The 71,860-nt window shown below is 49.4% G+C and overlaps 1 protein-coding gene across 1 annotated transcript; it reads right to left on the reverse strand.

The window, feature by feature from the left end:
• Positions 1–18,954: 18,954 nt before the first annotated feature.
• CALY (calcyon neuron specific vesicular protein) lies at positions 18,955–38,512 on the reverse strand. The gene is made up of 4 exons (XM_065408611.1): positions 38,375–38,512; positions 31,116–31,235; positions 25,478–25,591; positions 18,955–19,158 (listed from the first exon to the last, which is right to left on the reverse strand). Exons 1-4 carry the CDS (start codon positions 38,510–38,512, stop codon positions 18,955–18,957), a joined length of 576 nt encoding a protein of 191 aa, XP_065264683.1.
• Positions 38,513–71,860: the final 33,348 nt, after the last annotated feature.

Consider the following 71,860-nt stretch of genomic DNA (forward strand, 5'->3'; position numbering starts at 1 on the left):
ACTTCAGTCCAGTCTATAGAGAGGGGCCCAGCCATGGAGTTTGGCTCAAGAAGACCAATTCTCCAATTTGTTAAGGGTGTTCTGAATTCCACTCCTGTGCTTGGTGTCATCTGCAAATTTTAGAAGCATACATTCCACTCCATTTTCCAAACCAATAATAAAAATATTGAATAGTACCGGACCTAGGACTGATCCCTGCTGGACCCACTAGGTACACCCTCTCAGTTGGACAGCCAAACATGGAGAAGGACTCTTGAAGTATGGGCTTTCAACCAGCTGTGCACCCACATTATACTAATTGCATCTAGACCATGTTTCCCTAGTTTGCTTGTGAGAATGTCCTATGGGACTGGGTCAAAAGCCTTATTAACACCAAGATAGATCACATCTACTGTTTACCCACCTCCATTAGGCCCATAACCCTGTCAAAGAAGGAAATAGGATTGGTTTGGAATTATTTGTTCTTGACAAATCCATGCTCACTAGTCCTAAGAACCAAATTATCCTGTAGGTGCTGACAAACTGTTTAATAATGTGTTCCAGTATCTTTCCAGGTATGGAAGTGAGGCTAGCTAGTCTGTAAGTCCCAGGGTTCTCTTTGTTCCCCTTTTAAAGATAGGTACTGTCCTGTTAATGGATGGGAAGATGTTCTTTTTCGGGGATGAGAACTGGGGCACAGCACCTGGTTTGTTAAGGCCACAAAAATGGAGGCAGGAACCTCTTCTCTACTCCTGGCAAAGAACCCCAGAACTCTAAAAGAGTGAGACTCACATCCCTGAATGGGCTTTAAAAAAGACAATGATTAAAATTTGGCCCTGACCATTTCTTGTTTCTGCAGACTAGACATTTTAGCAAAGTTTAGAATTCCTTGATGCTCAACACCGTGAAACTCCCCCTTTTCCTTCACAAAGGGCTTTAACGCCCCTTATCTCACCCAGGCTCATGACTGCCCAAAGTTTGAGAACTGTCCCTGTTGTTCCCATTGGACAAATGGGGAGCCTGAGGTACAGAGAAGGGAAGTGACCTACCCACGGGCCTACACAGCAAGGCGGGGGCAGAGCCAGAAAGAGAAGCCACCAGTCCTGACTCCTGTTCTAACAGACAACAAACCCCCCCAGAGGCAGGGATAGAGCCCAGGAATCAAGATGGTGAGGAAATTTCATTGAAACTGGTTCTGTCAGAAAATCCCATTCAGACTAAACCAGTTGGTTTCTTGAAATCATAACAAGTGGGAAGAAAATTCTTTGCAAAAATATTTTGTTGCCAAACAAAAGCATCTCCTGTTTGTCACAGTGTGTTAAATTGTCTCATCGCACACAAAGAGGAGACACTTAGATCTCGAAAATTAGATAAGATGCTTCAGTCTGAGCTAAGTAGTTGCTGCTCCTAACAATTTAAAAAAATAAAATAGAATATTTCAGCTATTCTATTATGTCATAATCTGATCTGAGTAACCATGATAGGACACCTCAGATTATGCACTGCTCATAGTGACACTCTCCAATGGATTCCCATCCTCCCCCCCTGAGGTAGATAGGAGCGGATTGTTATCCCTACTTGAAAGAGGGAGAAGCTAAGGCTGAGAAAGGAGAATTGACTTGTCTTAGGTCACACAGTCAGTGGCAGAGTTGGGAATAGGACCCAAGAGCCCTGACTTTCAAACTAACCATCGGATCTTGAATTTCATACATTGAATGATCTGAATAAAGTGCTCTCAAATGAGCTCTAGACCAACAACAGTTCATAGTAATTATTCAGCAAGTATTTTAGGAGAACTGGAATGTTAGAGAGAATCATGAACTGCTCAGAGACAATTAATGCAGAGCAGCAGCAAAATTCGTCAAATATATGACTGGTTAGGACTTATTTACTTGGTCTTAAAAGAGAACAACAAGGAACTGAGTCTCCTCCCTGTCAATAACCCCCTGCTCAGCCAATCAGGGTAGAGACTGAGGGGCGGGAGGCTGAGGGTTCTCACCAGAGAGCCCAAAGGATGGCCCAGGTCACCGGTGGGGATCACGGTCCGAGCACTATTTCAGCCCCACATTTTTGGGTAGACCTTCCACAATGGGAGCTGCAGAGCACACACCCCCGCCCCATGACACACACACCCCCCTCCTGGTGGTGGGAGGGGAACAGGAGGAAGGACAAAAGAAGTAAGAGATGAAGAGAAAGGAGGGAGGGATGGAGGAAATGGTAAAACAAAAAGGACAAACCCTAATGTCCCCAATGAGTCTAAGGGACAAAATCCTAGGTTGGGAATAAAATTCTGCCACCTTAAGCTACTGTTTTCCATGCCTAGAATTCAGCTGGCACCAGATGGAACAGACTGAACAGTTCCAAACCTCTCAGAGGCTCTTACCTTCTAAACACGGATGTCTGTTTTCTAATAAAATCAGTAAAGAGAAAGGAGAAAACTCAAAAGAGGTTACTCCTGGCGCTCACGTACGTGAACCCTAATCCTCTCTCAGGCCTCAAAGAGAGACCTCGAGAAGGAGAGTTGCTGAAGCAAAGCCACAGGGGTCTCTGAGGTTTCCTTGGCCCTGTGCCCCTGTCCTGCCTGGCTGATGTCAGCAGCTCTCTGTGAGGTCACCATCTCCCCACCACCTCTGACCAATAGGCTGAGGTCCTGCAAATGGCCTTTGTGATGTCACTGCCACACCCACCCCTCCCCTGCAGTGCTAATGTCTTGCCGCTGGCCAGACACTTTGGAGGTTTGAGCTACTCCCTGTGGATCACCCCACTCAATGAGTGTTCATTCTAGGAAGCTAGATCTCCCTGCAGATTAAACCCATTATTTCTTGGCCTACCTTCAGTGGACATTATGAACCATTGAACTATCCTCTTTTTAATAGTCCTTAATATATTTAAAGACTTATCAGCTCCTCCTCCCCTCCCCCTCGTCTTCTTTTCTTGAGACTAAACTGCCCCTTTTTAAAAAAAACTTTCCTCACAGGTCTGGTTTTTAAAACCTTTTATCATTTTTGTTCAAAGATTCACGGATTCCTAGGTCAGAAAGGACCACTGCCGTCATCTAGTCAGACCCCTTGTAAAGCACAGGCCACAGAACTCCCGCAAATAATTCCTAGAGCAGATTTATTTAGAAAAAAAACCACTCAATCGTGATTGAAAATTGTCAGTGACAGAGAATGCACCCCGACCCTGCGTAAATTGTTCCGAAGGTTAGTTACTCTCCCTGTAGAAATTTACACCTTAGTTCCAGTCTAGATTTGTGTAACTGCAACTTCCAGCCATTGGATCATGTAATATCTTTCTCTGCTAGATTGAAGAGCCCATCATCAACTATTTGTTCCCTATTGAACATTGAAGTTACTTCTAGACTGATCAAGTCACCCTTGGACTTTCTTTGTTAAACTAAGTAGATAGAGTGATTAAGCTCTTGGAGTCTAAGGCAGGTTTTCTAATCCTTCAATCAGTCTCATAGCTCTTCTCTGAACCCTCTCCAATTGTTACTTTCCTCTGCACTCTCTCCAATTTATCCACATCTTTCCTAAAGTGTGGTGCTCAGGATTGGACTCAGTCCTCCTGTTTGGGCCTCCCCAGTGCCAGCTAGAGCAGGACAACTACCTCCTGTGTCCTACATATAACACTCCTATTAATACACGCCAAGATATTAGCCTTTTGTGCACCTTCACCACACTATTGACTCATATTCAATTCGTGATGCACTATAACATCCTAATCCTTTTCAGCAGTACTACCATCTAGCTAGTTAATCCCCATTGTGTAGTTGTGCATTTGATTTTTCCTTCTTAAGTATAGTATTTTGCACATCTATTGAATTTCATCTCATTAATTTCAGGCCAATTCACTAAATTTGTCAAGATCATTTTGAATTAATCCTGTCCTCCAAAATGCTTGCAAACCACACTCCCCACAGCTTGGTGTTTTCTGGGAATTTTATAAGCAAACTCTCCATTCCATTATCCAGGCTGTTCATGAAAATATTGACCAGACCCAGGACAGACCCCTGCAAAATCCCACCAGATACGCCTTCCCAGTTTGACAGCAAACCACTGATAACTACTCTGAGTATGGTTTTTCAGTTAGTTGTGCACCCACTGACATTTTAGGGTTCAACCCAGACCAGTGCGAGGTTGTGTCACTGTCTGCCCTGTAAACCTTGGTGCCTGAAAAGCTCTGCTACTGTGGCTCACGGCCTGGACACCAACAGCCAGCAGACGAGCATGCAGTTTCTTGAGTGTCTGTGGGCTGTGCAGCCCTAGTTCAGCGCTCTGACCCCAGCAGCCTGCCTACAACACAAGAGCCCCGCCCTGCTCTCCACCAACCTGGGTTTCTACTTGTGGGTGACCCCAACATATCCCCAGTCCTGAATTTCCTCAAAACCATATTTCCTGCCGTGTCCAACCTCCTTCTGGAACACTCAGAGAAGTAACAAGGGTTAAAGAGACCAAAGCTTGGCTTATTCCTTTAACTGGAGTTAACAATCACTTAAATTTAAACAGCACTGGGGTGGTTTAGATTAAAAGTAAAACACGTCCATTAACAAAAGCGAGAGGTTTTAAGTGTATTTAAGTACAAAGGATAAAGAAAAAGTGGTCACAAGCAAATAAAAGTGAAAATATGCTTCCAAATGGCTAAGACTTAACTCAGGCTACAGTCTAATTCAAGGTAGATTCCTTACCAACCTTTTTCTTTCCAGCCATTGCTAACTCTCTCTCACACAGGACCATCCACAGAAGTACAAGGTGCTGGTTTCTCTGGTCTTCCTAGATGAAAGATGCCAGAATAACTCTGTTCCCCCTTATCTCTCTGAGATTTCATTGAACCTGTATCAAGAGGTGTGAAGACCTCATGGTGTTCTTCCCTTCCTTTGGGCTTCCCATCCTCCTGCTGATTCACATGTAAATGGGGTTTCCACTTCTTTGATTCCACTATGCTCCCTTCCACTCCTGTCTGGGAGAAACCTGTATTTGGTCACAGATTTCAAAGCATAATGTCAATGCTTTTCAAAAATTCCTCCGAAAGTATTAAAAATTGATATTTCACATATATTAATCACCAGTGTGTCACCAGCTTTCAGAAAAAGATGTTACTTGAGACATTTTACTACAGTTTATTGTATATAATCAGTTGATTCAATTGCTTATTCTCTGCGGTTCAGACCCCCTGGCTTTATAGGCCAGTAAACCTTTGAAATGTATCCTCAAATAAAGTTCCTTTTCTCCTGCTAGGAAGAGATGCCATGTGGTCTGGTGAAGACTTCACACTAGTTCCTCCCCCGCTAGTAACAGCTGAGTGATTACCTCCTCCCCAGTTAGCCTGATGGCTTTGTTAACCTTTTATGTAAATGCCACCTTCATGGTCTCTGCCTGATGACCAGGATGGTCAGACAAGCAAATACACATTCTCTTGTCCAGGGGCATTGTAATGAGGTGGCACTCACCTCTTGCAAGTGCCCCCTTATTCTGGTGTGTGTCTGCACCTCTTTCAGTCTGTGGTGAACCCTTCTGGCAGTTTCTCGTGTCTCAGCCCTCTGGCCGAGTCACACACAATCTGTATAGAACACAACTCAAACAGACCCCTTCTGGGGTATTAGTTCAACAAAGTCTTTAAGCACTGCTGGCCCTGGTAGGGGGCCATGCTCCCAGGGCTTCTTCTCTGGAGACTTTTCGCCCACTCTGGCCTATTCTGGCCCCAGCTCTCCACCTGGGCCCTTTGGGGGTTTATCACTGGCCAATTGTAGGCCACTTTCCCAGTGGCTTATGAGAGGAACCTGGGCCCGCCCACTACTCCACCAGTGCAGGGATCCTAAGAATAGCAGCCACATGCCACCATGTCCCTTTAACTCAACTGCTTTCAGTTCCCTGGCCACTTCCCTGTGGCTCCAGCCTTCACCAATGCTTCATCCTTACCTCAGGGCTGTTCTACATTCAGGCCCAGCAGAAAGCCAGGAGCTCTCTCACTCCCCCAGTCCCTGCCAGCACTGAGCTGTCCATGGTGTTGAAATCCTTCAGCCCACTAGGAGCACCTCCTTTACTCCTCAGGCTCCAAGCAGCAACTGCCTGACTCTGGCTCAGCAGCTCCTTTTATATGGCCCTCCTGGGCCCAGATTGGCTGCTCCCTGCAGCCTCTGATTGTCCGCTTCCCACGCAGACTCTCTATGAAGCTTGGAGGACTCTTCTACTACTCTTTTCGTGGGACAGGTGTGGCAGGACCCTGAGGCCTCCAGCACATATCCACAACTTTGTACACATCCCACACAAGAATATTAATGATCAGTGAGTTATTAGTTTTCCAGTGATATATTACAGGCCATCTTTTGGTGTATATATATCATGCCAACAACGTGTTAAGTATAGATCGCGTGCCAGGCCTGACAAGAGTTGCTGACAGAGTAATGAATCACCAATTGCACTCACCTTATAGTAATTAGATCACAATTCCTTACTTTGCTTATGAGAATATCATGTGGGACTGTGGTCAAATGCCTCACTAAAAATCAGATAGATCACATCTACTGCTTCTCACCTATCCACTAGGCCAGTAAACCTGTCAAAGAAGGAAAATAGGTTGGTTTGACATGATTGGTTCTTGACAAATCCATATTGGCTATTATTTAACACCTTATCATCATCATCTAGGTGCTTGCAAACTAATTGTTTAATAATTTGTTTCAGTATCTTTCCAGATATCAAAGTTAGGCTGACTGGCCTATAATTCACTGGGTCCTCTTTGTTCCCCCTTTTAAAGGTAAGTACTATGTTTGTCCTTCTCCTGTCCTCTGGGCCCTCACTCATCTTCCTTGAGTTCTCAACGATAATTGCTTATGGTTCTGAGATTACACCAGCTACTTCTTTAAGTACCTCAGGATGAATTTCATCAGGCTCTGCTGACGTGAATACATCTAACTTACCTAAAAGTTCTTTAGCCTCTTCTTTCCCTGTTTTGGCTTGCATTCCTTCCCCCTTGTTGTTAATATTAATTGTGTTGAGTATTTGGTCACAATTTTTAAATGACGATTGAAGCAAAATAGGCATTAAACACCCGAGCCTTCTTGATGTCATCCATTATTAGCTCTCCTTTCCTGATAAGTAGAGGTCCTACATGTTTCTTCATCTTTCTCTTGCTTCAAATGTATTTAAAGAATATCTTATTGCCTTTTGTGTCCCTCGCTAGATATAACTCATTTTGTGCCTTAGCCATTTTGGTTACCATGAGACCGATAAACCTGGCCTGGCTGCTAGTCCTGTCCAACATTGCCCCTTCTCACATCAGGTGACAAGTAACCTTGCAGAATCTGTTCCTTAAGGTACAGGACATGCCACATCTACCCTAGTTTATAGATGTGTCTAATCCACTGCTCTACCATCTTAGCGCAAGACACTCCATTTGGATAATTCCTGTAAAGAGTTTTCAAGTCACCTCCAGATGGCATACTAGGTGGCAAGAACAAGCTTCAACCTTAGCCAGTGCCTATCTCATGACAGACCCGATAGTCCAGCCCCCAGGTTTTGACCTTGCACGCCATCTGTGGACAAAGATCAATCACTTCAGACGTAGAGTGATCACAGGTATGACAAATGACTCTAAGTGGGATTTTCGTGATTCTTCCCTTTGTTGCTGTGCCTGGTTAGAAGATATAGGCCACATTCTTGCAGGCTGCACATATTGGCAAGATTCCTTCATGATTTGCACAATACCCTTCCCTCAGCTACTGACTGGTTAAGACACTTAGACTAACATGTTTGACTCAAATGTGTATGTAAATGCAATCACAATAACAAAGTTACATGAACGAATCCAAACTGTCGGGTTAGCCCAGTTTTCCAACTTTTTAGTAATTTTAAGGCTATATTAAGATATTTAAAGCAACTGTTATCATGGCATAGAAATTCTGCTGATTGTGTGTGGGGGTGGCAATAGACAGACAATGAGAATATCTTAGGGGGGGCTAAATTATTCATTGTGATTCACCACTGTGTGTTACTTCAGTTTTACACCTATGCAACTGCACTGAAATTTAGTGAGTAACACAGAAATGAGTCAGGCCCAATATTGGTTATAAATTCAAGCCAATTTTCTGTTCACAAGTTGTCTGCCAATCTGCCCTGATTTCTGCAAATCTCTAGTTCTAGTGCTCACTCCTCCATTCCAAGCTCTTGTCGGGGGAAGGATCTATGACAAGGCAGCATTTGATTTCCATGGGAGCTGGTGTCCCAACTGCCAGTCACGGCATACTGGATCCCCCTCCAGAACAGGCCCCCTCGGCAGCCCCTGACTCTCCACCTGAGGTCTCTGCATGAGCATTGACTTTAAGCCAAGGAGTAGGCTCGGTCTGGATTGGATGATGTTATCCTTGAAGCAGCTGGTGGGAATCATTGGTCCCGAGACAGGGCCACGATGACTCGGGGGGGGGACCCTCACCGACTAGCCGCCATGGTGGGATTGATCAGCTCCGACTGGTTCTTTCTGTGAGCTGCATCCCACGTGGGATCTGACTCCGACCTGGAACGGTCAATCCCGGGTTGTGACTCCAGTCGATGGCCCCTGCATACAGGCTAGGGCATGTCACCCTGAGGTTCTGGGGGAACCGCTTTTTGCCTCCAGCAATAGCTGGGCCAAAAAGCACTAGTGGGGCTGCACTTTGGCCCAGCTCTGCACCCTGATCCAACCAGCTGCCCAGGACACCCCACTTTGCACACACTCCTCCCTCTTGCAGAGCCTCTCCATGCCTGGGTGCTAGATCTGAAGCAGAAGCAGAGGTGGCTGGGAGGGCTTACGGGAACAAAGTGCCCCATGCCCTGAATCAGACCTGAGAGTGGCATTCACTGCCCTGTGCCTCCTCTCTCTGCTGCAGTCTGAGTGCTCCCACTCCTGCCCTGGGGCAGCAGGTGGTAGTGCACCCTGAAGTAGATCAGCCTGCTACACAGCTGGGATGTTTCAGGGAGGTGGGGGAAGGGGATCTGTCCCATGAACCCCTTAGGCCAGCTGTTCCTGTCTGCATCTTATTCTGGATATGTTCAATTTCAAGTGGGTTAACAAGTGAATGTCAGGCTGCTTTCACCTACACGTGGGGCCAAGACCAGGCAGAGCTCGCCTGTGACTGGCTTCCTGACAGCCACCCATTTCTTCTGCTCCAGCGCCTGGCCCTGAATTTTCTGGGCGTCGTTTGTCTGAAATCCTTGGCTTGTGACATGCTCCATAAATACTGGCTGGGCAAGGGTTGTTCCGGTCTCTTTCAATGAGCAGCAAACCAAGTAATAGCAACAGCAATCCAGGGACAAATATTCTGCCATTTGGAACAGATGAGAACTGTAGCTCTCTCCGCTGCAGAGGTCCATGCTGTGAGACAGATTTATAAAGCTCAGCATTCAAAACCTTACACCTTAAAACGAGGCATTATACTTACGAAACCTAAAGGTAGCATTTGTACGGAACAGAGAGGCTGCCAGCAAAGCGTGGATCTCCTCAGGAGAGCCAGAAGATGAAGTAAATGATTGATCTTTTGAGTTCTGAAATCCATATATGTAACAGTGCAGCTCTGTAAATTGTAGGGGTGCTAAAGCATTTCACACAATCATCATCTTTCATAGTGCACAGAGGCCTGTTCGTTATCTGGCCTGCAGGAAGATAGCTCCTGGGGATTATGAAAACGCTAACAGCTTGAGCCAGGAAACGAACCAAGAAAAACACTGAACCTTTGAAAAAGCTGGAAGCGTTTTTCCTTGTTTAGAGGTTTTACTGAATTATTCCTCACAGTCCAAGCTAGTTGTATAATAGAGTCTGCTCTGGAAGAATAGCTTGCAAGGCAGCCCAAGTTCCGCACTTTCATAGGGTAGCTTAGTTAACATAGTATACTACAGCAGTTCTCAAGCACTGGTCTTGTTTGGTTGACCTTTTGCACCAGCATCTTTATACATATTTTATAACTGAATAATCCACCACTGCAGCCTCACACTCAGCAGGTCAATGATAGAGGCCCCAAATGGGCAGACAATCAATTTCTAATGTAAAATGTCTTCCTACTAAGTAGACTTTCTCATGAAGAAATTAATAAATCTGTCTTCAGAGCAGGGTTTGAATAGTGAGCAGTAAATATGGCCTAGAATCATACACTGAACAATAAGAATAAAACAAAATGTTGAATAGCTGCTCAGTAAGTGAGCGCCATCCATCCTGTGCACTGAATGAGGCAGGGGTCCTGTGGAAAAAACAGTATGTGATTGTTGTATGCAGTGTAGTTGTAGCCATGTTAGTCCCAAGGTATGAAAGAGACAAGGTGGGTGAGGTAATATCTTTTATTGGACCAGCTTCTGTTGGTGAGAGAGACAAGCTTTCTAATCACATAGCTCTTCTTCTGTAGTAAAGTGTCCTAGAATCATCAAAGTTAGCAGTGGGGAAAGGCCTAGAGAGAGCCATTTCCAAAGATATCCTCTAAGATTGCTCCTGCAGCTGCATTCTCACAGTTCCTGCTGGCTGCAACTTTTGCAGGCACAGTCATTTGAAGGTAGGTGCAAATATTCAAAGTGAGGCTTCTAACTACTAATTGCTCCTTTATACCAGCTAGCTAGACCTCTTGGGTGGGATTTCCAAAGACACCTAGGGGATTTAGGTGCCCAGTTTCTATTAATTTCTACCCTTAGGCAGCTTTGTGAATCTCTTTCCTGCATTCTGTCATTTGCATATGTGACTGCATGTGCAAAATCACAGCCATAAATAGTTGCTTGTGCAAAATTGCAGGTGCAGTCATAGAAGCGGCAGAGTTGAGGCTCTTTTGAAAATGTGGCCCTTTATGGTATGTCTACACAGCAAAGAAAAACCCGGGTCAATGGCAGCTGACTCGGGCTCGCGGGGCTCGGGCTGGGGGGCTGTTAGTGTGGACTTCCAGGCTCGGGCTGGAGACAGGACTCTAGGACCCTGCAGCGGTGGGAGGTTCCCAGAGTTTGCGCTCCAACCCGAGCCCAGAAATCTACACAGAAATGAAACAGTCCCACTGCCAAAGCCCCGTGAGTGTGAGTTCATGTGCCGGGTCAGCCGCGGGTTTTTCTTTGCTGTGTAGACATACCCTTAGAGCATTTAGTCTGATTCCATTAGCATTAGCTCACTTGGTCTCTTTAGTCATCTACTACCTAGCCCCAATTTGGAGTACTGGTCAGAATTTTCTGTGCAGAAAATGTTTCTGATGGAAAATATGGTTTCATCAAAAACACAGTTTCCCGTGGGAAAATTGGAATTCCAGCAGGACAACTCCACAGTGTGAGAAAGTGTGGCCAACCCATTTTCTTCCACTTTCTGACTGATTTCCAACTGGTTAAGGTTGCAAAGCAGTAAGAAAATGTAGGTTTGATTCCTCTTTCTTACTTTTTCAAATTCTCCTGTGTAAGACTTGGAAACTCACAATCAGAAAATCTTGAAAGGGGATTCAAAAATCCCCAAGGGAAAAATTCCTGCTTTCCAAGCAGCTCTATGAAAGTGTTTCAAGATCTGATGCAGCTAGAGTCTCAGGCCTTGTCTACAACAAATTCTTTGCCAGTACAGCTATCATCTATACTATCTGTACTAAGCTCTACTAGCAGAGCCCTCTAGTGTAGAGACAGCTTATGCCAACAGGAGCCGTTTTTTGCCCAGCATAATAACACCATTCTTATGACATTAGCTATGCTGACAGAAGCCCTCTTCTGTTGGCACAGCTGCGTCTATATGAGGTTTTTTGATGGCATAGATATAACGGCTAGGGGTGGGTGATTTTTTCACACCCCTGACCAAGGTAGCTATGATGAAAATACTTTGTAGTGTAGACCTGGCCTCAGAAATCTCAGAAGCTATGGTTGGTTTTCCATCTGATTAATTTAGGAACAATGAGGGTCTTTAATATATAGAGAGATATACCTATCTCATAGAGCTGGAAGGGACCTGAAGGGTTATTGAGTCAAGTTGAGTCCAGCCCCCTGCCTTTACTAGCAGGACCAAGTACTGATTTTTGCCCTAGATCCTTAAGTGGTCTCCTCAAGGATTGAACTCACAACCCTGGGTTTAGCAGGCCAATGCTCAAACCACTGAGCTATCCCCCCCAGCTTCCTGATATTTGGACAGTGTTAAATTAAATATTTAAACAGCTGACCTGTGCACTTGATTGTTCACCTCTCAGTCATTATGAACCCCGAGGATTAACCAATAAAGGTGCGCTGGTGTAGCTAAGCCAGATGTGCCAAAGTCAGAGCTTTCCCTTGTGGCCTCCTTCAGCAGTAGTTCAAAGAGTAGCCAATGTTTGCTTGTATTGCAAATGCACCATTTCAAATTGATTTTTCCTATGCTGTGCCTTGGCCCTTTCCTTGCATTGTAGATCTAACAGCCTGCCTTCTCAGCAGCATTGATCTCCACCTCTTGGAATATCTACACAGCATGCTGAGCAGAGCCCTGAGCATGGGTGCAGGAGGGGGCTCCAGGCTGGGGGGTGGGGCCAAGGATTTGGAGTGTGGGAGGGGGCTGCAGGTTCAGGCAGGGGGTTGGGGTACAGGAGGGGGTATAGGCTCTGGGCTGGGGGGTTCAGGGTGTGGGAGGAGGCTCTGGGCTGGGGTAGGGGTTGGGGTATTGGGGGATGAGGGCTCTGTCTGGGGGGTGCAGGCTCTGGGGTTTGGAGTGCAGGAGGGGGCTCTGGGTTTGGGGGGGCCTCATGGCTGGGGCAGGGGCTTGGTTGTGGGCTTACCTAGGGTGGCTCCTGGTTAGTGGCACAGTGGGGCTAAGGCAGGGTCCCTGCCTATCCTGGCTCTGCACTGCGCCCCAGAAGCAGCCAGCAGGTCCAGCTCCTAGGCGAGGGGTGGCTAGGAGGCTCCACTCGCTGCTCTCACCCACAGGCACCCCCCTCACCCCAGCTCCCATTGGCCACGGTTCCTGGCCAATGGGAGTGCGGAGCTGGTGTTCGGGGTGGGAGTAGCACGCACAGCACCCTCCCCCCCCCCCCCCCGCCTAGGAGCCAGACCTGCTGGCTGCTTCTGGGGTGCAGCGTGGTGCCAGGACAGGTTGGGACCCTGCCTTAGCCCTGCTGTGCCGCCGACAGGACTTTTAACGGCCCAGTCGGCAGTGCTGACCGAAGCCGCCCAGGGTCCCTTTTCGACCGGGTGTTCCGGTCGAAAACCGGATGCTTGGCAACCCTAGAGACAGCTCATGGAAGCATGGACTACATGCATATGCAGCTGGAGGGCTTTCGTATGTGATCCCCATTCTTACGCCATTCTGTGGGGTGGGTGGGACAGAGCCTGTGTATAACAGGGTGATGCTCAGAGAGAGAGGAGCCCCATACTCGAGAAGTGAATAGTGTTCCGTGTTAACTTCCCTGTTTTCTGGAAAGAGAAGGAAGTGTAGGAACTGCATGTTGGAGAGCTCAGCTAAAGTGCATGGCTCTTCAGCTATCAGGGACTGGATCTACTTTGTCTGTTTGGAGTATGTTTTCTTCTTAAAACCCAGCATTTTCCCAAAGAAAAGAATCGGTAGATATCTGAGTACAAGGTGAATAACAACGCCTGTAACTCCAGTGCTCTAAGCTCTTTGGAGCAGCGACTTTGTTATTTAACTCCATGTACTCGTCCAGTGCCATAGAGATAATGAAATACAGGGACACTGATTACAGTACAATTTCTTTGTAATTCAGGGTGGTTCTAATTTTTGATACCTGTAATTAACACTATTGCACAGAACGAGAAACTTCACTTTAATGCCTGAAGTACTTAATGTTACCCCTTTGGTCTCATATTGAACACATATTTGTAAAAATCCTGGTACATTACCTACATGGCAGCCAAAGGATAATTACTACGTAGTTATTCTTTTTGATACATGTATTTACTGCAAAATCCTACAAACCAAAGTTTGACCCCATGGCTTAACTTGGTTCATGGCAGTGCCTGTTAATCACCCTCCCACCACACTCTCCTAGACTGACATGGAATTCCTAGGCAGATACTTCCATTTCCTTTGTACTAACATGGTCCTGGGCACAGCTAGAGAAACAACTCCTGGAAAAAGGCCTGATGTTTAAGTGTTACAAGGCCCCCTTGGAAATGTACAGCAGTTTAAAGTGAACCTTTGTTCCTGTCTAATTCCTGACTGAGCCATGTACTCACATCTATAATTGTATTCTGTTAATGAATATTTCTGAGCAGAGTACTTCGAATTGGTTTCTTATTGCACTCATGTCATTATATGGAGTATCAGGTACCTATCTCCATTTCCTGTCTATTTACATGTAAATGTAACTGTACATAGAAAGAAATAAGAACATAAGAACAGCCAGACTGGGTCAGACCAATGGTCCATCTAGCCCAGTATCCTGTCTTCTGATAGTGGCTGGTGCCAGAGGCTTCAGAGGGAGTAAACAGAACAGGGCAATTTATCGAGTGATTCATCTGCCACTTTGTTGTCTAGTCACCCAGTTTTGTGAGACCCCTTTGTAACTCTTCACAGTCTGCTTTGGATATCTACAAACTTTGCCACGTCACTGTTTACCCCTTTTTCCAGATCACTTATGAATATGGTGAACAGCCCTGGTCCCAGTACAGATCTTTGGAGGACCCTGCTATTTAGCTCTCTCCACTGTGAATTATTTATTTATGAAGGCCTGAAATTTGTGCATGTCCATGGAACTTCTGCAGAAGAGAAAAAGAAGGGGAGATTTGCTGGGAATTGTAGCTATAATCTCTGCATACAGGACAAAATGCAGCTAGCAGCATACATCACTTCCTGGTTCTCCACCAGCCCTGAGGTTCAGCAAGGTTATCTGTATCCAGTGCAGAAAACTTCATTTGCCAAAGCTCTCTACTCCTCATTGTGACGTTGTGCAGTCTACATGGTTTTATAAAAACATGATAATAAGTGAATATAATGTAACTGGGATAGTTTTATAAAAAATTTGATAATAAGTGACTATAATGCAAATGGGATATGCTTTGTGCAAAAGGTCTCTTGTAAGGTATCATTACAAAGCTCATAAGCTACTGAGTGTGATCATCCTATTTGTAGAAATGTACCACTCTTGTATCTAAAACTAGAAATATAAAATGTAACTCTGAGGGCCTATTGTAATTATGTAAAGTGTGGGCCATTAATGATGGTTTGGAATCTTGATGACTCCCATTGTCTGCAGATGGCTGTTTACCTGTGAGTCTCCCTGTATATGTGTGTGCTGGCAAGTGAGTAATGAAGTCTTGCAGTGACATGTGATCATGTCACCTGAACTGAAATCCATCTTTAACCTGGTGCTTTTCCAGTGAGGGGAGGGGGTGGAAACCCAGAGGGACAAAGGGTTCCCGCCTTATGCAAAAGATATATAAAAGGGGTGGAGAACAGAGAGGGAGAGGAGCCATCATGGAGAATCCCCTAGCTAACACCTAAGCTGGAACAAGAGCTGTACCAGGGGAAAGAATTGTGCCCAGGCCTGGAAGGTGTCCAGTCAGAGAAAAACTTACTGAAGCATCTCTGAGGGTGAGATTATCTGTATTTAGTTTGATTAGACATAGATTTGCGCATTTTATTTTATTTTGCTTGGTGACTTACTTTGTTCTGTCTGTTACTACTTGGAACCACTTAAATCCTACTGTCTGTATTTAATAAAATCACTTTTTATTTAGTAATTTACTCAGAGTGTGTATTAATACCTGAGGGAGCAAACAACTGTGCATATCTCTCTATCAGTGTTATAGAGGGCGAACAATTTATGAGTTTGCCCTGCATAAGCTTTATGCAGGGTAAAACGGATTTATCTGGGTTTAGACCCCATTGGGAGTTGGGCATCTGAGTGCTAAAGACAAGCACACTCCTGTGAGCTGGTTTCAGGTAAACTTGCAGCTTTGGGACAAGTGATTCAGACCCTGGGCCTGTGTTGGAGCCGGACAGGAGTGGCTGGCTCAGCAAGACAGGGTGCTGGAATCCTGAGCTGGCAGGGAAAACAGAAGCAGGGGTAGTCTTTGCACATTGGGTGGCAGCTCCCAAGGGGGTTTCTGTGATCCAACCCGTCACACTCATTCACCAGCCAGCCACAGACCCGTGTGGATTGTGCCTGGAACTCCAAAGGGGAGCCGCGTTCTAGCCACAGCCCTTCTCAGGGCACCTGCATGGTGCTCTTCAGAGAGCAAGAAGTGGAGACTTCTGCAAGCTGTGCATATCTCCCACCTGCCTGAAACCCCCCTGCTCCCAACTGGTGCTTGACTGTACCAGCTCGACCAGCATTTGGCACAAGCACGCTGAACTCTGCTTTGGGGACAAGGAGTTCAGCAGATACTGGGAGCAGGGTTATCCATGTAAACATGAATGATACCAAACCCTGTTGGGGAGGGACATCCAAGGCAGCTGGCAGACCAGAGAGCCTCTCAGGGAATCCTGATCTTCACTCGTCACTGTCGAGAGCGGGGTGTCTCCCCCACAGGTGAATGACGGGCCCAGAAGCCCAGAGTGGGCTCTCCCTGGCTGCAAGCCCAGGGGAAGGTGATGAGGGACTCTCTTCTGGGTTACCATATGGAGGGACCAATTAAAACATGCAAAATCAAAAGCGGATTCAAGAAGCTGGGCTCTTTTACCAAGACTCGGAAAGTCTCTCTGCCAAGTACAGCTCAAAGCCTTTCCGTTTGCGCATGGGGAGAGATTGCAATTGGATTGGTCTGTCGTCTTTGGCAAAGGAAGAAAACCAGACGAGGAACTCACCGACAAACTCCAAAGGTGCAGGAAGTGACTTTAGCGGCTGGCTGAGGGAGTGTTTGTTCTTTCCCTGCCGTACTGTACTAGGCCCGAGAGGGCACACTGATGACTGGAAAGGTCTCATGTTATTGCATTAGCTGTTACATGAGTCAGCGCCATGGAGCTAGGGGTTCTCCATTGCTCCAGGGAACAGCCAAACACCACAGGCAGCATATGGGCCAGTGGCTAAGGCAGGAGACGTGGGCTCGAGTTCTAACTCTGCCACATCCCCTCTCTGTGAAACAGGGTGACAATACTGGGCTCCTTTGTACAGTGCTGTGCAGCATCAGAGCCAGGAGTGTGTCACAGTCACGGGTGACTTTTGTCCTAGTGCCAAATGTGGATAATAACGAACGAAGCCAGACGTTAGTGAGAGAGAGAGAGACAGCCAACATGGCGGCACACACTGAAAAACCTTGACAGCCCTGCAGCATTGTAAACTTTCTCTATGGCGCCCGGCAGCCCCAGAGGTGCCAAGAGCCTGTTGCTATTGGGGAAAGGCTGGGGAGGTTGGTTCTCTTTGGGCCTTTTCCCAACCACTCTGTTTTACAAGCAACTCCCACAGCAGAAAGGGAGTAAGGACGTGTTTGAATCTAGATTAGGTCAAGGCCAAGGTTTGGGCTCCGATTTTGAGGCTCAGTCTGGACAGAGTCTGGGTTCAGACTCCAAATGAGCAAAATTGGGCCTTTTCAGATTTGCATCGAACCCAAAACCAAGATCCTGGGGGCGAGCTTAGAGCTGTGGATGCAAATGAAATATTTAACAGCACAGATGTTTCAACAGGGAGGCCAATTGTGTGGGGCATTCCTTGAAATCAGACATGCCCTAGCTCAACCAGGAGTTCTGGGCTGGCTGCAAGAGTCGCTGGGTGAGGCTCTCTGCCCTGTGCTATACAGGCGGTCAGTCTGAGTGATTAGAATGGTCCCATCTGGCCTTAACATCTAGGACGCTCTAAAGCTATTAAATTCCATGGCACTTTCCCAATGCCGGAGCAATGACTGCACTGGGCTCCTGACGCAGGACCGTGCTCCAGTGACGGTGAATTTGATTATCACTTTTTACACTTCCGTGTTAGGTGGCTGGACTTGGCACAGCTGTCAGCATTGCTGAGCCCTTGCAAAGAAAGACTCAAAAAAAACCCCAAAACCAATTACAACCGGGAGAAGAATGAATAAGCCATGGTGAAGATGTACATTTATTTTTACTTACAGAAAAGCTGCTGATCACCACATTCATTTTGGCACTTGGAGACACTTGGAAGTGCTTTGCTGCAAGGTGACAAATCACAATCTCTATAAAAATATACAAAGTGGTGTAAAATCGCCAGTGATGTTCCACAACGAGGGCCTAAAAGCAGTACACACACACACACAAACACACGGTGCAAACGAGAGTGGCACAGTGATTTCACACCAACCAGATCCTACAGACTTGAAGATGTGTTAATGACCAAACAAAAAAGGTACCCTAGCCAGCAGCAATGTAATTAAATAGTGTCAGATTTAGCCTGGTAATTAGCAATCAAATTGCAACTGAGACTAGCGAAGCATAAATGACATTTAAAAGCTTACTCAAATTAAAGTGCAATGCGTGTTAACATTTGCCTCCATACAGCACTGGATAGCAACACTGAAGCACTTAGCTGCTCTAAAAGGTTGCTATTTTTGTGGTCTGCCCATAGCCTATTTTCTTCCCTCCTGACATGAAGAAGGTCATGGGCACTCAGCAACCACCGTGTCGAAAAACCATTAACGAAACACTACTGGACAGGGACCGAAAGGTCCTTCTGGGGTTAATGCAATGTGTGCAGACGAAAGCTAACCCCTGTATAGCACGAAGAAGAGTATTACTTCAGTCCATCTCAAATTATCCATGGAGGTGCAGAAAAACACTATCTCAGCCTTGGCGTGGCATGGCGTTCTAATGGCTACTCGGCCGCCATGCCGACAGATTCCCCCGGCAGTCCCCATTATAAATACAGAAATAAAGAAAAGCAAAGAATAACCATTCGGACAACGTTTTTATGCTCAAGAGATTGGGGGAGGGGCATCTCTCAGAATGGAGCAAAATCTCTTCTCTGTGCCAGAAAGAAAACAATTTGTTCCTGCCCTAGGCGCCCTTTCAGCATTGTCTTTTTGTTGGTTGATTTGGGAACAAAACTAGCTTTGAATGGATTAATACTCTCCTTGAAGTTAATACACGCACTCCTGGAACCACAGTCCAGGTGTGTCTGGCTCCTGTCCCTTACTGCTGAATGCCAGCCGGATCCTCTTTGCCTTTCTCAGCTTTCTTCAAGGCATTAATGACCGGTAACCAAGGGGAAGGCAGGTCAGGGACGGTTTTCTTGCCTTGATTTAAGTGGTTAATGGCCGTGTAGAGACTTCCTTGGGGTCCCACTTCCTGCTCTGAATAGTACATCTCCAGCGCGGCGGGAGTGCAGTGCTTGTGCTGGGGAAAAGAACAGAAAACACCATGAGCAAAAGAGACCTGCAGGCCTTGGTTAGAAAGCAGAGGGAGCAGGGACGCTGGCTGGGCCCCAAGCTCCCTTGTAACCAATAACTGTGCTGGGTCATGCTCTTCCATGCGGCAAGAGAAAGGATGCAGATAACCCGACCCCCTGTAGTGCCTGCTGATCCACTCCCTGGGGCGGCATCTCTTTACACTGGCATAACTCCCCTGGCAACACGGGTTCCTCTGGATTCGCATCAGGAAGCAGAATTCTGCTCCCTGTCTAATTGTCCGAGCTGGGAAACAGGGTGGATGGGCTTCGACTTCTGACTCAGTGACCATTCTCTTATATATGCTGGGTTCCCTGGCCTGCCTACATCCCCCATGCTCCTCCTCTTGGTGCTGGGAGACAGCCACATCATGGGAGTTCATGGCTGTGTTGCATTATGGGAGATATCATTTGGTCAGGGAGCCCGGCCCATAGAGGACATGAAGCAGTCGGGACCTGAGGCATCTGACCTACAACTCCCATGAGGTCATGCATCAGGATCCCCAGATTGAAATATTCATTTTGGGAGTATCTGGTTTTTCCACAGAAAACAGGCACTTTTCATGAAAAGCCCAAACCCCCATTTTCTCTCAAAAATCATTTCAACTGAGCATTTTTGACCATCCCAAATTCCTGGAAGCCAGGTGATTTCCCCTGAGTTTGGGGTTTAATGGCAAACATCTCACGCAGAGCTGGTTCCAGCTTCTGACATGTTCCCCAGTCTCATTGAGCCGCTCTCCCCACAGGAAGCACGCACAGGAGTTAGGACAAGAGAAAGGCTGGGCCCTGCCCTGGGAAGGTGCAGGATGGGGAATTTCAAAAGCCTCTCAGTGATTTAGTAGCAGGATCCCGGCTGCTGTCCTACATCAGATAGGACCTTTCCATGCTAGAACAGCTAGAGTATGCTTAAACACGGCAGCTAGCCCCTTTGAACAAACCCTTCAAATCCTCATGCAGGCAGGACAGATTGTATTTTAACCAGAGCCGGCTCTACCATTTTTGCCACCCCAAGCAAAAAAAAAGCTGCCCGGACTGTGCCGCCCCAAGAATGGACGGAATGCCGCCTCTTCCTCCACTGGTGACTGGAGCCGACCCTGATTTTAACCCATGTCTGCTGGTGTCTCCCCACTAGGGCTCACCTTGACCAGCTAACAGCCTGCAGCCTGCCCCGGCTGCCCTAGAGTTTGAGAACATATTAGTTCAAGTCTACTAGGGAGCGTGTCTTTAAAACTTGCCTTTTATCCTATTGGGGAGAGGCCTCAGATGTCCTTAATGTGCTAGATGGGCCAAATCCTGCCTGCGTGGGGTAAACCTAGACTATTAGCTTCAACGGTGTCAGCGTGAGAGGCAACATGGTCTGGGAGGTAGATGGGGGAAGGGTAGGGGGGCTATAGGGCGAAGAAAGGACGGAGTGCCTTCTGCCTCACCTCTGCCCCAGCAGTGCTGGCACATGGGGGGGAGCCTCTCCAGCACCTCTCAATTCCTTTGTTTGTAACAGGCATATGATTGTTCACTGCAGCCGAGGCACCCGGCACTGGCCAATAATCAGGGCTGTGACATTCACACAAATATTAACAGCAGTGAGTGGAATTGGTGACGTTTGAACTCATGGGCTCCTAGCTCAGTGCACCTTCCCTCCTTTGCCCCTTTTCTGAAGCCCTCAGAGAGGATGGACACCCTGTGCTCAGGGACCCGTGAGAAGATGGTCTATGCTGTCAGTGTTGGTCAAGTGGAGGAGTGTGGGGGAAGGGGGCCATTGCTGGCACCTTGCAGTCTTCACAGTCTGGCCTAGCAGAACTGGGCAGCCCACTGGCGTCCCACAGGACCTGCTGGAGTTAGGCAGGGATCCCCACACAAAAACTGCTGGGGGCAGAAAAGTCCCCCAAAAGACCCCAGGGCTGAAATCCTGGCCCCACTGAGTCCAGGGCAGCTTTTGGGGCCAGGAACTCCTGCATCTCCCCAAGTTCTGTGGGTCTTGCATGGCACACTATACAGGAGGAATCTGTGGGCTAGATGCCCCCTCAGAGTTGTTTTTTTTTTTTTTTTTTTTTAAATATGGAGATATCCTATTTCCTAGAACTGGAAGGGACCCTAAAAGGTCATCGAGTCCAGCCCCCCGCCTTCACTAGCAGGACCAAGTACTGATTTTGCCCCAGATCCCTAAGTGGCCCCCTCAAGGATTGAACTTACAACCCTGGGTTTAGCAGGCCAATGCTCAAACCACTGAGCTATCCCTCCCAAGTTCTGACCCTTGGGACTCCACAGGGGGCTAGACACTGAGCTGGGGTCTGCCCTTGTTCACTCCTCAACAGGCTGGCTAGCCTTCCAACAGGCCTGTCTGTGCTGTTCTGATGGAGCGCCCAATACAGCCTGCCCCCGCCACTGCTCCCTGAGCCTGTTGCTGGGGAAGCATCACAACAAACCAACAGCCCCCACTCTTCCCAACACGCTGGCCAAGCAGGCCCGACATTTCCCCTGCCAGGTGTTTGGCTCAGGCTGATTTTGAGGGGGAAATTTCAGTCAAAACAGTTCAGCTGTTTCAGAGAACAAAGGGAGGGGAAATACATTGCTTTGCCCAGATTAGCAAATTCTTTTTTAAATTTGGCCAAGTTATAAGCCATTGGAAAAATCGCATTTGACACATGCTCCATAGAAACTTCATAGATGTTAGCAGTAAACTCTCCAAAGGTTCTGCCCTCACTGAGCATGCTCCATCCCCTCACATCTCCCCAGTACCTCCTGTGGAAAAAATAGTCTGTGATCACATCATTACAAACTGTATCAGAATGCATACACACAAAGGGGCAGAGTTAAGGTTGTACAGGCAGTCTTAATTCTGGCATTTCCTAACTTTTGAGTGCTTGGCTTTGCAACCTTAATTTTCTTTTAACTTGTGTGTGTCTGTCTGTGCATCGGTGTGTGTAACATATAATACATGTTAACAAACAAAATCTACGTTTAGTGACAGTTCAGGTTGATGCAGGACACATCCCATCTGTCCAAAAACTTAAAAGCTTGGAAATAAGCAGTTAAGTGGAAAGATTCCTGCAATCCTTGTCACCTTTGTATTGTCTACATCTTCAATAGCACCCTCCAACGCACCACAGAGCTCACTTCCATCTCCAGCCAATACCCAAAAGCAACACATGCCCCAACAGCATCAAACTTGCATCTAACACAAAACCTTACCAGTGATCTCAGCTGTGTTAAGACAGAATATGTTCCCAAATGCATGGCATGTGTGGCAGTCAGATGGGCTGATTTGGTCATAATTGATATGAGGTCACATTTAAAGGGTTTGGGTTAGTGACAAGTCCTAATGCAACATTAACTGCCACTGAATGTCGTTTTTGTTTGCTAATTTCACACTTTTTTTATCCAGCTTTGGTGTAGCTGAGCTGTCCCCAGAATCAAGGAGAAGGGGAGCTGCCTCTGCCTGAGAATCAGAGGGAGAAGCTATGGTGCTGAGACTGCTTCTAGGTCGACTCTCCGGAAGGGTGTGAGCAGCTGAATGACATGTCTCATTCAGTTCTGTGTCTATAACACTGTATCCCATTGGAAAGTTACTGAGAGAGAAGTGCTTCGTGTTTAGCGGTCAGCTGGAGGGATCATAGAATATTAGGATTGGAAGAGACCTCAGGAAGTCATCTAGTCCAATCCCCTGCTCAAAGCAGGACCAACACCAACTAAATCATCCCAGCCAGGGCTTTGTCAAGCCGGGCCTTAAAAACCTCTAAGGAAGGAGATTCTACCACCTCCCTAGGTAACCCATTCCAGTGCTTCACCACCCTCCTAGTGAAATAGTGTTTCCTAATATCTAACCTAGACCTCCCCTACTGCAACTTGAGACCATTGCTCCCTGTTCTGTCATCTGCCACCACTGAGAACATCTGAGCTCCATCCTCCTTGGAACCCCCTCCCCCTTTCAGGTAATTGAAGGCTGCTATCAAATCCCTCCCCCCCCCCCCACTCTTCTCCAGACTAAATAACCCCAGTTCCCTCAGCCTCTCCTCGTAAGTCATGTGCCCCAGGCCTCTAATCATTTTCATTGCCCTCCGCTGCACTCTCTCCAATTTGTCCACATCGGTTCTCTCCCCCCAGCTTAGTGTCATCTGCTGTGGCACCCTCTGTGCCTTTACTCACTCCCCAAAACACTCCCTGCCTCTCCTTGACTTCCCAGAATTAGGTACCACCAGGGGAGGCTGCAGCAGCAGGTTGCCCTGCATTACACTTGCCTGGCTGCCTACTGCACCGCCCCTAAACACGAGTCTTTGTAGCCTGGGCTGAGAAGCTAGACGCCGCAGGCCCGGATTGTCACAGACTCATAACCTGTGTGGACTGGGCATGGAGAGGGACATGAAGTGAATGCACTGGCTGGTGGGTTACAGTGATCAGCAAGAGAGGCGGGAAGCATGTGTATTTGGGTGACTCACACCACAGTTCATCACAGCTTCACAGTGCTCTCTTCACGGCGCGACCATGTGCCGCCCCCCACACACAGAGTATCAGCAGCGGTGGAACCCCTCGACCGTTACACCCCTCACTTAGGGAAATGTGGCCTGGCCGGAGAGGAGAATGGGGAGTTAGAGGCACCCAAACTACAATGCCCACGTGGCACCGCCTCACAATGGAAATATTTTGGTTTTCAGGCTGCCCGTTTTTGGACCATTCCGTGGAAACCAGGCACTTCCCATGAAATATTTCATTCCATCAAAACCCCAATTTTCCATCAAAAAAGATTTCTGACAAGGCCTACCCCAGCTCCCTTGACCATGCTCCTTTGCAGGCAGCAGCATTGGGGGTGGGCATGGGCCCCTGGCAGGGCAGGAGTTGCTGGCACCTTGTGCCACTGCTGTCCCCTCCTTGTAAACTTTCCTCCAGATGGGCTCCTCCCACTGGGTCAGCACCAGCTTCCATTGGCAAAAAACCCTGCACTGAATTGGGCCCTTGGCATGGTCTCTCCTTACCACCTGCCCCCCAGCCCGACATGGCAGGCTGCATCCCTCTGATATTCAGCCCTCCTCATACACACAGGCCAATTACAGGAGTCAAGGCTCACCGGGAGGAGGCGCAAGGAGAGTTCTGCTCCAAGAACACACCCTGGAGTGCCCCCCCTTTGTGCCTCGGCTGCCCAGCAGTCACAGCCTGCCAGCCTGAAGATGGGGGGATATTCCATCCCATGAAGCCACCCACTTGGTTTCTGCTGCTTGGGGCACAGACACAGGGGTTTCTTTTTCCAAAGCAGTAAATGTGTTTCCACTGGGAAAGGGCCATTCTTAGTGGCATCCTGCATCTCTGCATTGCGCTCTGAAATCACCCAGCAGGGGCGCCAGCTGGAGGCCAGTCTGGGCATGTACAACAATGGTGTGCAAACGGCTCACGTAGCCAGAGCACTGCCAAGGGTGAGAAATAACACACTGGACTGATCCTGGGCAAATGCAAGCTAATCAGTGATACACAAGTACTCCGTGTAAGGCACATGCTTGGCAAAAAGCCCTGGGGGGAGGAGCTAGAAGTGTGCTGGAAAGCACAGCCCCAGCAAGCTGCCAAACAAAGCAGTAAAACAGCCCCTACGTTTTGGGCCGCATACAAAAGGGCATCAAGTCAGAAGAGGGAGCTGATTCAGATTCCCTGGGGATAGACAGACTGACTGACAATTCCCCTCTTCTACAGCACAAGAGCACCAAGTTCAGTTCTGGGCATCGCAGTATCAGAGGAAGGTAGGCAAATTGCTACAGCCATCCCTATGGTTGTACCACTGGGTAGATCGAATCAGCAGATCTCTCCTTCACATCACTCATAGGACACTTTGCCCCAGTCAAGAGGAGCAGGCATTTCGCTCTGCAGGTGTGATGCTTGCTGGGGTCCCCCCGGAGGATCCCTGCGGACATGGGGTGTCTGAAGAAAGAACACAGCCAGCGGCTGTGATCAGCTGGTTATACCGTTCACCCACACTCATCTCCACCTCCATGTGAACATCACTTACAAGACACTTACTGGGCGATACAGGCCAGTGTCAGGGTTCAGCAATTGACCTTCTCAAAAGCACAACATCCCAACAGTCCCAAAGGGAGCTCATCCTCCAAAGCCGAGAGCATGGACAGCTGAGGGCCCTCAGCACCAGGCAAGATCGGGGCCCATACGCGAGCCAGGGCACAGCATAATGCAAACATTTGACACTGAGGAGATGGCAGCGTCCTTCCTTTCCCAGCACCACCATGAGTAAGGCGATAACCGAGACAGGCCAGAGGGAGACAGGGGTCATCTTACCTTAAACACAAAGCCCTCTGGGCAGCTCAGCTGGTCATACCACAGTGCCTTGTACATGACCAGCATGAGCAGGCAGGCCAGGAAGGCCATCGTGATGAGAATCAACCCCGTCAGCTGGAAGGAAAGGGAACAAAACAGAACAACTGGCATGAGCCCAGATGAAGATGTTTTGTGTATTTTTCGCAAAAATCCCCAAACCTGAAGACATCGACAAACAATGAGAGAGGGTACCCTGCCTTGATGAGACCGTCACCATATCCAGGTCAGGTGTCCACACAGACCTTACAATGAGAGGGGCGGTGTTACCTCTGTATATGGCACTGGTAGGACCATCACTGGATACCACGTCCAGATCTGGTGTCTGCATTTCTAATCAACTGGACCAACTGGAAAGGATTTGGAAGAGAGCGATATGAATGATTCAGGTCTGGAAACCTGCCTTGCGGTGAGAGACTAAAGAAACTCAGTCTGTTTCATTTATCTAGGAGAAGGTTAAGAAGTGACTTGATCATGGTCTACAAGCATCTCCTTGGGGCAGAAATTTCCAATAATAGAGGGTTGTTTAATCTTGCAGAAAAGGGCAGAACAAGATCCAGTGGGTGGAAGCTAATGCTGGACAAACTTGAAATAAGGTGCACATTTTAAATGGAGGTTAGTTAGCCCCTGGAACAGCTCACCAAGAGACATGGAGGGTTCTCCGTCACTTGGAGTCTGGAAAGAATGTCTCTTTCTAAGGGATTTGCTCTAACTCCACTGCATGTTCTGGGCAGCCTGCAGGAGTCACTGGTGGGTGGGGGGCTCGCTAGCCTGTGGTGGGCAGGAGGACAGACTGGATGGTTGGAACTGTCCCTTCTGGCCTCTATGACTCTATGGATTCCAGAGGGAAGCAGATGGCCATTGCAGCTGCAGCCGTGGGGCGGGGAATATTTGTAGGCCCAAGATAAGTAGATAGAGTGATGTCACTGGCAATAACTCATACCCTGGTGGGAGAAAAACAGGCCCCAGGACAGAACGTGTGTGACATCATTTATAAATCACTCAATAAAGCCGCTTCTCCTTCCATAGCGTGGGATGGAAATGCCCGCTGGTGCTGCCGAGCATGGGCAGTGTCACGGTGCCCACCTCAGGCACACCGGCTAAGGCCAGGCACCCAGTCTGCATGGATACGAAAAAAGAAAGTCAGCAAGGGAAGGCTCATTTTCACTTCCAGAACTTGCCTGGCTGGCTCTGGGTGGCGCAAGGTCTGATGTTATTTGTCTTATACCCAGTGGCTGCAAAGAGCTTTCCCTGCTTCCTCCAACAGAAAGCTTCCTGGGGGGGGCTGGCTTGTTGGTTCTGAAGTTCTATTTTTGGCTGTGACTCATAGTGTGAGAGCTGCTATTTACAGCTGCATTAAAGCACCAGGGCCCTGGTGTGAGTCAGACAGCGAAGACAGGGATCTCTTGGGTCATCTCTGCCCATTCCAGATTGTGCCACTTATGCAGAGCCAGCCTCTGTGGGTGGCTCAGCCTCTGGCCTCTCCATCACCCGCACCAGTTCAAACTCCCTGATCCCACAGGGGTTGTACAGTGTAGATGGGGGCACAGTCAGAGGCACCTGATTTTCCAGTTCGCTGCCCTAACCAAAATGTTCAAAAAAAATATGGTTTTTGAGTCCAACTAAATGTTTTGTTTCATTTTTAGAGCTTTAATCTTTTTCAATTTTTTTTTCAAAATAAAATTGAAATCCGTTTCAAAATGAGAAGTCGTTTCAAAAGGAAACATTTTATTTGGGGGGATTTTTATTTATTAAAACAATTCAGTGAATTCAACACAAATTCACAGAATGTCTCAGTTGATCTAAATCTGCCTTTTTCAGTAAAATAATTCTGGCTGGAAATTTTCACCCAGCTCTGGGACCGACCCCCAGCCCCTGCTCCGAGTGGGGATGTGCTGCAGCTCCCAGACGTATGAGGAACTCACAGCTGGAGCTCAGAGCCAGGGGAAACTTTATGAGGGTCACACAGCTTCTGAAGAAGACTTTGGCTCCCCCCCCCCAATAGACCCAGCTCCTCTCTTAGAAACAGCTTCTCCGGCAGACCCGATGGATTCTAACCCAGCCCCTTCTGTTTCTCCAGGGAGCGGCCAGGCAACCCACTCCCTTCATTGTGATTCCTAGGTAATGCTAGGTGAGTGCTACATGGATCCCATGGCCGTTTATTTCACCTTGATGCTGACATGTGTTGCAGAGCTCTGTGGGAAGCAGGAATTCCCCACTACCAGCACATGCTGCACTCAGGTACATGACTTATCAAAGAGAAGGGGAAGAGGGACTAGGTCATGGTCCTGGTTTTTGTAATGCCAGAGGGAGTTTTCCATATCCCCCGGGACCCTGGGGAAGAACTGGGCCCCTGGGACCAGGCCAATGGACAGAATACACCAGTACACCAGGGAGATGGTGAGGACACCAGAGTTAAGATTTGCGCTCATACCAGGGACACATCCTCTTTGGAAGAGCACACCATATCCTCAGCGCTCAGCCTTTGAGTATTGAACGGATTGCCTGGGAATTTACAAGTGTACCCATTCATTAGTTTAGAAGTTAAACTACAAATGAGTCCTTTAGGAAATGGAGCATACTGCATCTGACATGTTCTTGTCCCAAATGGCCTTATTGGAACAGACCAGCCTCTTCAGACTTCCCATGTAGGTAAAACTCACTGAAATCCAGTGCCTAGGCTCCATTTGAAGAAATTAGGTTATAATTAAACACAGTTATTGATGATGTTGTATCTAATTGTTGTGATTTTTTGCAGAGCAAAAGATACCCCAAGATGGAGTTAAGTCTAAGAGTACATCAGTAATTTAGGGTAAAAACATTATAGGGATGGTGCAATTATCCCCCAAATAAGTGTTATAAACCCAGGAAATTCAGAGGGAAAGTTTAACTTAACAGAAATCCTACCATTGTAATAGGATATGAAAAAGCATCCAAACAACCTTAACTCGGCTTTGCAGAGATGCTGTGCAATCACCCTACATTTATGCACATTAGTGGGTTCACTCCCAGATTAGATGAAGCTGCTTTAGAGACCCATTAGCTCGTTCTCTTTTTCTTTTCTTTTTTTTCCCCCTCAGAAGATATGAGGTGGAATCTGAGTAGGGGGTGGGGGCAAAGGAAATGCATCAGGAGCCTGGTTTTCAGACTGGGCTCTCAGTTTGTGGATGCAAAGAGACAGCTAGATGCACCTAACAGCTTTAATCACCCCTGGCCGCAAGTCACTGCAGGAACTAACCCATGGCTGTCAAAGAGGAGGTCAGGTTGAGACTGGACTGAAAACCAGGCTGTGTTTGTAGGGGTGCGGATGTGGCTATGGCCTCAGCACACCGGACCAACAGCCCAGGGTCTGGTACCCAACAATAGTCAGAACCAGAGGCTGCAGAGGGAGGGGCAAGAAAACATAATGGGCATGTCTGGAATAAGCTGCCTGGGGGTGGTGTCTTCCTGGGTGGGGGTGTCTTCCTGACCCATCTCGTCTGGTTAATGCCATGCCTGAGTGTGTGTATCTCTTGTACCCTACCGGGAATGTTATTGCCCTTATACAGTCTGACACGGCATAAGCTCAAGGGTTTCAAGTGTCCACAAAGCACATGTGGGGGGATGAAGAAAGTTAAGGTCAGATTTTCCCTGAGTCACGGGCTACTCAGTGTGAATAGGGAGGGCAGAATATGGCCCCCAGAGATCTCTACGTGCAATGAGAAGGATCGAAATTCAGGAGTGCGAGGTAAGACTGGCAAGTCCTAAAACGGGCCCTAAAGAACGTGCAGCTAAGGACAATCACCCTGGAAATTCAGAGGGACAAGAAACAGCCAGTGTGACTTCTCAAGGGACTGGAGACAAAGCGCACCAGGAAAACCAGGACACTGCACAACGTTTGGCCTGGGCCCCCCAAACAATCTGCATCTCTGGAGGCAGAAGTCACTGGACAGCCAGTTAACCCAGTAGCAGTAAGACCGGCTCATAGGGAGTATATTATGTCAATCCATGTTAGCCATGTGGAAGGGAGTCTGCTGTCACTGCCCAGTCCACATGGTGTTCACTGCAGACGCCCCTGCCAAGTGCATATCAGAGCCAGGGGGTGTGTGAGCCTGTGGGGCGGGAACAGCAGCAGTGAACAAATAGCCACACCCCTGTGCTGAAATGGCTACAAACCCCTCGTCCCCGGGCTCCATCCTGCCTCTCCTCTGAGCCTAAGGTGAATGAACTACAGGGACCCACGGTGTCCAGGCTCATGCAGGGGTGAAAGTAGAAATAGGGACTTACCAGTACGGGGCTGGGTTGGGGCCAGGTCTGGCCCCCAGAAGGGGCAGGGCCTCGGACAGAAGGGGCGGGGATGGGGGGGGTCAGAGCCAGCCCCGGCCCGCCCTGTACCAGTAAGTGCCCTCCCCCTCCCCCGCTGGGGTAGCAGTGGCAGCTGGGGGCTCCGGCAGCGGGGCTCCAGGGTCTATTTAAAGGGCTTTAAATACTTCTACCGCTCCGGCCCTTTAAATAGCCCCCGGAGCCCTGGGGTAGTGGCAGGGCTCCGGCGGCTATTTAAAGGGCCCAGGGCAGTAGAGGCAGCGGGAGCCCAGCCCTTTAAATAACCCCCGGAGCCCCGCTGCCGCTACCCCAGGGCTCCAGCGGCAATTTAAAGGGCCTGGGACTCCAGCCGCTGCTGGGAGCCCCAGGCCCTTTAAATTGCTGCCTGGGGAAGCCGGGCTGCCCCGGTACGGCGCACCGGCTCTTGCCGGTATGCCATACCGGGGCGTACCGGCTTACTTTCACCTCTGGGCTCATGGCACTGCCATATGCCCAGGGACCCCAAGGTAGAGGGGCACAAGGGATGGGTAAACACCCCAGCTTTGGCCCTTGGTTCGGCCAAGCACTGAAAATTCAAACCCAGCTTGTCTGAGTCTGCCCCTCACCCACAGCCCCACTCCCCCGCTGCCCCCCGAACAAGCCCTTTCCCAGCAGGCCCCATTTCCCTCTCCCTCTTCCATTGCCACCTGAGCCTCCGTGGGATGCAGAGGGGTGGCTTCTCCTGAAGAAAACCAGATCCTGTTCCCCCCTACTCCACCTGTGCTGTTGGACTAGGGCACCTTCCTGACACACTCACTGCAGTGACTGCCTGGGGGGCTGGTCAGCACCAGGGCCTCCTGGCCATCCCCAGGGAATCTCATGCTAGCCACCTCCTCCTGGCCTGTCTGTAGGACTGTTAACCCTTTCCGCTCTCCAGCAGAGGAAGCAGCCCCAGGCACAGACCTTTCTACAGCCTCAGGCCCCCCCTTGTCCCTCCTTCTCTTCTGCCCTTTCCCCCTCACACTGCCCATGAGGGAGGTGGGATCTCCACCAGCCTCCTGCCTGTGGAGAGCACAGACCGGCCCATGCACTGTTCTGTAAGAAATGTAAATCGACTTGCTCCAGTTTCAGGCTGCTGGCTTCTCCTCTGAGGACAGAGAGCGGGAGGTGACACGCTGGCCCCTCTCCTGTCTAAAACAGGGCTGGTCTGAGTTAATCTGGATTATTCACTTTTCCCGTTTCAGTGTCAATGTGAGAGACAATCCCCCAAATCACAATCCCTGCTGAGGCGGGGGGGGGGGGGGGCAGGAGAATGCTTTACCTTGACCTTCTCTGATACTTCATCGTATAGGTTTATGTTCAGCTTTTTAATTCCTGGGACATGTAACTTTCTCTTCTTCTTCTGCTGGAGCTGGTACTCTGTTCTGGTCTTGACAATCACCTGTGAGGAGAGGAATCCGTGAGCGGTGACCTGTATACAGCCGGACGAGGTTGCATGGAACAACTGCTCAGACAGGCAAAAAGCAGAGCAGACTGGGGGAATGGGCCTGGGCCACTCGCAAGTAGCAACTCACCAACACCATGTTTGGGGCTTTCCTAATGGATCATCACAGCTGCTTGGGGGCCGAGGGCAGAAAAAGTAGTGAGGCAACAAAGCTCATTCCAAGAGAGAGCCACCCGTAGCCTCCTCCTGCCCTAATCCCCCCAGCCCAGAGCTGCTGGCAATGCCAGGAGGGCTCAGCATATTTCTGAAGGGAGTTCTGCTCCCAGTGGCACCGCAATAAGTGGCCTCCCAAGAGTCCTGCTCATTTGGTAGTGAGGCCAATAACCAAAAAGCAACCTGACCTCCAGCCGGATTCATGCAGCAATGCAGGGCAGGTCACCATTTGCTACATGTATGCCTAAAGCTAGGCACCTAACTCCATAAGCAGTCTGGTTGTCAGAGGTGCTGCATACCCCCTGCTCCTACCGAATGAAACCAGCAGGAGCCAGTTATTCAGTGTCACTGACAATCTCTGACTCACATGACTGGGTGTGGATTTAGGAGCCTAAATTCTGGTCCCTGGGTTTGCCAATGCCGGCCTGCATTCAGATTCCACAGTGCGAGCTGTGTTTGGCTGCAGACATGGTGTGTGGTGCAGAGAAAACACACCGTGGCCATCAGGAGCCAGGCTGAACTGGGGCTAGCAGGAGACAGAAACCATGGTCATTATTGTCACAGATGACTTGGGGAGCCTGACTTGAGGCCCTTTCAGAGGGGCTGGTTTTCAGCAAATTCTGAGTAGTAGCTCTCTGGAAATTGGGTCTCTGCAAGGCATCTCCAGGCCCCAGAAGGGAGGCACTCAGAGTGACTAGTCACCTGTGCAATCTTGGACCATCCTTTCTGTACTTGCCGGCTGAGTGAGAATGACCTGGAAATCATCAATGGAGAGGGATGGTTAGTGAGCGGCGCCAGTGGGAACACAATGGGCCCGCCAGCTGTGAGTACAATCTCTTGATGTTGATGCACCACTGCACCAGAAGTAACAACTGAATGCCCTACCCCCCTTCTCTGCAAGGGGTGTAGTTCTGTGGGGAGCAGGGATTCCCCCAGGCCATGATTTGCCGGCAGAGTCCCTCACACCCATGACTGCAGCCCATGGCGTGGAGGGGTAGCAATTCACATCTAAAACCGGGCACCCAAAAGGCCTTTCTGAACGCACACCAGGGCACAAGGCACCTTACAGCAACACAGAGTCCCCAGCAGAGCAGCCAGGCAATCCCCAGCCACACAGCCAGTGAGGAAGGATCATGCTTTGAATGGTAAAATGATTGCATAGACGCTGCTACAGATGAAGAAAACATTGGAACCCTCCAGCAGGGAGAGCCACTGGATATGCTCACTACAACACAGCACCCTGCTCCAGCAGGAGAGAGTCATTCCGGCACCGAAACCTGAATCTTAAATCACTACAAACATTGAATCTGTGTGAAAACATACGAGCTGATTAAATTCATGAACCGATGCAGAACGGTATGGTGCAAACACAAGCCACGCACACCAGTCAGGAAGCTAACCTCAGCCCTGCTCTTTCCACTACGTACACTGATGCCTGACCGACCCTCATGGAACAGATTCATCTGCCTGGGCTCCTGCTAAACAACTACAATTTAAGGGGCCAGAACCTCAGGTCTGGCTGAGCTGTGCTTGGCTCAGAACTGGAGTGGAGGGAGCAAAGGCGGCTTTAAGCCATCCCCCTTTACCCTAGGGGTAGCCAGGAGCACAGCATAAATTAGAGCAATCACAGGGCTCTATTTACGCTGTGGTAACAGCCTCCTAGGGACCATGCCACTGGCTGGTGGTGACTGGAGCACAAGGCCCCAGGCCTCTCCCACCCTCAACATGACCCCTACACCAAGAGGGACCCAGGGGCCTCTTGATGCCAGCTGGCATGGAACTTTACAGGGATCCCCTGGGTGAGATACATCCCTAATAATTCACCAAGAGTGGCATGTGAGGTCTCTTCAGAGAGCCAGTAGCCCACTGGTCCTCCTAGTCATAGTGAAATGCACGTATGGGATAGTTAAGAAGTTATGTATTTATAGTGGGAATTATGTCCTTAAAGCCTCGACATTAAAAGCAGGCCACCAGGAAGTGACAGGGCTTGGACAGATTCTGTTCAGGCAGGGGCAGACGACACTTATCTCTCTGGCTGGTCAGGTGTGTCCCGTGCATTGTATGTATCACAATGGAGGCCTCTCTGCATTACTGAGCCTGATGCTAATCAAAAGAGTGCAAAACCTACCAGAGGAACGCTGCAGAAAAATGCAAAACTAGCAGGAGGCGACCTGTTATCAAGCAAAGACAATGGATTCTTGGGGTGTAACTGGGAGTACTGAGGTACTGCCAGCATCCTTTGCCAAGGAGCCAAACCTCAGCATCTTCCGTCTTAGGAAAGGGGGGTGGGGCTCAGAGCCAGCCTGGCTGGAAAATGCTGCAAAGACTTTGCGTGAAGTACAATGAATTAGATAGGACAGCATCTTGTTAATTCAATCTGAACTCCAGAGGCGTGTTTTGATTTGATTTTACATGTAACCATTTGTTTCCAATACTTTGGCTCGCTGCTGCTCGACTCTCTACACCTTGTTCAATACACTTGTACTTGTTTTCACGATAGTCAGATCTAGGTGCTGTGTGTTAAGCGGAACTGTGATCTGGGATGCAACGTGTAGGCTGGGGTCACTGTTCCTTTGGGAGCAGTGTATCTGTGAATACTATGAGTGTCCAGTGGACCAGGGGCTGGACACTCCAGGGGACGCTTGGAGGGCTCAGCGGCTGGAGCGTGCCCATTGCTAGCTTGCAGAGGCACAGCCCTGACAGCCCTGGGCACTGCGTCACAACCAGGGGATTCATGTTCACAGCGTCATAGATCCCAAGGCCAGAAGGGATCACTGTGATCATCTAGTCTGACCACCTGTGCAGCACAGGCCAGAGACCTGCCCTGCCCCTAGAGCAGATCTTGGAGGAAAACATCCAAGCCTGATTTAAAAATTGACAGCAATGGAGAATCCACCACGGCCCTTGGTCAGTTGATCTAATGGTTAATTATCCTCGCTGTTAAAAACGTGCGCCTTATTTCTGGGAAGGCCCAGAGGAAATGAGATACGTCCGGCACACCCAGGTCCACCCCTGCCAGGGAGTCGCTGTGCAAAGGGAATAGCCTGCTCAGGGCAGTTTTCTGTCCCCGAAGCTCTGCAGGAGCAATGTAAATGGGATGGAGTGGAGCTGAGAAACCAGCCCCAAAGCCTTCCCTGCACCTGATGTGGTCAAACCCCAGTGCGAACTGGGGGTGAACACTCTGCCCTCCCTTCTCTCGGGGCACCAGGCAGCCGAGCACTGGGGCCACAGTGTCTGCAGGTTGCTGGTGACGAGGTCCTACTGTTGTGACAGTCAGCACCCTGTGGATTGAAGTGGGGACCTCCCAGGCAAAAAGCACAAGGCTGTGTAGCTGGGGCTGTAACAGGCACATAGCCTCTGCGGATCAGCACGGTGGGGACCTGTCACACCCACTCTCCAGCAAGTTACACCAGTGTCCTTTTGTGACAGCGCACAGGAGAATGTGCCAACGAGGGATAACCTGGAAAATAAACCCCAGAATAGTTCAGAGTCAAGCCCTGAAGGGTCCCCATGTCCTGACCAAAGTCCTCTCTGCCTGCAGGCACCCAGCAGCAGCTGAACACGTGTGCTACAGGCATGCTTCACCAGACAGATGGAGGCCTGGTCTACGTTACACAGTTAGGTTGGCGTACGCTGCCTCGCATCGACCTAGCTGTGGAAGTGTCTTCACTTCAATTTGGCTCCCACCCACGTCAGTGCCTCTCGACGCCGATTTAGTAACGCCACCTCTCCAAGCAGCACGGAGTCACGGTCGATGTCATTCAGTTGACGCGGTGTCACTTTAGACGCTGTGTTGCTTACATCAACTGTTACTGGCCTCCTGCAGCCTTCCCACAATGCCCCATGCTGACAATGCAATCGACACAAGCACTCCTGGTGAGGATGCACACCGCTGACCCAAGAAGCTGCATGTGCACACACACAAGCGATTTAATAACCGTGGTGGCTGTATCTGACATAAGTTAGGTCGTCATAATTTTGTAGTGTAGGGCTTCTCTGACACTGTTACAGAAAGTCTGCAGTGCCAGAGAAGCCCTACAGACCTCCTGTGCCATAAAGAAACCACTGGATGAATACAGCCCTCAGTTAATGCCCTTCTGCAGCGTCACCCAACTCCTTCTCCGATAAGGAGTGAGGTCTGGGCCCAGTGGTAACGGCCGATCATCCTGACTGAGGAAAAACTCCCAAAAGCAACTGTGCCAACAAAGTCTGTGCCCTGAATTCCCGGTAACAACAGCTGTGATCCCCTGACCAACACCGCACGAGGACACCAGCCCCTTGGTACCACCCCAGCAGCAAACACCCCCCAACCCAAAGCCACACGCTCACTCCAGAGCAAGCCCTCATTCATTTCTGTACAGCCACACCCCAAAACTCGCCTCCTCTCCATCTCCAGAACCAGTGACACTGGAGACGAATACAAGAATGACTGGCACCAACAGAGACAAGGCAACAGCAAACCATGGCTCCCTGCCCACAACCGGCAGCCTGGCATCGGACCCCCAACAGAGATGTGCGCAAAGCCAAGCGAAACTCTCACCACATGCCAAGGGAGAAGTGGAACACTGGAGACACTGGGCCAGATTCTCTGGTCTGATACAGCCTCTTATGCAGCGTGGAGCAGCTAGAAATTCCTAGCAGAGCTCCCCATGTTGGGGACTCTCTGATCGCATAGCCACTTTCCACACCCTCTCCCCACATCAATGGAAGGAGGGGATGGGCCAGGGTGTTGTGGGCCCAGGCTTATTCTGGTGACATTACAGTAAGTCCCGTCTGGCCTAACCTTCTCCAGGGCTGGGCAGCTAAGGGGCAGAAAGCTGCTGCTGGCTCTCTGCACTCCCACTCTCCGCTGTGTCCAAGTGCTGCTCTGATGCAGCGGAGAATGGGCGCCACAAAGCACAAAGCGAGAGGAGTGATGGAGGAGCCAGGGCCAGGGGAGACTGAAATGCAGAGACACTCGCTCCCCCCAGTGACTGACCCCAGGTTAGCAGAGAGGAGCAAAGACTGTCCATCCAAAACACAGAGCTGAGAAATTGGGCTTAAGGAGAGAGACGACAGAGACAGCATCACATGCGGCAGCTCCAAGTCCCCAACCCAAGGGCCCCAACTTTGGCCATCGGGCAGAGGGTGCTCAGCCAACAGCCAGTTGGCAATTTTTCCGACAATGTTTTTTGGTTGGAAAAAGCCAACTGCATGAGCATTTTGATAAGGCCGATAAGGGAGGCTGAGTCCCATCTGGTTTATTCTGGTCAAAGACTATTTAACATGCATTCCTGGCAGACACTCATGGATGTTCCAACCCACATTCAGGACCAATTCCCTCACCACTCCCAACTACCCCTCCCACCAGAGGGTGCCCTAAGAGAGGGGATGATGTGAAGGATGGCAGGCCTCGAACCCGGGCATCCCCAGACAGTATTCAAACCATGGCCACTACCCAGCAGTTCACCTGAATGACTGGAGAAGGGGGCCAGTAAAGCTCTACCTCACAAAGGGCCCCACCCACAAAGCTCCTGACTGGGGGAGATGTCCAGCCCCACTGATTGGCTGGGAAGCTCTATATAAACCAGAAAGAGACACAGGAAGTTGTCTGAGCAAGTAGAGGAATCTTGACTAGCTGCTACTACGGACCCTGCCTACTTGCCTGACTGCTGAGCCCTGCCTTTCCACCTGTTCCTGCTTCCTGCCTCATTCTAGCCTTGTCCTCCAGCCCTCCACAGAGGCCCCAGCAAACACATAGGGGCGGAGTCTCATTCACACCAATGCTCCTTTCCACCACTTGCTCTGGCAGGGTACATGTGCACACTGTAAGACCCCTTTACAGTGGCACAGCAACGTATAGCGGCCTTAGTGCAAACGAGAATCACTGGCCCAAGGGTGGATTCTGCTGCACTGACTATTGTTGAGTTCCCCTGAACGTGTTGGGGCATGGCTGCGCACATCCCGGCTGGCACAGTCCAATTCCCCTTGAGCAAACCCAACCCCAGTGTTGTGTTTGCCAATTGTTCACAAAGAAGTTTGGATTTCCCTGAATTGGCTCGTTTCTGCAAAAATGTCCATCCCTCACTCCTGGGAAACAAAAGTGTTGCACAGAACCAGAGACCTATTTGCACACATTGGCTTGCACACACTGACTAGCTAGCATGCAGATGGCATGTTTTTGCTCAGTGAGCCCCAGGGGGAGGACCCTACCTTGGGAGAGCGAGGGGCCTGTGGTGAGGGGGTGATGGAGCTGCTATCAGAGTGCTGTCAGTTCTGAACGTTAGCTTTAGTCTCAAAGCTTAGCTACGGGCTAAGCACAGCATCTGTCCATGTTCTCGAACCAGCAAATAAAGAGGCACAGACACCATGGCCAGAGAGCAATTCTGGGCCAGGTCCCCAGCTGGCACGAAGAGCCCAGTTTACACCATCTGAGAGCCTGGCTCTACTATGGGAAAAGGTGAGGCGCCCCAGGCTAATCACGCCCCCACATAACCGAATCCAGAAGAAACTCAATTTTATTCACTTCATTGTTTTTTTCCTTTTCAGAAAAAAAATCGTGTGAGGTAATTTTCACTCACGAAGGAAATCGTGGCCCCTTTGTCACTGGCCCAAGGGTGGATTCTGCCGCACTGACTATTGTTGAGTTCCCCTGAACGTGTTGGGGCATGGCCGCGCACATCCGAGCTGGCACAGTCCAATTCCCCTTGAGCAAACCCAGCCCCAGCAGTGGGATTGTGGGAACAGGGGGCATGCTGGGCTTGGCTGCTGGTTTCACACACAGCACAGGGCCCCGGGAGAACCGGAAAGTGGTTAATAGCTCCTGAGAGGCAAATGAAGCAGCAAAGCACCACTGCTGCCCCATCAGACAGGGTGAGGGGGCCAGCAGGGGCAGAGGGGACTTGCACTTGGTGTTGGCCACCGAGGGGCACCGCTGGTATTACCTTGTCAGGGAAGGGCTGCTGTAGCTGGTTGACGTCCAGCGGCGTTATCAAAGGGATGTTGTCGAAGCTGTCATCACCGCTGCCGGTGCCCTGCTCCTTGTCCGGCTTCTCACAGAGATTGCTGCCCAGTTTCACCATGGTCAGATAATGCTGCTGAGAGGGAGGGAGGGGCAATAGGTCAGACAGTTGCTTGGTTTCCAGAGACAGCCGCGGGTTACCCAGAATCCCGTTTTGTCAGGCCGTGATCACGGCAGCGTCCCTCTGTGCACAGCCGCACAGCACCACAATGCTCTGAGCTAACTGAGTCCCAGAGCCCCAGACGGGGCTGGTGGGGTTTTGGCTGCACGCTGGGATGGCCATGGCTGGGACTACCTGGAGAGGTGCTGGCGAGGCCCCGTCACTGAGCCAAGGGAGCTGTGCAAGCTGTTCCCCGCCGGAAATCCCACTGTGCAGCCCTTCCAACTACCTTCACTGAGAAATGGATCAAACTGTCCCATCCCTCACCCCCTACTCCTTTGCTCCTAGCTAGTCTCTCAGCTATAGATGCAGCCCCCCGCAGTGTTCCCACAGAGAGGCGGGGTCCCATGTTCAGATTTGGACCCAGTGCCACCAGGTTCAGAGCTGGGTGGATCGGGGACTTTGTACCATGCCTGTTGCCAGCTGTTTGCATATTAGGGTGACCAGATAGCAAGTGTGAAAAATCAGGACGGTGGTGGGGGTTAATAGGTGCCTATATATGACAAAGTCCAGAATATCGGGACTGTCCCTATCTGGTCACCCTATTGCATATCCAAACAGCAGTAAGAGGACTCCACCCACCGTCAGCCTCCCCTTCCCAGCCTCTTAGCCAAGTGTCCAACACCGACGCCCAGTGCCTGGGGAGCAACCGTGGCCCACGGAAGAGGTCTAGTCGGAGTGACTGGGACAGAGCAATCCCTCCACCCCTTGCTGCTTGCACAGCTCCCCTACAAAGAAACTGCACCACTGATGGAATGACTACACAGCATTCCTTCCAAGACTGAACACTGGTGGCAAGCGAACAGGAAATTGCAGGCTGTATGTAACAGCACCTCTGGTGATTCCTGCCATAACTTTATGAATGTGCTACTGGTCAGCTGCCCAGGCCTCCCAAAATTTCTCTCAAAGCCATAAAAACACACACAGCACAGCCTGAGCCCAGCTCCTAGTTCGCCTGAACTAGCCAGAGACAAACTACAGCTTAGAACCAACCTGACTGGAGCGAGGGCTCATGTATGCATGTGCCAGTGTCTCCAAGGCCAAGTGTTCAAAACCCATCAGTCAGGTCCCAAAGTCAGGAGACCTGGTTAAAATCAGGAGGTTTGTTTAATAGTCAGTGCTGGGGGTTTTTTTTGTTGCCCTTAGGACACACCTGGGTTATGCTTTCCTCCGCAATCAGAAGGGCTAAAACTTTTTTAAAAATGAAAGCTGAGATTCCTCTGATTCCAGGAGCTGGGGCTTTACGAAAAGCAACTACTGCAAGACTTGTGACAAAATTCCCAAAGTTGGCAGGACGGGAAGTCCATGGATTTCGGCAGGAGCTTAGCAGGTGCTCTGAGGGCAGTGCCAAGCCCCTAGATCAGACCCAGCCCATACAGAGATGTTAAGTATTTTGAGATAATTGGCAATCAGTTCATGGGATATGCAAAAGTCTAGTAAGCACAAGCTCTTCAGCACTTAAATACAGAGGCCAGGCTTGCAGGCTGCTCAGCCTCTCCTGTTATTCTTCATATACTCTTCTGAGGGTTGGTCACTTTCAAAAATCTGTCTGCTCCATTTAGGTGCTTTAAATAGGAGCTGTCAGATACTGAACTCTTTGAAAATCTGGCCCCAGATGCCTAGATATGGGTCTAAGCAACGGTGGGCTTCGGAGCCTGACTTTAGGCATTCTGCTTTGCAAGTGTCGGCTGTATTTTCAAGCATGGTTTTATGACGTCATTCAGAAATGTGAGCAGCTCAAAGGGATTGAAGATCAGCCCCAAAGAGCTCTTTCAAAACACCTGACTTTTTCAGCCCTAGGATGCAAACACCTTAGAGACATGGTGACAAAAGGTGTCAAAGAGAAGATGAGGATGGGAGGGGCCGGATCATGGGACAATTATTCCTAGATTCCAAGGCTAGAAGGGACCACTGTGACCATCTAGCCTGACCTCCCGCATAACACAGGCCAGAGAACTGCCCCACAACAATTCCTAGAACAGATCTTTTAGAAAAACAACCAATCTTGATTTAAAAATTGCCAGTGATAGAGAATCCACCGTGACCCTTGGTACATTGTTCCAATGGTTAATTATACTCACTGTTAACAATGTACGCCTTATTTCCAGTCTGAATTTGTGTAGCTCCAACCTCCAGCCATTGGATCACGTTATACCTTTCTCTGTTAGATTGAGGAGTCCATTATTAATATTTGTTCCCCATGTAGGTACTTATAGACTGTAATTGCACACCCCTAACCTTTTTGTTAAGCTAAATAGATTGAGCTCCTTGAGTCTATCATTATAAGGCAGGTTTTTTAATTCTTTAATCATTCTCGTGGCTCTTCTCTGAACCCTCTCCAACTTTTCAACATCCTTCTTGAATTGTGGACACCAGAACTGGACACTGTATTCCAGCATCAGTTGCACCAGTGTCAAATATGGAGGTAAAATAACCTTGCTACACCTACTTGAGATTCCCCTGTTCATGCATCCAAAGATCGCATTAGCCCTTTTGGTCACAGCATTGGACTGGGTGCTCGTATTCAGCTGATTATCCAACCCTCCACCCACCCATGTCTTTTTGGAAACTGACTTTTCCAAACTCAGGTCTTGTCTACACTAGAGAGGGTATTGCCATGTAGCTATACGGACTAGCTAGACCATCATTACTATACTGGCAAACGTTTCCAGGCTACACCTGGCTTCAGGCTGTGGCCTGCCATCATCCATGAGTTCTTAAAGCCCTAAATGAAAGCTGTTCACCCCCACCTCCAATAGCACAAACCATCAGTCATAGGTTCAGTGCTTAAATAAGAAAAGAACAAAAAAAAAGGAGGACCAAAGGCCAGTGCAAGGCACAGTTACGGCCGTTTGAGCACCTTCGCCGCACATTTCCCGACCTTCTGGGATTCTTTCACATTTAAGATTAGATCTGAATGCTCAGAGTTTCTGATTCTTGTTTAGGGAATAATTGTAACGTCCCTGAGAAAGTGTTCATCCTTAAACCACTAATATGCACTCTCAGCCCTCACTTCCACAGAACACTCCCTCTCCCTGGGAAGGGCTTAAGAGATCAGGGTGGGGGGCGGTTGGGGCACAGAACAGCCCCCAGTTCAGAGCCCTGCCATAATTGCTATTGTCAGTTATTTGTTCACAGGCGATTTCCATATATTCCTCCTGCCTGAGCAGCGCTCAGGGCCCCCAACCCTCCCATTCCACTGACACAGGGTCCCAGCGGCCCTCCCTGTCTTTCTGTCCATTTTCTTCTTCTTGGTGATTGGGGGAGTGTCACAGGGTCAGTCCAGAATCAGATACCACTCCAGGAGAAAGAGAGCGGCTTGTGCCAGGCAGAGTCATTCATCTGTTTATGCTCCTTCCCCCTGATTCCTTATAGGGCCGTATGGGATGTTAGATAACGAATCCCAGCTGCTGGCTGTGGTATACAGCAAGACAGGAAGGTGGGACAAGGGCATAGGTGGGAAGGCTATTTAGCATCCAGGGTCACATCCAGCACCCAGAACTACTCCAACCCATGAAGCTCAGCAGTGACTCGACAAGCCACACATCCTCTGTAGAGTCGGAAAGTGCTGGATGTCCTGTTTACAAGTCCTTCTTTGTAATAAACCTCAGTCCTCTCCTGTACTCCACAATTATAAACAACCTCTGCACCATCTCTACAGACTGATGCATGATGAGCGAGTGACTCCTTCTGCCCTGTACCTCTGCTCTAACGTATGGCACAGAGAGGGTCGGTGTAGCTGGATTGGTAACTGGTTAAAAGATAGGAAACAAAGGGTAGAAATAAATGGTCAGTTTTCAGAATGGAGAGAGGTAAATGGTGGTGTCCCCCAGGGGTCTGTACTGGGCCCAGTCCTATTCAACATATTCATAAATGATCTGGAGAAAGGGGTAAACAGTGAGGTGGCAAAATTTGCAGATGATACAAAACTACTCAAGATAGTTAAGTCCCAAGCAGACTGTGAAGAGCTACAAAAGGATCTCTCAAAATTGGGTGACTGGGCAACAAAATGGCAGATGAAATTCAATGTTGATAAATGCAAAGTAATGCACATTGGAAAACATAATTCCAACTATACATACCAAATGATGCGGTCTAAATTAGCTGTTATCACTCAAGAAAGAGATCTTGGAGTCAGTGTGGATAGTTCTCTGAAAACATCCACTTAATGTGCAGCGGCAGTCAAAAAAGTGAACAGAATGTTGGGCATCGTTAAGAAAGATAATAAGACAGAAAATATCCCTGTCATATTGCCTCTATATAAATCCATGGTATGCCCACATCTTGAATACTGCGTGCAGATGTGGTCGCCCCATCTCAAAAAAGATATATTGGAATAGGAAAAGTTCAGAAAAGGGCAACAAAAATGATATGGGGTTTGGAACGGCTTCCATATGAGAAGAGTTTAATAATACTGGGACTTTTCAGCTTGGAAAAGAGACAACTAAGGGGGGAATATGATTGAGGTCTATAAAATCATGACTGGTGTGGAGAAAGTAAATAAGGAAGTGTTATTTACGCTGTCTCATAACACAAGAACTAGGGGTCACCAAATGAAATTAATAGGCACTGGGTTTAAAACAAACAAAAGGAAGTATTTCTTCATACAACGCACAGTTAATCTGTGGAACTCCTTGCCGGAGGATGTTGTGAAGGCCAAGACTATAGCAGGGGTCAAGAAAGAACTAGATAAGTTCATGGAGAATAGGTCCATCAATGGCTATTAGCCAGGATGGGCAGGGATGGTGTCTCTAGCCTCTGTTTGCCAGAAGCTGGGAATGGGCAACAGGGGATGGATCACTTGATGATTACCTGTTCTGTTCATTCCCTCTGGAGCACCTGGCATTGGCTACTGTCGGAAGACAGGATACTGGGCTAGATGGACCTTTGGTCTGATCCAATATGGCCGTTCTCATGTTTTTATGGTGAACACCAACCAGTGAATGAGACACTGGGATTTGCAGGGCTGATTCCTTCAACAGACAGAAAAATCATCTGATCAGTGTCAGACACCCAGGCCTGCTCTCCTCAGAGCCATGAGCCAGGTGCACTCAGAACCATCGATTCCAAGGCCAGAAGGGATTATGGTGATCGTCTAGTCTGACCTCCTCTAGAACACAGGCCCCAAAATAATTCTGAAACCAGATCTGTTACGAAGACATCCAATCTCAATTTAAAAATTGTCAGTGATAGTGAATCGATCACAACCCTTCGTCAACTGATCCAAAGGTTAATTACTCTCACTGTTAAAAATGTACGCCTTATTCCCAGTCTGAATTTGTCTATCTTCAACTCCCAGCCATTGCATCGTGTTAGACCTTTCTCTGTTAGGTTTCAGAGCTCTTTATCAAATATTTGTTCCCATGTAGGTCTTTATAGACTATGATCAAGTCACCACTTTACCTTTTCATTATTAAGCTAAATGGACTGAGCTCCTTGAGTCTATCACTATAAGTGATGTTTTTTAATTCTTTAATCATTCTCGTGGCTCTTTTCTGACCCTCTCTAATTATCAACATGGTACTTGAACCGTGGGCACCAGAACCGGACACAGGATTCCAGCAGCGGTCGCACTCAGTGCCAAATACAGAGGTAACAACCTCTCTACTCCTATTCAACATTCCCTGTTTATTCATCCAAGGATCACATTTGCGCTTTTGGCTACAGTGTTGCACTGGGAGCTCATGTTCAGCTGATTAGCCACCATGACCCCCAAGTCTTTTTCAGAGTCACTGCTTCCCAGGATAGAGTCCCCCATCATGCAAGTACAGCGTACATTCTTTGTTCCTAGATGTAAACATTTACATTTAGCCATATTCAAATGCATGTTGTTTCCTTGCACCCAATTTATAAGTGATGCAGATCGCTCTGCATCAGTGACTTGTCCTCTTCATTACTTACCTGCAGCCCCCCTCCATAATTTTTGTGTCATCTGAAAACTTATCAGTGATGATTTTATGTTTTCTTCCAGGTCACTGATAAAAATGTTAAATAGCGTAGGGCCAAGAACCCATCACTGTGGGACACCAATGGAAACACACCCACTCAAGAATGATTCCCCTTGTACAACTACATTTTGAGACCTATCAATTAGCCAGTTTTTAATCCATTTAATGTACGCCATGTTAATTTTACATTGTTCTAGTTCTTCAAACAAAATGTTGTGTGGTACCAAACCAAATGCCTTAGAGAAGTCTAAGTATGTTATATCAACACTATTATCTTTATCAACCAGACTTTCAATTTTATAAAAAAAAGTATCAAGTTAGTTTGACAGGATCTATTTTCCTATAAACACATGATGATTTGCATTAATTACATTACTCTACTTTAATTCTTTATTGAGTGCCATATCAGCTGCTCCATTATCTTGCCCAGGATCAATGTCAGATTGACAGGCCTATAATTAACCAACTCATCTCATTGACCCTTTTTAAAAATTGGACAATATTAGCTTTCTTCTAGTCTTCTGGAACTTCCCCCGTACTCCAAGACTTATTGAAAATCAACATTAATGGTCCTGCGTGCTCCTCAGCCAGCTCTTTTAAAACTCTTGGATGCACGATATGTGGATGTGCTAATTTAAAAATGTCTAACTTTGGTAGTTTCTGTTTAACATGCTCCAGAGATACTAGTGAAATGGGAAGAGTGTTATCACCATATGAGGAGAGTATTTCATCTGTTTTTCTCTAAATACCGAACAAATATTTATTGAATACTTCTGCCTTTTCTGCATTATTGATAATTCTACAGTAGAACCTCAGAGTTACAAACACCAGAGTTACGAACAGACCAGTCAATCACACACCTCATTTGGAACTGGAAGTACACAATAAGGCAGCAGCAGATATAAAAAAAAAGCAAATACAGTACAGTATTGTGTTAAATGTAAACTACAAAAAAAAATAAAAAATAAAGGGAAAGCAATATTTTTCTTCTGCACAGTAAAGTTTCAAAGCTGTATTAAGTCAATGTTCAGTTGTAAACTTTTGAAAGAACAACCATAATGTTTTGTTCAGAGTTACAAACAACCTCCATTCCTGAGGTGTTCATAATTCTGAGGTTCTACTGTGCTATGTCCATCCAGTAATGGATTGATACTATTGTCAGGATTCTTTTTGTTCCTAATATGTTTTAAAATCTCCTTATTGTCCTTAACTCCGCTGGCCATATGTCACGGAGTGTGGGGGGACACAAGGCCCTGCACCCCCGGCTTCCTGCGATTCACCATGACTCTCAGCCAGCCAGTAAAGCAGAAGGTTTATTTAGACGACAGGAATACAGTCCAAGACAAGTCTTGCAGGCACAGACAACAGGACCCCCCCCCCAATTAGGTGCATCTTGGGGCCCCAGGGGCACCACAGCCCCCTGGGGGGAAGGTCAGAGCCCCATCTGCCTGCCAGCCATTCCACCAGCCAGCTCCTGAAACTCTCTCCCCAGCCTTTGTTCAGTTTCCCGGGCCAAGGTGTCACCTGGCCTCTAACCCCTTCCTGGGTTCTCATGTTACATGCTCAGGTATTCTCCCTCAAGGCCAGTCTCCCATCCCCCAATGCAGACCGTCCTAGCCACACTCCCCTGCCTTCCCAGCCAACACTCCCCACTCAGCATTCAAAGACCACATTAAGAACAGTCCCAGTTCGTCACACCATAGATTTCTCCTTGTGTCCATTGACTTCCCTCATCAATTTTCTACAATTCCTAACTTCTGATTTATATTCATTACTATCAGCTTTCCCTTTCTTCTATTTGTTATGGGTTTGTTTTTGTTTTTTTATAGCTGCCTTCACTTACCCTCTAAACCAGGTCATTTTTTTTAAACCAGTATGGCCTTCTTCCTCAATTTTGGCTCAACTTTACTCGGTTTTGTTGTTGTTTTGTTTTCCTAAAAACAGCCAGCTTTCTAGAAACAAGGAAACTTTGTGTTGCATTTTGCAGATATTTTATAGAAAAGTTTAAGAAAATGATCTGGATCTGAATCTCGTGGCTTAGGTTCCTTTCTACTAAATACCCCAGGAAATCACAGCTGTGTACAGCATTCTTTGCTTCAGTGTTGCAACTCTAGTGAATTTATCACAGGTTTCATGATTTGTGGTGTATTCCTTAAAGCACTGGCTGCTGGAATCAGGAAATGGGATGACAACCACTGGCTCTTATTCTGCCTTTGTCTGCTAGAGGAAAGAGCCATTTATACTCAGAAATCCTCTCCCTGGGTTGGTACTTGCAGACATGATCAAGTTACCGCTGAACTTTCTCTTGGATAAATTAATAGATAGGAAGAGATAAAAAAATCTCTATGTCTTCACTGCAAAGTTAACTCAGGTGATCAGCAGCCAGGTGAGTCTAGAGGGTATGAGCAGTCAATCTGCAAAGCCCTACCTGATTTACTGGGTCCTAACTGATGCTGCACTCCACCACATGTGTTGCTAGTGTAAGGGGACTGTTGCCCCCTTACTAACATTCAGTGGGGGTGTTTTGATTGGCTTGCTCCCAGTACTAAAAGGGGAAGGGTTGATGGCAAATCAGGAGCCTGAGACTGACAGTCCCCAGGAACAATGGGGAGAGGCCAATGCTCCAGATCAGCCTGATTGACAGGGCGGGCAGGCTAATCAGAGGGTCAGGAGGCCAGGGAGGTCCCGTCCTCCGTGTGAGCTGGAATTGCCTGGGTCAGACAGAGTGGGGCCGAGCTAAGGAGAGAGCAGGGGCCTGAGCTAAGTTGCTGGGAGCAGAGCTGCAGCCCCAAAAGCCAGAGCACAGCCCAGAGAGAGCAGACCTGCCCTGGGAGGAGAGCTGCAGCAACCAGAGCCAGAGGGGCCAGACAAGCAGCCAGGAAGCAGGTCAGAGCTGGGAGCAGAGTCACAGAAGCAGCCTGCAGAGCAGACCTGTCCTGGGGGCAGAGCTGTAGCAACCAGAGCCAGAGAGGCCAGAGAAGCAGCCCAGGGAGCTGGAGGCAGAGCAGCAGCAGCAGCCGTGCTGAGGCAGAGTGGAGCTGGAGCAGTCCGGAGCTGGGTGTGGTGAGCAGCTGGGGAGAGTGAGGGGGACCCTGGCAGTGGGCCCAGCACAGGGAGATACCTCAGCCAAGAGGCCTTGCAGGCCAGACTTGGAGGGGGATCGTAACCCTGACAGGGCGGGGGCGACGCTGGGAAGAAGGGTCCTGCCACCTAGAGCCTGAGAGCGTGTGGCCACCGCCAGAACAAGTGTCCAATCCGCAGCGTCTCTGCAGCACAGCCAGGGCCTGAGAAGGAGGCCCGGGACCTACAAGGAACAGACTGTGAACTGCCCTGACGTTCCAGAGACACTGCTTGTGATGATCCCTGCCACAGAGCAGGGTGATGGGTTTTCCTTTAACCTTTCCCATTTTTCCTTATTCTTTTTTAAAAGTAATTGTTAATTAAACAATTTGTATTTGCTTTAAATTGTATAAAATGATCAGTGGGTCAGGGAGGTGCCCAGTGCAGAGAGAGTACCCCGGAGTGGGGACACCCTAGCCCCTGTCCTAGGTGACCACAGCAGGGTTGGGGGTCAAGCCCCCCAGGAATCCTGGGCCCAGCCTTGTTGGGGTTACGAGGACTCTGCCAGACAGGAGAGTGGAAGGGGAGTCCTCAAGGGCAGGGAGGCCTCTGGGTAAAGGAAGTGGGAGCGAGGACTCGGATCCTTTCGCTAGCCCACTTCACCGGGGTAGTGCAGAAGCCAGGAAAGTCCCCCACAATAGCGGGACCATTCCCCCGCTTACACTAGGACTGATGGGGAATATCCCATGGTTCTCTGTGCTGCAGTAAGAGGAACCACTATGATTCTTTCCCAGTGCGTTATGGGAGAGCTAGTCCATCCTCCTGGGCACACACCGGGAATTGTGGGAAGGCACTGGAGGACTATCAGTACTCAGTTGGTCAGTTGTGCTGACCAACTTCCCCACATAGATGAGGCTTTAACTGGTTGTTAAAGTAGGGGTGTTATCAACCTGAGTGAAAGCAGAACTCAAGCTCTAACTGCCATGCCCAGGTTGCCTGGACTGAACAAACGACCAAACTCAGGTGAGAGGTTTGTGTGTGGGGATGTGAACAGGAGGAGTGTTGTGCTGAAGAGGGACTGTCTCTGGCCCAACAAGGGATAAGATGTTACTAAAACCCTTATTTACTGGTACAACATTAAACAATGAAGTGTGGACAGACAGAAGTGCCATCGAGTTGAGCGTTAGGCATCACTTTGCCCAGTCAATTAAACAGCAAAGGAAGAAAGAAATCAGGTGGGGAAGGAAACATGACACATGAAGGGGTGACAGCAATAGACCAAGTCTCACAGCCCATGTGGTGTTCAGGATTCAGCCAGTGCTAGTAGAGGTGGAGATGTCATCTGGGTCCCTCTCTCTGTTCCGATCTGATTGGGTCCTCTCTCAGGATAAGGATGACAAATGGTATCATGGTGGATCCCAGGATACAGTGGTGCTGGCAGCCATGATGATAACAGTCACTCCATCCATCTTCACTCCAAAGACTCTTTTTAAGGATCCCAAAAGAGAGCAATAGGCAGAATAGACTATCTGTGAGGGACCAGGCAGTCTGGCCTAGTAGTCACAGCAGGGCTGAGATCCTGCCCACTAGGGACAGGCATCACTGTGCAGGAGTTGGAGGGATCGCAAAGCCAGGTCCCATAAACCAGAGTCAGAATCAGGCCAGGGTCAAAGACCAGAGGCAGTACCAGGCTAGAATCGGGAGGCAGAAGTTGGGGTCAGGCTGGATTCAGAGACAAGGCAAGGTCCATGAAATTGCCCCCAACAACTTCCTAGGCCAACCCCAGGGGTTAAGTAGGGACACTTGGCCAATTGGAGGGCCACAGGGTACTGTCAATCTGGGTCTTGTGGGTGGTACCTTTTGTGGTGCCTACTCTCCACTGTGCTCCCTGGCTATACTTCTTTACAGCCTCTTGGTGGTACTGTGGGAATATCAAATACCCAAAGCTCTACAGTCTGGGGTTCTAAACCCTGGGTCCTTAGCTAGTACCTCATTGTTTTATCCACCAGTTAGGCCTAATCGCCAACCAGAGCTGGGGAATATTATTTATTTATTTCTGTGAATAGTATTCCTGAAAAATGCATTTTTGGTCAAATTAAACTATTTGTGAATTTGGGTCCAATTTGGTGAATACTTTTGGCCCAATGACAATGGAGGAAAATATATTTTGGAAAAGTTGGAACATTTTGGTGTGATATTTTTTAAACAAAATGTTTCAAATTTTCATTTCAGAGAGCACTGACAGTGTGGTCTGGGTGTGACTGGAGTGCCCGGGTGCACTGACAGTGTGGCTTGCGTGTGGTTGGAGTGTCTGAGTACACTGCAGTGTTCTCAGAGTGTGACTGGACTGTCCGAGTGCAATGACAGCCTTGTTGGGGTGTGACTGGACTGTCACAGAGTACTGACAGTGTTGTCGAGTATGACTGGAATGTCACAGAGTACTGATAGTGCTGTTGGGGCATTACTGGAGTGTCAGAGAGCACAGACAGTGTTGTCTGGTGTGACTGGAGTGTGGGCAGCACTGACAGTGTTGTTGGGCGTGAGCAGCATTGACAGTGGGGTTTGGATGTGAAGGCAGCAAGGAAGAAGGAGACTTTTCCTTCCCTCAAGATTTCCCTGCTGTTAAGGGTTCAGCTGGGGGCAAGTCCTGAAGCCACCTGTACTGTCACTCCACATAGCCTTCATTGGTGCTTTTATTTACTTGGCACCAGTCGCCCTAGTATCTGGGCAGGACGGGCCCTGATTCAGCAAAGCATTGTACTAGATGCTTAGCTGTAAGCAGACATGTTACATTCTTTAAATTAAATTAATGGAGATATCCTATCTCCTAGAACTGGAAGGGACCTTGAAGGTCATCGAGTCCAGCCCCCTGCCTTCACTAGGCAGGACCAAGTACTGATTTTGCCCCAGATCCCTAAGTGGCCCCCTCAAGGATTGAACTCACAACCCTGGATTTAGTAGGCCAATGCTCAAACCACTGAGCTATCCCTCCATTTAGGGATGGACTGAAGCACGTGTTCATGAATTTGGGCCTACGTGAACAGTGCCTAGCTCCAGGAGAGAGGCTGCTGCCTGCCCCAGAGGACTAGCTAAGGATACCCTTGCAGCAAGGCTCAGACGGAGCTGGAGGCTCAGCAGAACCCGCACTACAGAGAGCCAGCCGGGGAGGCCTCCAGCTGTTCCCAGCACTGATAGGTGGCAACAGGACAGAGAAGAATCTGCACAGCAGGACTCTGGTCTCAGCACTGCAGTGCTGCCACGGGAACAGGTCCAGCCCTAGATGAATCCCCGGACACACTGAAATCCAGCTGACCAAGTGACGCTCCATGGATATGAGCTGGTTGTTTCTGAGCTGAGTGTGTCTGCACTGATGGTCGTACCAGCTTCACGACAGCAATTTAAACCTTCATTTGAGTTAAAATGGTGCAGTCTTTGGATGTAGACAATGTCTTCCAGGCACAGACGTGTCTTTCAGCACCAAAGGTTAATATGTGTCTATTTAAGAGCAACTTAAACCAAGCAACTAAGCGCTCTCCTTTTATAGTAGATCCTGGCTTTCAAATCACCCCTTTTAGTCCTGTTATGACAGTTATGAACAGGGAGGGCAGAGACCAAATCTAAAATTGCTCTGAAGTGAGAAGACATGAGGCAAGTCCCTCAGGCTGTCCAGGAGTCTTTGCTCAGTGAAGGCAGAACTGCTCACTGACTGCAGAGCTTTTATTCAAAAAGGAACACACACACACACAACCAGAGGAAATCAATTTTGCAAGCTACCCCCTGCCTGAGGATTCTGCATCTGCTCAACAACAAGGTGCAGCCTGCTGCAGGATCAAACCAGCAACAGAAACCACTCTAGAAGAAGCCAAGGAATAATACATTCCAGCTGGCTGAATAGTGGGGTGGGGTAGTCACAGACCTGTTTGCTCAGTCCCATGAGGGATTTGCTCATTGAATATTGTCAGACCCCTTTTGGGTTGCTTTCTGTGAACATTCTGTTTGCACAGATATCTGGCAAGGAGCTTTCATTTCTGAATGAGCAGATGTGTGTGCAAATGAGCGTGTTTATGTGTGAACTGGTATACTTGTGCTGGGAGTCATTCCTGGCCACCCTTACTCTCCTCCCCCCCACCCCCCGCCCACTTCCTTGGGGGGAATGGGATAAGAGGAAAGGGAATGTAAAATCTATTAGAAAGCAAATACATACTTGTTCTCTGTCCACCAGCAAGGAAGGAACCCAGCTATTTTAAAATCTGGGGTCCTCATATAGAGCGAAATATAAAGCTATTTTTTGTGCAAAAGAGATCAGGAAAAGATCCAAACTGTCCTAACATTTTCTAAATATATTTCTAAAGCTTGTCTACTATGACAAAAATTGATCAGCAAACATTTTTGTGAATGAGACTGCCAAGTTTGTTCATTATTCTCTCATTCAAACGAGTTTACTGTTTCCAAATTGCAGAAACACCACCATGTGACTTAGGTAATCAATCCCACACCCAGAGTAACAAATGGCAAAGAGTCAAAGAGAACAGTTCATGACTCTCTGAAAATGGTGCAGTTCAGCTCTTCGGCAGAGGATTGCGAGGAGCAAGCAAGCCACTCAGAAATTGGGGTCAGCTCATGAACAGTTGGAGAACAAAACAGGGAGGATATGTTTGCGACGAATAATTCAGAGATTGATAGCGTCTAAGGACAGAAGTGACCATTAGATCACCTAGCTCTGCATAACACAGAGCAGAGAACCTCACCCCAGAATCCCTGCATTGACCCTCTCACATCTGGGTGAGCTAGAGAATATTTTTTAGAAAGAGACGTACAATCTTGATTGAAAGACTCCAAGTGATGGGGAATCCACAGTGTCACAGGGTGAGCTCTTCCAATGGGTAATTCCCCTCACTGTTAAAAATGTGCACCTTTTTTCCATTTGCTAGGAATTGCAAAAAGACAGTGGCTAATGGGTCAGCGGCTAATGGCTGGGTGCAGCCAAACTGCACTCACTGCAGGACCCGAGAAAGGCATGGGGAGGGGGAGTAGTTCTAAGCCACTTTTCCACTCCCTGGGCCTGGTCCCAGCCCAGACTGATTTGGTTAAGATGGCAAAGCTGCTCTGAGCAAGCCACTAAGGGCCTCTCCACTGGCCAGGGATGACTGGAGCAAGTTAATGCTCAGAACATGAGGCCTGATTAATTTTTGTAAGTTACAGATTACCATAAATGGAAGGAAGGAGCTCTTCAAGTTGGTTTGCCATTATTGGCAAAAAAGAAGCGGTTCAGTGGTGTTGATTATTGGCTTTGTTTATTGTGCCAAGAGTTGTGAGGAGACAAATGGTTAAAACATCAGCATCCAGCCAGAAATTTCTGGAGTCCATCCACAAACAGTATGCACATGGTTACATAACATACATTAATTCATTTTGTAATGCGAAGTCCCAAAGTAATTTATTACAAATTCCTTATTTTTACTTTGAGCTTGATCATTTTCAGGCATCAATGGGGAGACAAAGAGTACTGACTAGTAGCTGAACCTTTGGAGAAAACCATCTCAGAGGACCTAGTTAAACACAACCCTTGGTGGCACCTTAGATGCAATAAGAAGTGCACCTATAAACTGAATTTGGCAAAGTTGGAGAGGAAGAGCATTGAGCATCAGGAAAAAGTTGAAGATACCGGGTCAAGTGCCAGTTGTGGGCGAGACTTGCCTCATACTGGGTCCCATGGCATGAATTTTGAGAACACCTGCTTCCTCCGCAATAAGCCTGAAGGCATCTATAATGAAACTGCTGCCATACACTGTTCAGTGGAGTTTCTCCGTAGTTCCCATGAGGAGGCAGACACTAAAATTATTTGCATGCCATCAGTGCACACAGAGGGGAGCTACTAACCTCTGGATTTTTGCACAAGACACAAGTGTTCTATAGCTCTCTGTGAGATGCTACCCAAGACTTCTGCACGATTCTGCTTTTGTGCCTACTGCTGGGGAACAGAATTGCTGTATATCCCTCCGAGATGTGTTCCTATCACTTAGGACATTAAAAGCCACCGCACTGCCAGGTTCCCACGTTTTTTCAGGATGTCACACCACTGGAAGGCTGGCTGGAAAGACCAAATTATCTTACTGAAAGGCATTTGATTCAGCCTCCAAAGTCTCTCTCCTTGCTCTGAAGGTGCATGGAATGGACAGTCACGGATGAGATCATAAATGCACTGGAGGCATTCTTATGGCGAGTTTACCATTTGAAGATCAACAGTACGACACTTGCAAAGCTACACTGGTGGATGTTTTCCAAGAAACAGACAAATGGAAAAGAATTGCCACCGACAAGGGGTGCATTTATACCTGCTCTCAAGAGGGCAAATTATGAAGCAATGGAATGGCTCTGGGATGACTGAGTGCAACCAAACTACCCTCCCCTACTGGTCATGGATGGGGCTTGGAGGATGGACTGATCACATCAGTTATGTGTGAAATATGGTGGTTTCCAAATCAATCCTTCAGCTAATCAAATGCTTATGCGCGAAGACCAGATGCTCATCACCCTACAAATGTTTGACCAGCAGCCTGCCTTGCACGGAAATATACAAGTTCGGCTCAGATGAGGACCAGTGTGAGTGTCTAGCAGTGGTGCCCTAGACAGAAACAACACAACACTGATGATGACTTTGATGAACACACATTTTCAGTCCTACATGTCAAGTCTAATTACCCAAGGATTACCAAAGAGCAGTGTCTCTTTTTGTGAAGCAATGCATCTGTGTTAAAGTATGATTAAATAAATGTTGATTTTAAACATTTTCTCGAATACATATCTACATAATTGTTCTAGGATGCCATGTTTGGTACCACTGTGTTCGTGGGAGAAAGGGCTTTCAAATGATACCCAGCTGGACCCGTTTCCAATGACATTGTATTATCAACATTTCCACCAACTGGAGGACCTGGCCCTGGGAGCCAGAAGGTCTGCGGGGAAGGAGTGAGTTTCCCCTGCCACACTGCAGAGGGTGATACCACTGAAATGATGATTGTGTAGATTTTTACTGCTCAAAGGACACCTCCCTGAGCTTCCTCTCACTAACTTGCCCACGGGATGCGGTTTTACTACATTGTGCTCCCAGGCTGCCCCGGAAAAGCCTCCTGGAAATGAACCTTGGCTTCAGCCACTGAGCCCGAGCCCAAGTGGAGAACAGCTCTGCCTTCCCAGCTCCCTGCAGCAGGCTGTGGTCTGAATGCAGCAGGAGGCAAATCCAGCTCAGATCAATGCTCTGCATTTATCAAACACATTTAAACAAAGTCACCCGGACCTGGCTCATGGCAGTGAGAGCCAGTTCTGCGCCAGCACTGGGGAGCGGGCTGGCACGCGGCAGGAGCCACTCTCAGGCTGAAGGCTGCCTGCTGGTGATCCTGATGGAGATACTGCATAACCTGTGGGGCACTCACCCCTTCCTTCCTGCTTAGAGCTGGCTTCCTAGTCAGCTGCTCTAGCAGTGATGGCAGCCTTCTGCTGCTGCTGGATAGCCCAGACAGGAGCGCCTGGAGGGCAGGGCCTCGACGCGTGGGCACATTCTGCCCTCAGCTCCTCACAGCACACATCAGCGCTGAGACCCTGCTTCCCCTGTGCACACGGGTCTCCACTGGGAGAGCTGGAAGCCAGGCAGAGTTCCGTCAGGGATGGGGGGGGGGGATGGGGTCGGGCGGTGTCCAGCTCAGAGGGGCTGGGCTCGGAGCTAAGAGTCAGGGCTGCGGGGGGATGGGGCCAGGGGGGTGTCCGGCTCAGAGGAGCTGGGCTCAGAGCTGGGGTCAGGGCTGTGGGGGGGATGGGGGAGGGAGGGTGTCTGGCTCAGAGGGGCTGGGCTCGGAGCTGGGGTCAGGGCTGTGGGGGGGATGGGGGAAGGGGGGTGTCTGGCTCAGAGGGGCTGGGCTCGGAGCTGGGGGTCAGGGCTGTGGGGGGGATGGGGCCAGGGGGGGTGTCTGGCTCAGAGGGGCTGGGCTCGGAGCTGGGGGTCGGGGGAGGGGGGGTGTCTGGCTCAGAGGGGCTGGGCTCGGAGCTGGGGGTCAGGGCTGGGGAAGGGGGAGGGGGGAGGGGGAGTGTCTGGTTCAGAGGGGCTGGGCTCAGAGCTGGGGGTCGGGGGGTGCCCGGCTCAGAGGGGCTTACCATGCCGCTTACCCCCTCTCCCAGAGCCTCAGCAAGCCACGTCCAGGAGCTCCTGCCGCTCGGCCTGCCGGAGCTCGCAGCCCCGTCCCCTTACCACGTGGCTCCAAGCGGGAGGACCTCAGGCCCCGCCCGAGCCATGCCACTGCAGCGCTGTCCAGAGCCACTCCTGGATGCGGCACGCTGAGGCGCCAGGGGATGGGGGGTTTCCCGTCACTTCTGGCAGAACCACTGGACAGGCTCCCAGGGCCCGATTTGTACAGGTGTTTTGGTGCCTGTCTGCATCTTCAGGTGCCCAAATGACCTCTGGGAATTTGGCCCCCAAGGTACGTCTACACTGCAATTAACAACCCGCGGCTGGCCTGTGCCAGCTGACTCGGGCTAAGGGGCTGTTCAATTGCAGTGTAGATGTTTGGGGTCAGACTAGAGTTCAGCTCTAGGACCCTGCCAGATGGGGGGGGGGGGGGTCCTGGAGTACAGGCTGCAGCCCTAGCTGGAACATCTACACCACAATTAAACAGCCCCTTCACCCAAGTCAGCTGGCCCAGTCTATTAGCCAGATATGTACCATATTGGCAGGGCTGGATTTACACCTTACGCACCCCAAGGCACAGCATCTTCAGCGCCCCTCTCCTCCCTCCTCCCCCCCCCCCGCCTACAGCTGACTTTTGTGTCTTCTGTAAAAAATGAAAGGAAAAGAAATATAAACACAGCCAACCTGGGAAGGCACGAGACCCTCAGCCATGCACAGCACTCCCAGCCCGAGTCGGAGCGCAACCCACCCACCCCAGGCGAGGCGCAAGGGGGGAACTGTACCTCTCCCCACAACGAATGGTCCTCAGGTGTCTTCTGTCCCTCCTGCAGCCCAGCGCGGCAGCCGCGCCCCAACTCTGCACATGCAAGTGAATGGTGTTCCGCCCACACCTCTCCCCTCCCCTCTCTTCCCCTCCCCAGCACAGGGCGGAGGCAGTGGGGCGGTTGAGATTGGGAAGGTGCTGTAATGCTCCCTGCACCTTCAGCAGCCGCCCCGCGTGGCTGTGGCTCACAGCGCCACGAGGTGGGCTGGCTCAGACACTTACCCTGTTCCAGTCCCAAACGCTGGACGGACATAGAGTTTCCAGGTGTCCAGTTTTCGACAGGAATGCCCGGTTGAAAAGGGCCCCTGGAGGTTCCAGTTGGCACAGCCAACCGGGCCGTTAAAAGTCCGGTCACCAGCACAGCAGGGACCAGGGCTAAGGCAGGCTCCCTATCTGCCCTGGGTCTGCACTGCTCCCGGTGGTGGCCTCCAGATCCCTGCGGCCACTATATGCCTGGGCAGCTAGGGAGGCTTTGAACGCTGCCCCCACCCCTAGTGCCGGCTCCACATCTCCCATTGGCCAGGAACTGCAACCAATGAAAGCTGCGGGGGTGGTGCCTGTGGGGGCAAGAGCAGCGAGCACCACACAGAGCCGCCTGGCCACGCCTCTACCTAGGAGCTGCAAGGACCTGGCTGCTGCTTCCTAGGAGCCGCAGTAAGCGCTGCTGGGACCCTGCACCTCGCACCCTGTCCCGCACCCCAACCCCCTGACCCAGCCCGGAGTCCCCTCCCACACCTAAACTCCCTCCCAGAGCCCTCATTCCCCCCAACACCCCAACACTCTGCCCCAGCCCTGAGCCCCCTCCTGTACTCCAAACCCCTTATCCCCAGCCCCACCCCAGAGCCCACACCCCCAGCCGGAGCCCTCACCCCCCCACACACACCCCAACCCCCTGACCCAGCCCGGAATCCCCTCCCACACCTAAACTCCCTCCCAGAGCCCTCATTCCCCCCAACATCCCAACACTCTGCCCCAGCCCTGAGCCCCCTCCTGTACTCCAAACCCCTCATCCCCAGCCCCACCCCAGGGCCCACACCCCCAGCCGGAGCCCTCACCCCCCACACACACCCCAACCCCCTCCCCCAGCCCAGAGCCCCCTCCTGCCCCCCAAACCCCGCGTCCCTGGTCTCACCCCAGAGCTGCACTCCCAGCTGGTGCCCTCACCCCTCCTGCCCCACAACTCCCTGCCCCGTCCCGGTGAAAGTGAGTGAGGATGGGGGAGAGCGAGTGGGGGGGGGGGATGGAGCGAGCAGGGGCGGGGCCTTGGAGAAGGGGCGGGGCAGGGCCTCAGGGAAGGAGGGGGCGGGGCAGGGGTGTTTGGTTTTGTGCGATTAGAAAGTTGGCCCGTGCCAGGAGGCCGCCTGCCCACAAGGGAGCTGTATGTAGTCACTTTTTAACTTTTAACCCACTTTTAACTTTTAGGCACCCCTAGAATGCCGGCACCCCGAGGCATGGGCCTACTGTGCCTAATTGGAAATCCTGCCCTGCATATTCATTTATATATGAGGAACTGGGGGGATCAGTGATTTGGCCAAAGTCAGAGCGAGCGACAGAAGCAGGATTGGGAGCCCTGGCTGTAGCGTGTAAGCTGTGTGGTCTCATATAGACTGTCTTGCTTCCCTTCATATCTGTCGCCCAGGCCCTCTCGGCTGGCACAGCCGGCTTCTCTGGGTGCAGGCACTCAGCAGCAGCAAAGTCCACGGGTCAGGGCAGCAGAGCCCTCGTCCAGACGAGGGGACACGAGTGGTGAGCAAAAGTGACAGTGGTCAGGCAGGGGCACAGTTACAGATAAAATGCCACACCACTGCTGTTTTTTGCCAGTTAGGACTCGCTAGCAACATTAGTAATGCAGCAGTGCAGGGAGCTGATTGCAACGGGCTGGGAACCCCCCGGAAGGGAGAGCAGAGGAGGACATGCCCTGGGAAACTGGCATTCTCTAGGGCACTGCCACATTTTCCAGCCAATTCAAAGCTGCCCTGGCTGATATCCTTGGCTATTCTACAGAGCATAGTCCACAAACCCTCCTCCCTGGGGAAAGCCACAGGTGGGTTTCAAAGGAGTTACACCTGGGATGAAATTGGTCCAATAGTAACTTTCCTTAGAAAGGAGCCCAGGGTGATCAATTGCTTTGGCATCAGGCAAGTCTGCTCCCTAACTGTCCCAGCAGGAAAGGCCTGGCCTCGGGGCGTCCTTTCCATCACGACAGACATCAGTCACTGTGCATAGAACATGCTTGTGAATAATGCTAGTTGTGGTGGCTCCCAGGCGACAGGGGGCCTGGCGTGTCCAGGTATCTGATTGGCCAGCCAGCGCGGGCTGCTCAGAGGTGAGCAGTGACGCACCGTTATCCAACACACCCTGGATCATGGAGCCTCTGGCCAGGCCAAAGGATTTTCCAAAATCTCATGAATACATTAAAGGTTTGTATCCACCTGTATGTGACATCTGTCCTCTGGAAGACATACAGGCAGTGCTCTCTAAAGCACTTGGGAAACACTTACTGGCCCACTTCCAATGCTAAGCCAGTGAGAATGGGCACAGAACACAACTGCTGGGGGACCCCGAGAGTGGTGGTTATAATGCTAGAGTTCCATGCACCTGCAATAATGCTGGCTGCACAATGCTTGCTTGTTTTTTCCCAGTTGATGCTACCAAAGCACTTGTCCAAACCTAACACAATGGCTGTGAAGGAACAGAACAGAGACAGAGTTCCTGGCAACCTTGCTTTGGGCTGACAGCCTGGGCTCGACACCTCTCATCCTGACTCCTTTGTGAGTGACTGGGTGGAAACAAGCTAGATCTGCTGCTTCGGCCGAACCTCCTACATCAGCTGTGTGAGTAAGGCCCAGCCCCACGCCCATGACGCAAACGAGGCTCGGGTTATTTCTGAGACCCACCACACTAGCGAAAGGAGGGGCAGGGAAGCAGAGCGCCTAAAAATAGGAATCATGGTTCGCCGATAACGACATTAAGCGATGAAAATGCTCTCCAGCCTTAGCCGTTCTGGTGGGGGGACAGAGCACCAGTGGCTGTTATTGCAGTGGGGAAGAGGTAGAAGTCGAGCGAAGTGAATGCCTTTTCCTGCGCAAAGACACAAAGCCCATGTGCAGATGTCTGTCGGCATTCTGCATTTCATCAGCTAGGCGTACAGAGCCTGAGTGAGCCTCACACACCAGCCTATGCGGCAGTCCTGCATCCCAGAACCATTAAACAGGGGAGGGGTTGAACCTTTGGCTAAGAAGGGGCAAATAGCACCAATTTCATTGCCTGTAGCAAAGTGGCTGCTGCTCAGAGATGCAGTCTGCCATGGATAGCAGAAATACCAGCCAGCCGGCGTCTCAGTGTGGACTGCCACTGAGAAGGAAAATCCAGGTTCATCTGATCAATTTCCAACATCCCCAGCTCTTTGTGTCTCTGAGCTCTGCAAGGGCAGAGGCTGAGAGTAGAGTGTGCAGGACACCCATGCACAGAGAAGTTTGACAGAGCCATGTTTATAATCCCATGGAGTGGCACTGTGAAAACACCAGCCAATACAATAGAAAGAGAAAGCAAATATTCTGCTGTGGGCTATTTCCGAATCATCTTGTGTCCCTGTGTGTTGTTGCAAAAGCAGCTTGCTTTTGGAGAGAGGCAATTCCCTTCAATCCTTGCGAGGCAATGGTGCCGCAGTTCCTCCAAACTTCACCTACCGAACACTTGAATGTGTCAGCATCATTTCCCAGCCCTAAACCTATGCTGCTGCCTGGATCTACACTGCCTCCCTCCCAGCCCTGAAACCCAGCCATACACCACTCCTGTCTCCTCCGGCTAGACGCAAAGGCAAAGGACAGAGAAAGCCGCCTGGGTACCATGCCAGTCCCAATGTATGTAATTATCATGCAACCGACACAGCGCCCCGGCTCCGCAGGGACCTCTCCCACCAGCCCCACCGGCCTGCTAGGAAGGATTCAGAAATCACTTACATGGTGGAAAACGCTGCTGTTCTCCCTGCAAGGATTCTGCCTGTAAATGCTCTGCTGGGGTGAAGGCAGGCGGGCTGGTTAAGACTGGTTACCTAGGTGATGTATTCCAGGGCTGTGGGAAGAATTCGAAAGCTTCAAGGAGCAGCCTGGCGCTTTAAGAGCACAGCTGCTCACAGCCCCTGCTGGCTCCCTGCCAGCTGAGGACCTGAAGCATGAGGCCCTTGAGAGCCCCAAACAGCTGTCGCTCCCAGATGTGACTGGTCTCCTGCATCATTCAGGGGCAGGTGCTGGGGGCTTGGTCTTCACAGTGACCCCAAGGCTGTCCCCAGGGCTGGACCCTGCCTCTTGCCCTTCCCTGCAGGGTTCTGGTAGCTCTGACTGACGACCGGGCAGCTCCCACCAGGAGGGCCAGGTACAAAGCGCCACCCTCGTCCCTGTGCACCCCTGGCACAGGCGAGTGCAGCCTGCCCTCTCCTGGACAGGGCTGGGCAGGAGCTGGGCCATGGCACTGCAGGGCAGGGCTCGTCCTACACCTCCTGAATGGCAATGCCATGCGCCCGCTCAGCCTGCGTCCAGGGAGGCTGTGGGTGGCATCATGCTTCCAGAGGGTGGCAATATGAGCCCTCACTGCCCAGCAGCACCAACCCGGGGCCTTCACTGTGCCCTCTGGCCCTTTGTGATTATGCTGCTCCATGGTCCCCTTCTCTTCCCCCGACCTCGCAAAGGGCCTCAGCACGGGAGCAGCCCCGCTCACTGGCTGCTGGTAGCTGAGTGCACAATCCACTGCCTTGCTGATGGAGGTCCTGCTGCAGTGCAGCTCCCCGGGGAGCTGACTGTGCACCTGGGGCCCATGGAGATGGGCCTCATTGGTCCTGGGATGGAGCGATTGACCCTGCTGTGTGACTGGGGCCAGGGCATACAGCTCTGTCTCTTCCCAGCACTCTGTGTGTCACCCCTTTATTCCCGGGGTTCAGAAGATAATTGAATCTATGCCAGAAATGGGGCAAATGAAGCCCCCTGGGGCTCTCAATCAAGGGCTGAACTGGGGGCTGCAGCACAGCCAGACCTCCCTGGAAGCAGTGGTTGGGGCCGGACTGTTTTTAACATAGTTCTTTGGGGGGAATTACCTAGATTTGTAAAATAAAACTAAACTGAAACCCCCAAGAAATTCCATCATGGTCGATGGCCCCATCCCCCTCTTGCTGCCCCTCCCTGTGCCATCCAAGGGGTTCACACCCAGCTCTTTATCACCCCAGCACACACTGCTACCTCTTGAGCCAAGGAGTAACCCTGCTCACTGCTCGCAGAGCTGGAAGCAAAGCAGAGAGCAGGGTTTTGAGGCCCTCAGCAGAGCTCACTGAATGGATGCTGCTAACCTTAGCGTCATCTAGCTAGCAATATATCTGACCGCGCTTAGATGGGGTGGCTCACTAAAATGCCTGCTTTAGCTCAGCCATTACACAGCCCCTTAGCCTGAACCCCGCAAGCCCGAGTAAGCTATCACGGGCCAGCCACGGGTGTGTAATTGCAGTGTAGGCGTACCCTGAGTGATCAGAATGGATCCTTCTGGCCTTAGCGTCTATGAATCTCTCCTTTGCCCATCATGCACTAGACCATTTTCTCTCCACCTTAGTACTTTCTCTCCACCTTCATCTCCCCACCTCTGACCTGTCACCCCCACACACTAACATCTCCCAAAACATGCACTGTGAGTGTCCAGTTATAAATGTTTTTAATTCAGATTCCTTAGTCCTGTCTGGTTTGATCTGACCCAAGTGCTGCCCATCTCTGAAACAGAATGGAACCAGCTCAACCATGAACCCCAAAATGACCCTCTCTTAGGGAGTCATTCTGGATGGATGGTGCAAGACACAGGCAGGCACCTCTAGGCATAGCACGCTAGGAGACTGTTTTGTGTGCTGGGATTCTGTACAATGGAAAGTGTGTTGTAATACCACACAGCACAAGGTCAGAAATGCTGAGCATGAGCCACAGTGCACACCTGAGCAGTGAGAAGTACAAGAACATGACACTATGCACCATGGCTACCGCACTCCCATGATGCACCCCGGTGACAAACCATGAGCAGAGATCACTGTGCCATATGGGAGATGTAGTCTGGCTGGGGAGCCTAGCCCATAGAGGAGAATGCAGGAACTACAACTCCCATGAGCCACTGCAGTGGTATTTGCAAATAAAAAATGTGGGCATTCATTTTTTTGCTGAAAAGCCAACATTTCCCATGTTGTTTGCAGGGTTGTGTGTAGCTATGTTGGTCCCACCATATGAGAGCCAAATATTTTCTATGAGCAATTTTGACAGTTTTTTTTTTTCATTTTTGTCAAAATGTTCTGCTAAACAATACCCATTTTCCAACCAGCGGTACTGGACAAAGTAGCCAGGGGATGAACTATGTGGTTGGTCCTTTTTGGAGGTTCTTAACAAGGAGACTGTGAAAAAAACATCTTTTCTCGTCTTCCCAGTGCATCCCAGCTCATCTTCTCACGCTTCATCTTCCCTGACTCTAGATAGAAGGAGCAATAGGCCAGAGGACTTTCTTCCAGAGAAGAATGCCAACAGGCCTTGCTCTTCTTCAAGGAACTTGGTTTTTCACCTGTGAGCTGTAAGAGTCATCATATGATCATGGTATCCAGTTCTCACCCACTGGGGGACCCTAAGTGCCAGCACTGCAGAGACGCCGAGAGCCTGTTCTACCTCCCTTCCCTTGGGTTACTTTCTGCCCCCACCTTCCTTCCTCCCAGCCTCTCTCTCACTCTCTCGCCTTTTCAGCATCTCCTGAAATCAACTGCACTGCATCAGCACAGCCAGATGAGAGGACCACAGTCCTGCCCTGTCTTAAAAAAAACCGGAAAACCAACCCAAGAACATCCCTGGTTGGGACACGAACCAGGGTCCAAGCAGTAGGTATCGTAGTTGACCCGCCAGCCAGAGTGTCCATTTGTAACAGCCCAGCACTCCAACAACATCCCCAAAAGCCCTGCTGCCCCCACCTTCTCTATCCTGTATCTCTTCCACCTTGTGTCAGTCTGGGTGTTAGAAACAAGAGACATCAGGACTGGCAGGAAAATTAACTCTTTCCTGTTCATCACAAAAAGTTGTTAATAGCATAATAACCTTTAATATTTTGCCTCCAAAAATAAAACAAAGTGATTATGCAAAACAAATTTCATTAAAACCTATTAATGATTTTTTATTCTATTTCAGTATAAAAACCTCTTTTAATTTCTTATGTTTAATCAATACACTTTCAACTTTAAAATAAATGCTATTTTTTTTTAAACCAAGACCTCTTGTAGTGAGGCAGAGTGGCCTTCATCTGAGCCTGACAGAGAGGGACCACGCCACTTCCCCTGGTGGGTGGAGCCAAACCAGCCCCGCCCCCTATGCCGAAGCAGAGGGGCATGGCAAGAAGTATAAAAGGCAGGCCCTGCAGCTCAGTCGAGTTGGAGCCTGGGAAGAAAGTAGATGTCTCCAGCCTGCTGCAGAACTCTGGAGCCCAAATTGCACTGTGCAACACTCTGCCCCCGGAGGAGACCGTCCACGAAGAGGAGTTGCCAGGACTGCCACCAGCCGTGTACCCTGAGGAGATGGTGGACCCTTGGACTAAGGAGCCCTGCTCCCAGAGGGAAGTAGCCCAGGGAAACCAGGCTTTAGTCTGGTTGTGCTGCCAGAAAACAAGTTGGTGTGTTTTGGTGGGATCCCCACTGACCCAATGGTGGAACCATCTGCCACTGTTAGGGCCCTGGGCTGGGACCTGGTGGAGTAGATACACACCTACACAGACGCACACACATATATGCAAATACCTGCTTATATACACAGGCACATATGCCTGCGCCCACTCTCACACACACAACATTGGGGCTGTTCGGGGCTGTGTGTCTGGCTCAGACCTATTCCTGTATGTGACCCTGAGAAGCCCTCAATGCCTGCTGGCAAGGGGGTTACAGGAATGCCCTGATCTCTGTCTGTACACGCTGGTTCACCACAGAATGTGGTTGAGGTCTCAAATGAAAGCTGGGGTCACGCTGGCCATTAATGTTGTGACAGGTATGTACAGATACTATGTAAGGAGTTATCTACAGATACAGAACAAACAGGTTTCTGCCAGACAAAAGGTGTTTATTCACCTGTCTTTCGGTCAGCCATGTAAACTAAGCATTGTAAGTTGGCACCATGGAGGTCCCTTTGCATACAGCATCAACGGCGGTGATGTGAAATCAACAGGGAGGCAGCACACTGGAGAATAAGCTACGGAGGATTATCCTAACTCAGGAAACAGACAATAACCATTGGGGGATATGAGGGAAGGCAGCCCTCCATCCTGCACCTCAGAAGTAATCGGATGGGGCATTTACACTCATGAAAACAGGATCACAACCGTGGTTGAAACACTGCAGAAGATATGTGGGTGTTTCCACTATCCTTACTCACTATCTCTTGAATCTCAAATGTTTCATAATAAACTTAGGGCTGTCTTCACTATAAATCTATCTCAGCACTGCGATGTTATATAAGGAGCTTATCCTGAGTGACTCATACAAGCTGGGATGCTCACTAGTCCCTGGGGAACAGCTGGCCCGGTATTTCTCTGAATATTCAGTGGAGTAGAGGCTGGACACTACTGGGGAATGTTTAAAGGGGTACGTTGATTGTTAACCCGCAAGGCATAGTAAGGGCTGGCATTGCCCAGAGGAGAGTGTTTGGGTGGCACACATGCTGATGTTGTCAGGGAACTGACGCCCAGTTAAACACAAGCAAGTCTCGCTAGAGGCAAGGAGGTAACTAGGTGACTCACAGTCCTGGGCACCCCGAGAACTGTCACACCATAAACAAAGACAGTGAGAGCAAACTGAGTCAGAATATTGACTTGCCTATACACCGATGCTTGGAGCCTGGGTAGCAAACCAGAGGAATTTGAATTGCTCATTCATGTGCTTCAGTTCACTCTAGTTGCTATTACTGAAAGCTGGGTGGGATGATTTGCACCACTGGAATGTTAAAATCAATGGTTATAACCTATTTAGGAAGGATCAAGTGGGCAAAAAGTGAGGGGGAGGGGCACTCCATGTCAAAAATGGCATTACCGGTTTCTGAATCACTGATAACTCTGATACATGTGCATTCAAGATAATTTTCTTCTATGTCCGACCCAGCAGCTCCACTTGCTCCCATCACCTGCCCCACACGGAGGGGCAGCCAGACCAAATCTGAGTGAGTGGCATTGTGGCCTGGCATATGGGGTCGCAACACCACTCAGGATTGGCCATCACACCACCTCCCACCCAAATCTGGTGGTCGCAGGCCCCCTGAAACATGGGCCCTGTGCAAGTGCACTGAGTGCGGATTGGTTAATCCAGGCCGGAGTGCAGGAAATGTTCTACTTCAGCTGGGACAGAGGAGCTGGGGGGGGGAGGTCTAAGCAGGATGGCTCTGCGACATCTGGAACTGTTGGGAGGTCAGGGGGTAGGTAGGTACCCACTGCCCATGGAATTTCTTTGGACACCCCAGCTTTCCTCTACCACAGAATGGCCCCCAAAAGCTCTAGACAGGGATGGTGAACCCCACAATCACAGCACAACACACGGACAAACCACAGGCAAAGGAAGCACAGAAATGGAGCTGATCCCAATACACCTTTCAAAAAAATAACCCGCCTGACAGGAGTCCCTTTCTTGGGCTCCAAATGGCTCAGGAGACGGCCCTGGTTTCTGCAACCAGCTTCATCATTTGTGAGGATTCCCCAGGAAGTTTCATCCAGTCACTTTCACCAGACAGTAACTGTTCGTAAACGGGTCACACTGAGTATCCCTCCTTTCGATTGCAGTCGTATGATCGGTTACCCAGCTCACGTGATATTGCATCTGCTTCCTCAATTCTGTTTGAAACAGGAGAACAGCAACAACAACAGAAATGAACTTTTGGTACAAATTTGGGGAACTTTCCGGATCTGAACTAAATTCAGTATGTTTATTCGCAAAACTACATGCTCCGTTTATCACAGGCTAGTCTAGTCTCCATTCTCCTCAGCGCTGTAATATTGGAGCACCTTCCAGTCGTGCCGTAAGCGACATGACTAGAAACCAGAATGGAAAGTAACATCCTGGGCAATATGATGAGAAAGCAACGAAAGGACAAACACCCGCGTCTGGATCAGCACCATGTGTAAGCTGGGGCTTCATGTCTAGGCAACAGGCTGGACTGGGGGGGGGCAGGTTTGGATGCGATGGTGCACTGAGAGCTGACTGGTGAGACCACAGCCCAGCAGGACACCAACCTCCCATTAGTCACACGGGGCAGTGGACATTGTGATGCAAGAGGTCAGGCACTGGGAGAGTTCGTTGCATGGAAGCTTGATGTTATTTCAGACGTTTCATTTGAAAATTGATCATTTCTAAAACGAAATAATTAATGCTGGAGTTGAAACAGCAGCCTGGTATTCATTCTGTCATTATGAATTTCAGACTGGAAAGTTCCATGTCATTGTAATGTACACCTTCCACATGCTCAAGGGTTAATGTTCTAAATGTTCTAATTGGAAGGACGCTGGGTAAAGTTAATGATAAAGACAAACAAATGCACACTCTAAAATAAAGATGTGCCATGAGTAAACTACCTGAAAGGCCTTGGTTATCTAAGGACAGAGGTTGCTAGCCAGCCTTTGAAATTGAAATGTGAGCATTACATTCTGTTCCATCCATTTTTTGTCCTTATCCAAACAGAATCAAATCCAGATGCTCCCAATCTGCAGGTACAATAAGCGTGTACACTGCATACAGTGGCTGAGACACAGAGAGGGCAAATTTGTTAAATAGGAGGAAAAAATAGGTGTGGGCTTAGAGGGACTAAGGAATTGTGAAAGGAACACTGGAAATGTTACCGGCCAAGGCAAGACAATGGAGCGTGTGCTGAAACACATAGCTGTGACTTTGGGCCAGATAAAGCTGGTGGTTGCTGTGGCTGGTTTGCAGTTGGCCCCTGGCTCTACACATGGGGAGGGAGGAGTGATCTGCAGAATCGTAAAGGCCGGATTTTTCTTCACATTTTAATTGCTCCACATTTTACACATTATGCCACTGGGCATATGAACGTTTAACCCATGATGTCTGGTTCCGTTTGCACTGTGAAATCATCATTACATTGATTGCAATGCTGTGAAAGTGTAGCTGACATTAAAGCGATTGCAGAGAGGGCTGTTGTCCTGTGCCAGTGAGTTCAGAAGCTCCTAGAAGAGGCCAGACATCTTCCATTTGGAACTTTGGGTCCTTTGGCTTGTCATAGGGCCTCTCCTTCCCACACCCCCCTGCAGCATACAAGCGAGTGAAGGGGAGAGCATGGAAATTAACTAGAGAAGAACTGCGAGGTTTGGCTGAGCAACTTCTGATGTCACAAGCAATGACACTGCTTAAGAATGACCTGAACTATTGACCTGGCCCTGATTATAATCACAACAACCGCATACAAGAATCATTAATAGATTGGCTTGGTTACAACAGACTATTGGGAATTGCTACCCGCAAATGGCCTTTAAAAAAAAAATTCATTATATTTTTATTGAAATTTTTGTATAAAAACATTCTCTAAGTGGTTATTGACATGTCTTGTTTATTGAAAGCCACATTCTTCCTGTAAACAACGTTATTTCAATAATCAGAGGGGTAGCTGTGTTAGTCTGTATCCACAAAAACAACGAGGAGTCCGGTGGCACCTTAAAGACTAACAGATTTATTTGGGCATAAGCTATTGTGGGTAACAAACCCACTTTTTAGATTCATGGAGTGAAAATTACAGATACAGGCATAAATATCATATTATCATAAATTATCATAATTATCAAATATTTATGCCTGTATCTGTAATTTTCATTCCATGCATCTGAAGAAGTGGGGTTTTTACCCACGAAAGCTTATGCCCAAATAAATCTGTTAGTCTTTAAAGTGCCACTGGACTCCTCATTGTTTTTGTTATTTCAATAAATATTTTTATTTAAAAAAATTCACTACAATTTTTGAAAAAACAAAAGCTCTGTTTCCTACCCCGTGGAATGGAAATAAATGTGAAATTTCAACATTTTTCATTACAAATGTTGTTTTCCAAAATGCTTTAATCACAGCCCATTTTCTTCAAAGGAAACTTATGGCTTATGCCAGCAATGACTGTGTGTCTGCTCCTGCAAAGACTTATGCATGTGCGTAACTTTACACACCACAAACCATGGGAGTTTCGTCACCGACTTCAGTGGGGCAGGACTTCACCCCATGAGCTGTCCTATTGAAATCAATGGGACTATCACAGAGTGTAAAATTAACTATGTTCATAGATCTTGGCCTGGCTGTTCATGACAGATGGTGAATTTTTGCCTCTTTAGGGACTGTTAAAAAAAATCACAAAAATAAGTCTTAAAGGGCCCTTTTTATTTAATTTTTACTCAGAAACTAATTAACAGATTCACTTGAGTAGCCTTAGAAAATGTAGTCTTTACTCTCTGATTACGTGCTGTGAATTTGGGGGAAATACACTGTATTTGTTGCACAAAATAAAGACATTTATCTCCTGCTTTAAGTGCAAATCTCAATTCAACCTTAACTATGGAGCCACTTATGATGCCTCTAGAATAGATAAAAATACCAATAGCATTTCATAACTGCAACTCTATTACAGTCATTCATCTCTCCAGAATACAAAGTCTTATCGTATTTTTAAATCCTCAAGCGTTACGGCTGTTAGCAGCTAAATATAAATATTGAAATGTGCAGTAAACAGGAACTGGGATTTCTTTGCACATATTTATGCGCAGCTACCCTGGGGTTAAGCCGTGTTTGAAGTACGGTCACAGACATATTATATTCTTTGATCAAGTTCTCAAGCTTTCAAGTTAATGCCTCTATCCCCTTTGGTTAGCGCAGCTCATAAAATATTCATAGGGGCATCTTGTAACTAGAAAGCTGGAATCCTGGCTGGGGAATGTTATTGACAATCAATGTTGCTCTCTGTGTAGGAAGCCAGCGCAGAGCAATCAAACGGCGCGGTCATTGAACGCCCAACGCAACGTGTGTGACACGCAGCAAGGCCGGCCACAAAAGCAGAGACGTTGCTTATCTCAGCCTCAGATCCTGAACTAGGGTTCATTCCTGGTGCTGAGCAGTCCCTTCTCCGCATGGCTAACAACCAGCTAAAACTGCCTGCGCTGGTTCCGCCTGTGCCCCTCGAGAGGAGCTGGCAAATGAGCAAACTACCTGAAGGATTCTGTCTGGCCTGGGGGTCCCAGATCATGTGCTAGCCAGGCCTATTTGCTGGCAGTCTATTCATTCAGCTCAGATGGACGATTACCAGACTAACAGTCACTCCGGAACAGCTGGCTGGTCACTTGCTGTGATTGTCCATCATTCCCTCTCTTGATGTCTAATTGGTTGCCTTGTCTCTGCTCCCGGACTGGATAACCAGGGCTTTTCAGCAGGAAAGCACTCTATAACTAATCACAAAGAGCTGGCTGGAGCAAACCTCCAACACTGTCAGGATCCACAGTTTCTTGTTGTTGGAATAATCAAGAATCTGTGCATCCCATCACACCCTCTGATACCATACACGATATCATGCCGCTGCACTCCATCACACTAGTTACACACCGCTATGCTCTGTCACACCCCACCGCACTGTACTGCGCTTGACCAAAACACCTGCCTTCTTCGAAAATTCCTCTTCTGTGGAAAATTTCATATTTCCAATGTTTTGTTGCTAAATGTGGAAGTGTGAAATTTTCCACAGGATGGAAATTCCAGCCCCAGCACAAGGCTAGCTGGGCACCACGGGCTCTGCGTTCAGTTCCCATCTCTGACACTGACTCACCACATGACCTTGAGCTTATCACTTTACTTCTCCATACCTGGGACTCCCCTGCGGTACATGAACCTGAACATGGTAACTTTCACCCCGGAGTCCACCTCTTTGCAAATGCTCAGGTGAAGTTAGAGGCAACATTTGGAATGGATCTAACAGTAAGGGGCAAGGAATCCTGGTGTCCTGGCTCTCATGCTGATGTGCTCCCCACACCCTGCTGTGAGCACTGCAAGGCAGCTGTCCTGTGACATAAGGGGCAGAACCAGCATTCTGTATCCAAACCCCCTAGTCCCTGACCCGGCCCTAGTTGAAAATCTCAAAAGCAGCATGTTCATCTGTGTATAAGGAAATGTGCTGCTTCCTCAAATGCAAGCTATCCCCACCCGGCAGGAGCTGCCCTGCAAGGGGCACTTGTGCCCAAGAACTAACCCTGAGGTGTTGGAATGACAAGGAGAGATGGGAGGGCAAGGGGGAGAGGGCTCTGTAGCCATATTAGGGTTAAATGTGATGGTTCGACTTGGCGTCAGCACAAGAGTGGGTGCCAGGGTTCAGTGGTGCTGGATGTCATGAGCTTTTGCCAGGGGTGAAAGTAACTTACAGGACTTACCGGTACTGCTGGAGTCCTGAGGGGGCGTGGCCTCATCCAGAAGAGGTGGGGCCTCAACCAGAAGAGGCGGGGCATCTCAAGATTTAAAGGCCCTGAGGCATTGGCTGTGGCTGGGAGCCCCAGGGCCTTTAAATCAACTCGGGGCTCCCAGCTGCAGAGGTGGCTGGGAGCCCCCGGGGCTCAGGGGCAAATTAAAGGGTCCGGGGCTCCAGCCACCGCGGAGCCCTTTAAATCCCCACCGCAGAAGCCGGTGCAGTCCGGCACGGCGTACTGGCTCTTGCTGGTACGCCGGACCAGACTGGACCGGCTTACTTTCACCTCTGGCTTTTGCAAACGATTTGTCCCAGCAGGCAGAAATGTCACAGGACAGCTGCCTTGCAGTGCTCACAGCAGGGTGTGGGGAGCACATCAGCGTGAGAGCCGGGACACCAGGATTCCTTGCCCTAGTCTCCAGTCCTGCTGACTCCCTGTGTGACCTTGGACAAGTCACTGAGGCCAAAGTTCTCAGTAGCATCCAGTGAGCGCCTGGGCCGAGATACTGGGCTACACGCCCAGAGACAGGGAACACCCCCTAGTGGCCACAGCTAAAAAGCTCCCCGCCTTGGAGAGCTGTAGCTGAGCAGCATCATGTACGGGCCAAACGTGGTGTATCCCGGCCCATGCAGAGTCAGGGAGCTCTCTGGCCTGTGCTAGGCAGGAGCTTGGATTGGATGGGCAGAACTGTCCCCTCTGGCCTTACCATCTCCAGCTCTGTGGCTTGTTGGATTCTAATGTCCATTTGAATGCGCGGTCCCATGGTGACGAGAGGCCCT

This window comes from Emys orbicularis, chromosome 7, assembly GCF_028017835.1.
Source record: "Emys orbicularis isolate rEmyOrb1 chromosome 7, rEmyOrb1.hap1, whole genome shotgun sequence".
Lineage (NCBI taxonomy): Eukaryota > Metazoa > Chordata > Testudines > Emydidae > Emys > Emys orbicularis.

Bases quoted from the DNA above. Each gene is read 5' to 3' on its own strand.
- CALY (XM_065408611.1), bottom strand. From the start codon at position 38,512: ATGGTGAAACTGGGCAGCAATCTCTGTGAGAAGCCGGACAAGGAGCAG. The intron at 31,236-38,374 runs GTAATACCAGCG...CTCTCCTCACAG, and splicing joins AGCAGCCCTTCCCTGACAAG to GTGATTGTCAAGACCAGAAC. The intron at 25,592-31,115 runs GTAAAGCATTCT...CTTTCCTTCCAG, and splicing joins AAGTATCAGAGAAGGTCAAG to CTGACGGGGTTGATTCTCAT.